Source organism: Tauraco erythrolophus, chromosome 22 (genome assembly GCF_009769465.1).
Source record: "Tauraco erythrolophus isolate bTauEry1 chromosome 22, bTauEry1.pri, whole genome shotgun sequence".
In the NCBI taxonomy this organism is placed as follows: Eukaryota; Metazoa; Chordata; class Aves; order Musophagiformes; family Musophagidae; genus Tauraco; species Tauraco erythrolophus.
The window spans coordinates 9,916,975-9,969,524 of record NC_141486.1 but is presented as its reverse complement, the minus strand read 5'-3'; the positions used below and the strand labels follow the sequence as shown (position 1 = coordinate 9,969,524).

Genomic DNA, 52,550 nt, shown 5'->3' with positions numbered 1-52,550 from the left:
TCTTTTAAATACTGTTATATTAAACATGGATTAATACTGTCTACGGCAAAGAACTTGGGCATTGGCCAACTCTGCGGAATACTGTCGTTATTTAATTCTTTTACACACACACAAAAATATCCCCAAATCACTGACAAATAACTAATGGTGCCTCTGACAGACCAAACCAAGACTAAACAAACAAAATAGTCCTGTTCAGGAAAGTTTAAGTGGTGGGAATGGCATTTTTGATACAAGTTTGGTTTACTTTTTAAAAGAGTTTAAATTACGGCTTGGAACAGGAGAGCAAAAATTCACCTTTTCATATGCACATGGGAATCTTGAGATCTTCGAAACTCCTACAACCAAAATAAGCCTAAATATACCTGCAAACAGAAAGCTCAGAACCATAAAGGAAATATTTTGCTTATATAATAATTATTGATGTGTCCAAACAAAAATTTAAAAAAACCCTAAGTATTTTTTACTTTCTACGTGATAATAGTAGTCCATTGTCTGAACGGTGATCTCAACTTAATTGCAAAATTTTAAATGCAATGTGGGCAATATACTTACATTTCATGATGTGTAAGTTCCTCCTGTAGTTCTGGCATATTTATCTTAACAATTTGCAGGAAATAAAGGATCACCACAATGCATGTCATACCCTTCTGTTAAAAAAAAAAGTCCAGGTTCACTATTTTATTTTCTTAGTTTCTGGAGCGTATGACAGAGGTGGATAAAACGTGCCTTTATATCGTGACTGCTCACGATTACCTGTGGACAATCTCGATCTTCTTTGGTTGCTGCAACAATGTATTAAAAGTACAGCCATGGTTGGACTCGCCATTCATCGAGATTTTAAGTATATCATGATATACACGTAGCACAAAAAAAAAAAAATTGCAGAGGTAAAATGAAGTTAACTTTTCCTCCCATTTTTAATACTTGGTCTTCATATGTATATAATTAAACAATAGAACCATCTGATCAATGTGAGTGATGACAAGAATTCACTTTGTTTGCTTTAATGAGTTGAAAGATGTATTTTAGACATCTCAAAAAATATACTTAACTCCACCACATGAATATCTCAATTTCTAATTGTCCTGAAGAGTAGTATATAAAAGTTTTCACTTATCAGAAGCACACACAAAACACCTCCCCCACAAAATACTTCCCAGATTTCTCCAGTTCTGCGTATGTAACATAGCAGTAAAAACGGGAAGAAAAATCAATCTCTCAAAAATCTTCTTTGCATGTCACTTTCTGGAGCGGTGTCCGTTGGAGTGTCACAGGGAAAACGGCCTCGGCTGAAGTCTCAGAATTCGGCTCGTTTGGCACCTTAACCACACAAATCCTGCCGTGCGACTCGGCCCCACCGCTGCCACCCCGTCACCCAGGGCATGCAGCCACCTGCACCTCACTGACCTGCTTCAAATGAATTAGATTTAAAACTTTCATTAACTGAAAGCTGTTTAATTGGATAAGCATAGCATGAGTAATACCTTAATACACAACCATAAAGACTGGCTACACTAAAACATGATGGAAAAAAAACCCCAGGTGTGATGGTGCTGTCAGAAAGTGCAACAGACACCAAATTCTGAGGACAGCAAGTTCAGAGTGAAGGTAACACACACCTTGTGTACTGTGGGATTAAAAAAAAAAAAAAAAAGAGCAACACAAAAAGCCCAACAAACACATGAGGGGGGTTGAGTGTTCTTACACTGCCTCTAGTGATCGATTTTGAAGACTTATGGGGGAAAAAGCAAAATGAATGGAAAATTCAAGTCCTGCAAACTCATTCCTGTTACTCTTCCCTTATACTATAGCCCCAAACCATTGGCTGTAGTAACTGAAAACTCCAGAGACGACCAGTTTCTGCACTCTTAAACTCTCTAGTCTAGTGGGGAGAAAAGTCAGATTTATTTTTTTTTGCACATTGAACCATTCCAGCAACCCAGCATATAGTGTTGAACTGTATTATGGTTTTCAGAATAAGTCAGTATTTTCAAAACTCGGATTATTCTTGCTTGAACTCTTACTGTACCAGAGAGCATGATGAAAACGAGACACAGACACATTAACTACAAACACAAACTGCACGTGTAAATACACAACAGACTGACATATGGAGGTTGGAGAAAAATAAATTGCATTTAAGAGCACTTTAAAGATGTACATTCTTGTATTTATTATTATGTAATTTATTAGTAGTAAAATTGAGAGGGGTCAAAGACAGATCTACTTTCATACTACTCTATAAGGGAAACTAATTCTCTAGCTCGGACGAACACAGCGGGAGTGCTGTGATGGAGCACCACAAAAGGGGTACAGATTGTTTGGCTTCGGCACATCTCCAAAAATTCTGGGGGAAAAAAAAAAAAGTATCGCTTGTTTTTAGACAGCTATTACACTTCATTTCCCTTCTACAGTCAGTAGGAAAAGCTGTGGGAAAATACTGTAGCTGTACCTAAAGCTGCCACTCTGCTCCTGCCCAAACCCCAGGAAGCACAACGAGAACCTCTGAGAGCAGCTGGAAGGTTTTTTTTAGCCAAAGCCAGTTCAGCTTGCTTTTACATGGCTAAGAGGGAACAACCCTGGCTCCAGTTAATCCTGGTGAAAACAAATGAAGCAAACAGCTTAAGCTGCAGGTCTACACAGTTTCTGTTTACCTACAGGAGGTACCAGCCATATAACACAGTACCGTACCGCTGCAAAAACCAGTAACTTTCCACGCATCCCAACTGTAATACAGGGTATTTACCCAGCACTCTCAAGCAGCTGCAGAAAGGACAAAATTCCATATTCTAAGCAGTGATTTTTAGAAGTGACATCAGCAAATAAGATGTTGGCACCGTTCTTCCATAAATTACCTGTGTACAGATCACCCACCTATTCCTACCACACTGATGCTCAGGCCCTGGAAGCGAAGCCTGAAGCATGATGTCAGCATTCAGAGTTTGATGAACTTCACACAAAACCCAACGCTAACAAAGAGGTGCATTCACAGTCCTACAGCCATGTTTTATCCTGGGCTGACACCAAGCAGTGAACACATTTAAGTTGACATTTTGGATTGTACAAAACCTATTTAAGAAAATGAATTATTCTCCCTTCTAGAAAATTATTCTCCCTTCTAGAAAACACTGTCTGCATTTGCCTACACACATCTACAGTTCTCCTACATCCCTCTGCACACTCACCCACAAATTCTACGTTATGTTCCTGACAAAGAAGCTTCTCTCCCTGCTTTTCCAGACTAAACTAATACACCATATTCCTTGCCAGAGTATTCGAGATAAATGTTTTTTTGATAACTAAAACTCAAGACTATTAGTTTTTCAGAGAACTTAATCTCTTAGAAAATTACTTACTCCTCTACTTCCCCTGTGATCCTCAGCATGGGACTTGGGACTACAGAGCCTACAGATGAAGCCCTCCCGGCCTCTTCTCCCTCTCCAAACACATCACCTCCTATTGTTTCCAGTAGTAAATGAAGTCACATTACAGCAGGAAAAATAAGGACCTGATCAAGTGCAATGAGATCCAGGAGGACACTGAAGGTTCTCTTGCCTTCTTTTTTTTAGTCCAGTCCTTTCTATGAGCAGCGATATCTCAGCCTGAGTGAAATACAGAAAAGTAGAAGTGACTGGAATCACTGATTTCTTTTGTTATTGTTTTTTAATCTCTACAAACAAGGACTATCATCTTTGAAAAATTTATTGTACAAAGAAAATCACTTCTGCACTGGAAAAGTCTATAGTCTTGAGAATGCAAACTTCACTTCTGTGCAACCAATATGGATTCATTATGAAGTGCTTCAACAACCAGCTAATTTCTAAATTCTAGAGGCAACTTGTCTTAAGGAATCACCAGCAAGCTAATACTGAAGAGCCCAACAAAAGAAATCCTCTCGGTGCTTCCAAAATTCTGTCTCTCGCTGAATACACAGATCAAAGAAAACCCACTGGACAGATTCAAGAGTCTGAAGGCTCATAAAAAAAGTCCTTAAAGAGACTGTTAAATTACTTCCCAATTTTCTGGAAGCCTTTTGGTCAAATTCTTGCCCACAGCAGTCAGGGCCAGGAGAACTGAGCTCCTGTCATGACGTTATTACAGCTGCAGCTTCCTAAGAGCACAACTAAACACAGAATAGCACATCTTTAAAGCATATTAGTTCTTTGAGGGGATGAAGTGTCACAACAACAAAAGTACACATGAAATAAAAAGGAAATCAGTTAATGATTTTTATTAAATTTCAGTGTTTCATAAAATAAATATGGTATATAATATCAAACAGTGAGAAATAAAGCACAAGCATGAAAAGCATGGTAACAAAAAAGTTACACTCACGACGGTCTTTAATACTTAGCACTTTAGAAACCATAAAGCCTTTAATTATTTACAAGCAGCAAACTATCTAACATAATTTACAAAGTTGCAGCAGCCTAGTCAAGGAGTACTGGAAGGGGAAAAAATGGAGAGACCGCAATGGAAGACCTTCACTTTGCTCTGCCCACTTAGCGCTTTATTCCGTACCCTATTTTCCCCTGATGTACAGAACTCCGTAACTTCCATTATTCTCAAAGTTTAATAATTACACCGAGTTGTACTTCAGAGCTCAGTCCATCTCTAGCCTGGTGTAGTGCCTTTTGCACTTGAGAGAGACATATTCAAGTAACACTTCAAATAAAAGTAAACATGTGCAAACCAGAGTTACAAACCTACACGGCCCTCGGGCAGCAGTGTCAAACCGGACGTAGCGGGCACACACGAGCAGATTAAATTAGGTGACAGCTACAGAAACCTACTCAGAGTCCAGCTGGGGCCATAACTGAGAAATGGGAATATCAAAAAAAAAAAAGCCAAAAAAAAGAAACTGAACTGCAAATATACCCTGTTACCACAGACAAAAATTTAATCTGCTGAAACACAAAGACTTTTAAGGTCATAACTCAAGATTTAATATTTCAACATGAAAAGAAATCCAAGCCATTCGACTTATTTGGGCTTTTGAAACAAATGCAAATGTCTCTGTTTAAAAACTGGTTTTAAATGAGAAAAACAAATCAATATATATTAATATATCACCCAAAATAAAAAACATACACACTCTTCATTTTAGAGCATGCTGCTCATTCAGAATAAAGACAGGACAAAGAAAGTAGAATTACATTTCATGATGTAATAAAAACATTAAAATTTGTGATCATTAAGTGCACCATCGTACAGGAGTAGCGTGCTCAGAGTGGAAATGTTCTATACCTACCAGAATCCATCTTTATTAAAGCAAACAAATCTTTAGGACACTACCTGAAACTGAAATCAGTAATAACTGTGCTCCGTTCAGCTTGCCTTAAGTTTCAGTCAGGCATGTTCCAGCTAGTAGCACCTGTATGCCTCTTCATGATTGTATTCCAGAAATCTTTAAATTTGCAAACGATTTTTTAAAAAAAGACTGGCTTTTGCAATCCTTGCAATGCTTATCCTAAACAGATACTGCAAGTAAACTGTTCTGAGCAGCACAAGTTGGTTTGTTTGTTTTTTTTTTCAGAAATCTGAGAGCTGGACTTACGTTGGCAGTAGATACAGTACAATAATTTGATGTATTAAACAGTTCCTCAAAAAAGCCTGAAAGGAAGATTTCCCTCAAGACCGTTTAAAAAAACCAAACCAAACCCAAACCACTTCACCCAAGATCGGTTCAATCCTTCTACTGAAGTTCGGAGCTCGCCAACTTTAAGAATGACAGGAAAAAGGAGGGAATGAGGTGGAGAGGAAACAGAACTAAATTATTCCCAATTTGTACCGATGAAAAGCTTCAAGTAAAAGGAAATCCACTTGTTAAAAGATCTTGCTACATGCACAGTCCCTCATCAGTTGAAAGCCACAGTAGTTAGCATGGGGTGTAACAGCAGATTTACTCATCAAAAACACTGGCAACGTTCCTTCATTCTTCGCAACCTGCGTCCACGGTTTCTGGTGAGAAGCTTCTTAAAAAACGTTTATGGTTCTGCACATATCATACCAAACTGGAGGAAAATGGTAAACATGTCTTCTTCTGATGCAATCCCGTTCAGCAACCTTCTCCCCAAGAACTCAGTGTCATTTCCGAGTCTGAGTCTTCTTTGGCACTGCGGGTCGCTTGGCTTGCCACAAGTGGTTGTGAATGGTGAGAGCATCCACGCTCACGGACATGGTTTTGGCTGGAATCACGTTAAACTGTTTTCTGTCCGAACTGTACTTATAAAGTTTGTCAATCATTTTCTTGGTGATGCTCTTTGGCCCTGTTCCAGTCAGCTTGTAGATTTCTTCAGTGTCAGGATAGTAGCAATAAAGTGCTCTAAACTGGCAGCCAGCATCACGGAACAAAATGATGTAGTGGTTGGCATCGCATTTTTCTAATTCCTGTGTTGGAAATAAACAAACACATACACAGATTGTTCACAGTGAAAACTCCCAAGCTTTAGTCTTTCACATAGAGCTGAATAAGTGTTTAAAGTTTTTTGAAACACCAGAGCAGTAACTACGATTTCAGTCCTTCTATAAAATTAAGAGTCGAGCTCTTAATACAGGATCGTGTTCTGCGTAAGTCCGTACAGCCACGGGAAGTAAGGGATTCTCAACACAGGTACGTTTTTGGAAATGGCATTCACTACAATCACAGAATCACAGAATGATTTGGGGTGGAAGGGACCTCAAAGATCATCCAGTTCCAACCCCCCTGCCATGGGCAGGGACACCCTCCACTACACCAGGTTGCCCAAAGCCTCATCCAACCTGGCCTTGAACACTGCCAGGGATGGGGCAGCCACAGCTTCTCTGGGCAACCTGTGCCAGTGCCTCACCACCCTCAGAGGGAAGAATTTCTTCCTTAGATCCAATCTAAATCTCCCCTCTTTCAGTTTAAAGCCATTGCCCCTTGTCCTATCACTACACATCCTTGTAAAAAGTCCCTCTCCAGCTTTCCTGTAGGCCCCCTTTAGGCACTGGAAGGCTGCAGTAAGATCATCCCGGAGCCTTCTCTTCTCCAGGCTGAACAGTGCATCAGTGGGATTACAAAGTGAGTGTTACAGACACATTTTATTATGAGTGCATTAGTAATTTTGTATTTTAATGTTTACCTCTAATATTGAATTCTTATGCGGTTCGTTCACTTTTCCAGCAAGACAGCAATGAGAGATAGCATTGTGAATAATGTGTTTGTTTGATTTGCTGCTGGGTTCCTTAAATAATTTTGGACCTAAGGAAATAAATAAATAAAAATAATTTGCCCTACATTTATGAAAATTAAGATATTCATTCAAAGTGGAAAAAAAAAACCTTAAATATTTTTCTACACTAACTTACTTTTAGAGATATTAAACAGAACAAAATGCATCTGACAACTTCTCAAAAAGAGCAACGTGTCACATCGAATACACCACAGCTTTTTATGACCTGCTATTCGTAACAAATGCTCAGCCTAAAGCAAAAGTCACCTGTGTATTCTGCCACTGAAGCAATAGAAGACGCTGTCGAAGCATTCTCCCAGTCTCTTTCTGTGTTTCTGCTTGGATTCCTGCTCAGGATCGGTAAGGACTCCATAGATTCAACTCTGTTGGGGAAGGGGGAAATAATTTTTAAAAAAGATATTCCAAGATACTGGGTTTTGTCCCCTCCAATCTTAAATAAAGTCACCAGTCACTGGCCCTGAAAAGAACAGGCTGTTGTCCCTTTTCCTCACTCAAAACAGTCAGATTCTCCCTGCTAGATTATCAGAGCAAAATTCTATTATTCCTTTGGGAGAAAACCAAACAAATTTGCAAGTTTGTACAGAACATCGGAGTTGGCAGCCACATAAAATAGAAGATGAATTCACTAATTACTATTGTGCTTCTATGCCAGTGAACTGAAGCAAAGAACGCTGAATGCCAACACTATTTCATAACACAGTAAAAAAACAACAAAAAAATCAAATTAAGCCTATCTCTACCTCTGAGATGGCGTGCCACCAGAGTGTACGCTTTCAGGTTCAGTTGTTGCTGCTGAGGCCAAAGACAGACTGGAACCAGACTGAGCACTGCTCAAATTATCAGCTGCAAAATAGAAGGGAAAATGTGAAACACGTTTTGTTAAAGCGGATTCGCAGACTCAGTGAGAGCAAACAGATCAAAACTCTTACGCGTGGAAGAACACTTTGTCCCTGAATCACTGTAAGACTCTTCACGATGGACCGACTTTGGCCTGGGTTTTTTGGGCTTTGATTTGGGCTTTCCAAGCCCTTGCTCCTCCAAAATTTGCTGCTGTTTTTCCTTAGATATTCTTGCTTGATAAGTTCTCTTCGAGCCTTCTCTTCCTCTTTCCGTATTCGGTCCTCCTCAGCTTTGCGACTGAAAAGCAAACACGTTATATTCAACATATAATCATTTCCCTCACCTTAAAGATAAAAAGAAGTATTCTTAGCCACATGTTATTACCGAGCTTCGTCTCTTTTTTGTTCAACTTCAGCCTCCAACTGCTGTTTCCGAATTCGAGCCTCCTCAGCTTTGCGCTGCTGCTTTAAAAGGAACGCTGCACGTTTTTTCGCGAGCTCATCTTCTGCTTTCTGCTCATCCTGCAAAATTCATAGGGATGGAGTTTTAAAGAACAGAAGAAAATATATTAAGCTGGATATCACAAGATTGCTGAGGATTTCAGTGAAAAAACAGGCTATCACTTCTGGAAATCTTTACATTTTTAGAATTAATGAGTGCAAATCAGAACTTGTTTGAACTTTTTGTTGCTCGAGAATACTTTAAGAGGCAGTTTCAGTGTTCCCTTAGGTCTGTGAGGAGAGAAAAAAACAAAACAAAACAAAAACCCCTTCTGGAACTGCAAAGTACAACGCCAACTACCACGTGGGCTAGGATGGACAGCACAAATAACCCCAGCATAATAACCTTTGAGTTAATATTCATCATGCTATAGAAAAGCAGAAGTCAAATCCACTGAGATTGAGACAGCCTAGCTCAACTTTCTTGAAACAGAAATTTTAAAAAAGTATTGTCATGTCAGCACATTTGAGGTATTCACAGCAATCATTGCTAAGCACAAATGAAGATACTAAGTGCTCCGATAGCAGTTCTGAACTTCACCAGAAGGAGCAGACACATATCTTCTACTTGCATCTACGGCCACACAACTAAACTCTCCACGACAGCCCTTGACTTTTAGGCTGTCAGGCTGCTCAAAATGGGAGAAATTTGGGTGCAAATGCCAAAAACACCCAGTTCAGACAGACAAGTTTTAAAACCTGTTCAGCAGGCTTTTACTAGATAACTGTGTTCCATCAGAATTTTTTTTCTTTCAGTTGACAAAGGTTCACAGAAAGCTGGTTATCTCAAAGCAGTAAATTCTTCCCGTTGCATTCTGTGATTCTTTCGTGCTATTTACAACATGTTTGTGTTTCTCAGATAGAAAAAAAAAAACAAAAGGGAAGAGAAGAAAAGCAAGGTTAATCCTGGTTCCTAGTAAAATTAACAAGAGCCAGGATTTCATATATTAAGTCCAAACCTTTTTTCCTCCACAAGCAATTCTTTTCCAATGCAGTTTTTAAAAATCCCAATATTGCAACCAGAATGTACAGCTTCCCACCAGAAGACTGAAGTGGAAAAAAGAAGTTCTAATGCTGGGCAAATGTGTAACAATAACCAAATATATAAAGGTAATTTATTTACCTTGAAGAAAAAACCCACACCAGACTTCTGATCACCTTCACTAATGATATCCGTAGAGCTATCCTGGTTTTCAAGTTCTCCTTCATCTGGAGCTTTTAAGTCAGACAAGTCTACTTCAATGAGATTAGCCTTGCTTCTCAGTGGCTCATCCACTGGGACATTTTCTTTTCCTGAGCCATCAGAAGAATTCAACCCTGTTTCCTTGAAGCTGTCGTTCATCTCTTTGCCCATTTCAGAAATAATATTTGCATCTTTGGAGGTGGAGAGAACAAATGCCCGTTGGTTGCTCTCATCATGAAGTCTATAGGTATCAAAGAAACACTTTTCTTGAGAACCACTTCCGTGATCAGGACTGTTTTCCAGGCCCATTTCTGTTGGTGTCTTTGACAAGCTATTGGATGGAAACGGCCTTAAATGTGGTAAGGTTTCCAGACTTGGCGTTGGGGTTTTAACGCGCGCTGAATTTTGTTGCCTGTCTTTAGTGACTTTCAGATCAGCAGGTCTTCCTGATCGAGGACTCCTTCCTTGACCAAATCGAGGTGGTTTACGAAGACTGCTCATTCCAGTTGGAGACAGAGGCTCAACAAAATGAATTGATGGTTTTACCTTTTGGTCCTGAGAGTTACTTCTGGTTCCTGGTGATGGCACTGACGGAGATTTCATAAGTAGTTCCTGTTGCTGAGAAATCTTTAATATAGCCTGCTGAAGTGTACTGATTGTTTCATTCAGTTTTTCAATAGAAAGATCACATTCATTTATATCCACTTCAGTGACATTGTCTTCTAGAAGAGCAACGGAAATAATTTTACTTTTTTCCAAATCATGTATAGCAGCAGAGTCTTTTGGTTTATGTTGCTCAGCAAAAGCTAAGCTTTCCTGCATTTTTACTTTTGTTACTTCTTGAGAATCATTAAGCATTTCTTCTCTCTCCTCCTCTTTCACAAGAAACTCCTCAGACTTGGAACCCACAGAAACTTCATCTAAGTCTTCGCCATTGTGTCGAGAATATTCTTTTGCAAAATGTTCTGGTTTAAGAGGTTGTGGAGTGTCAGGAGATTTCCCTTTTTTAACAACATGCAAGAAAGCTGCCTTGCCTAATTTTAGTCGCTGCCTTGCTGATAAGGCTTCCATTTTCTTCTTCTGAGCTTCTATTGCCCTTCGTTTCTCTTCCAACTGCATATGAAGCTGCACCAATTCAGAAGCCAAAAAATTAACGTTGTCTTTATTTTGTCTGTTGGGGCTTTGTTCTCGCTTTTGTTTCCATGTGGTCAGTGGTGCTGGGCAGCTTTCTGACCCATCTGGTGTGGTCTTTTGTGAACTGCTTGTGCTGGACTTTGTTTCATAGCTATTAAGTCTCTGAAGCTTTCGTTCTGCGAAATTGGTCATTCGGACACTCCCACTAGCCACTGACACACTGCTAACTTGAGAAATTGTACTCAAACATGGACTGGAACGTCCACTAGCATCATCTTTATCTTCATGTTCCTTTACTTTCATATCTTCTTGCAATTTTGCAGATTCTTCCTCACCAATGTATTTAGCGACTATAGGATGGTCATCTATGACCACCAAATCCTGTTCAGCATCTTCTATGTCTAAGAGATCTGAATCAGAGTCCTGTCTCACCATAGTCCACGTAGTATCCGTAACATGCGAATTGAGGCTTTTCACGTAACTTGCATTGACTTTACTTGCTATGTCATCATCGGATTTAGCAGCATGAAGAAAAAATCCTCCAGTGGATAGCTCCTGAGCAGAAGGATCTAAACTGCTACTAGCCAAAGGTCTGGAAGCTTCTAAACTTGCCTCCACCAGTGCCACCGAATCTGCAGCACTAGGATCTGCAACAGGAATGAAATCAGAACTAGAAATGGGAGTAAAAGTCCTATTGAGGTCATGCTCACCACGACTGCTATTTGTCTTCTTGCGGATCAAAGGCAAGTGTCCTTCGTTTAACCTCCTTGTTAGAAAACTCCTTTGTTTCCCCTCCCCACATTCATCCTCTTTATTGATTATCTGTTTTTCCTTTGCTGGTTTTAGAACGGCAGGCATTAAAGGCTCCAAGTAAAAACTTTCTGGTTTGCTTTCTGAAGTCTCACTATTTGTTTTTGGAGACCATGCAGTTGCAACTATGCTGGGTACCCTGGCAGATGCATTCTGCAACTCAGGATCACCACGGTTCGGCCTTTCTTCAGATCTGATTATTGCAATAAGCTCTTCATCTTCATCCTCGATTTCAACATTGTTCAGCAAGCTTTTCCCGTTAGTTTTCATTGATGGAGGATGGGGTTGATTTTTTGGAGTTACGTTAACAATGTTTGAAGCAAGACTGTCTTTGCTGATTGATCTAGCCAGACTAATGCTGTCACCAGACCCAGGGTCCACATCAGTACTGGCAGAATGATGAAGAGCAAATGGTGTTGGCTGAGACAGAGGCCTAGAAAAGACAAGAACAGTCTTCTGATGCTTAGGCATAAAAAGTTACAATTTGCTAAAGCAAGGATCATGATCTAGACATCCAAAATTTTTGCTCCGTTTGAAAAATGTATCCTGAATCAAAAGCAACCAGCGATACTAAATAGCAACTTCAGATACTTAAATTTTCAACAAAGTTTACTGAAAATCATGTTTAAAGTATTTTTAACCGCAACCCTAAACTCAGTCATCTCTGAACACATACATTAAAAGGAAACAAAATTAAGCAACTCTCAGTCCAGTTCTAAGGAAGTGATACCACATTATTACAATGAAATTGTCACAGTACCCTTTCATTAACCAATATATTAATACTTAAATGCATCTGTTACCTGGGTTTCCTCTCTGGCCATGCAAGAACTGAACCTCGTGGCTGCCCGTCAACACGGGTCAGAGAATTAGAACGATGTCGATGACCTGAAATATTTTTTAAATTGTTAATGGTTTAGGAATGGTCTTTAAACTAGCCCTTTTACTTCATTTAATACTAAACATAATAAACTCTTCTACCAAGAGATGGCAGCAGAAAATAGATTTGCTGAAATATTAACCAAAGACAGAGAGTCAAAGCCTGAAAAAATAGAATGCAAAGTGACCACATATACATATCTGACTTTCAGATTTCCAAATGTGAAACCGTTCAGTTTGCTTTCCCCATCGCGCCCCCCACCATGAAACGAGAGGCAAAGGAAAAAAACCTGGCTTTCTCCTTTCTTTTCACAGAATATGTATTATTAGTCCTAATTTCTCGCACTTCAGATTCTGAGAAATAATCTCATTTATGAGAGAAATAAAAATCTGAAACATTCAGTAACTTTCTTTAAAGTTCTTTACAATCTCTTAATGCAAAGATGATATACTCAAACTAAACATGCTTACCACTCAGCTGACTGCAGTTTAATTCAATTTTAGATCATTCACATATATGAACTTATATTTTTATTCATTACTGTATTGACATTGATGGTCATTGCCTGTTGAAATGCAAATTCAAGGTAGACTTACCAGGACTGTCTTCTCCCTGTAAAGATTTTTGCTGCTTTTGTCTCAAAGGGAGCAGTGGATGGGAAGGACTAAAGGCAGGGGTTCCTCCTTTACCACTAATTCAGAAGAGCAAAAATTCATTACTACAAGATTTTTTTCTATAATGAGAGAAATTATACAGTTGCAAACTTACACTGATAATAGTTACTCCCCATCTTCTTTAAAACACAGTAACATGTCGTTAAAGAAATTACTTACAGAGAAGAAAAGGTTTTTACGTGTAACAATACAAAAGTAAACCTACTACCTGAAATTAAACTGTTTAAGTTCTTACATACAGCAAATTGGAAATGTAGCTTATGTAAACAACACATTAGAGACAAAGTGAAGGCTTAAATAACTTACTGGTTGACATCAAACTTAGGCTGGCTTAAAAACCTTGTCATTACCCTTCTTGTACATCAGATCCTATTTAAGTTTGTTTTCACGTCACCATTTATAGAATATGGCTAGTAAAGCTGAACTGCTTGAGCAGTTTTCATGTTCCATGTTTTTTTTCAAAATAGAAATTAGAATAAGTTCTTCTGTAAGGCAATGGTTGCATTTACTGGTGGGGCTTACCACCATTTGCCAAAGATCAAACACACCAGTGCAAAATATTTCTCTGAACTTGAGAACTGAGAATATTTTAGAGACTGACTGCACACAACTTCAAGTCACTCAATTTGTGGCAAAAATCAGCAGAAATTCCTTATCCCAATGGAAGCACCAATTGGAGATTGGTCTAAAACCCATGAAAACAGACTTACAGGTAGTCAGGTTCCTCAGGGTGCAGGTAGTATCTGTTGCAAGCTTCAGGGCCCACCTGAGCCGAGGGCTGCAAGTCTGCTGGAGCTGTGGTGGCAGGGCTGGCCATGAAACTCCGCTTAGTTGCGTTGGAAATAGGAACAGGTGGACGACTGCTCTTCTGCTGCAACACTGTTTTAACTGTGCATGTATTGATAGCATGAGCACAACTTACACCAGCCATTAAAACAACAGAACAGCAAGTTTTCAGATTGCAGTACGTTAGAATGAAAACTTCATGACACAACACTAAATTGAAACCTGAAGTAATAGTCTGTATTTAAAATATGTATCTTAGTGGCCTTAATGGAAAAGTTATAAGTAAATAATTAGAAGGTCTAGGGAAAAAATTACCTGCCCATCTCATTCCAAAAGTTAGAACTCAAGTGGATCTAGGACTAACTTTACTCCCATTTTTCCTGCTTTCAAAGATCCCCAGCAAGCAGGAAGTTTGGGGAGAAACAAAACTCCAAAGAAAACACCGCTGTGCAACAGTTTTATTGTAATGTAAGTATTTTTTAAACAGCATGTTAACATTTATCGAAATTTAAAAACTCACCATCTTTTATCTCCTGAATGTCTCTTGGTTGTACGAAGTCTGGTTTGACATTCTCAAACCACCAAAAGAGTTCCGCGATGAATACCATGACGTTGGGCTGAAACAGAAAAACAGACACACCCCACAGTGACAAAATCCTTACGATTTACCCACATTTTATTTAAAAACATATCCTGCATTATGTCTCTTACCTTTAAAACCAAAGGAGCATATAACATGTCCTCCAACGTGAGGTAAAAGCATTTGTTTAGATATTCGTTTGAGAATTCTCTCAAAAGTTGAATGTTATAGAGGCTGTCTGCAATTGAAGTTACCTCCTTCAAACAAATATCTAGAAAGGTGAGAAAAGGAATAAATTATGACACTATCCAAATGAATTAAAACTTCCACCCATAATTAGCAGAAACACTACATACAGGAACTTCACAGACTGCTTATACACCATCATTTAGTATTTATTGGCTACCAGTGACATTTCTCTACCTGTTAAGTACCAGAGGGATAGGAAAAAGAGGAAGAAAAACACAGGTAAAACACTACCAATTTTGCATTCATTTTAGAATCCATATAGGATTCTGTCTATAACAGCAACAGAAAAGGTAAGCAGGCTACACAGAACACACATAACAACAAAATACAAAAGCAATGAATAAGAGACATCTTGATTTGCAAATGATAAAAGGTTACTCCTAGGATTCACAGTGCTGGTTCCTTCTGAAAACATTCAGGAGCTCTGCAAGGTACAACATATCTAAGAATTTAAAAACCAATACAGAATGTTGATTTGTAGAAGTTAAATGCAACAAGGACATTGAATTATTAAGAAAAACATTTTCTGGGAACAAGAGTTCATGTTTGATATGCTGAAGAGTGACAATTGCTTAAGACTAGGAGAAACTATTTTAAAATCTAGATTTTAAAATGTCAAATTATGTACTCCTACAGAAGGACATAAGAATTATCAGCTAACAGTAGTGGACACGTATTCCTGTTTTATGGTCTATTGAAACCAAGCTCAGTTATTTGAATAAAGACAGACATATCATCTAGATCTATAAAAGAAAGGATTATGTTGTTGCTCATAATATACAGAGCAGAGCCTTCTAAATATACTGAGTAAAAAAATCAAAATCAAAAATCAAAGAGAGGTTACTTTTTAAATACACTGATTTCATGCAGATTCTATATGTGACCTGATTCTATTTTGCTGCAGTCCACCACCTGTTAGATGTGCTGTATTATTTTATAACGTATTTCTAGTTCAACTTCTACAGACTGAAGAATTTTTTCAATTATCTTTTAGAAATAATTCAGAAACTTATTACATACCATCTAGTTTCATTTGCTCTGGACAATAATAGTGTATCACAGCTAGAAGAGCAGCACCATCGCTACCATCCTTCATCAAATCTTCAAGCAAAGGAAAGTAAGGTAACTGTCTGCTTGACAGATGGTCTCTTCGGTAACGCACCTAACGACAGAAAACAAGTGTTCACATGATGATAGCAAAGAAAAGGAAAAAAAAAAAAGGAATTTTTCTTAAGCGCTGAAAACTCTTTACGGTGGATCCTTTATAGCATTCTGCTCTAACTCAAAAACAATTTACCAGGTCATACTTTTCTCTCAATGGAAGCCAATTCTGAAGAATACGGTGCTTCCCTTTTAATCATTCTCCTCATATCCGGAAGCAATCCGTGCTGCTGAGTTCCTAGCTTCATTCACACATTTTAACTTAGCACAAGCAATTTAAGTCAAAATCCTTCCACACAGATGCATGAATGCAGCAGATCCAAAGAAAGAGAGACAGATAACTACATGGAAACACTTAAAGCTTGGGGGGCGGGGAAAAAACACACAGCAAAAAATAATTCAGATGAGCTAGTAATTACTGATATGTTACCTGCACCCACGGACTTGCCCTCATGCCCACAGACAGCAAAGTTCTCTCTGAGAGATCCAGAACACTCAATGTCTGGCAAGATGTCGTGCAAAAGGAAAAACCACAGCCTCTTCCAAAAACGGTCAGCAAGAGGAGCAAGCAGGCCTTTCACATCAACGGCAAAACCCTCCCCGACTTCCCTACAGATGGATATCAAACTCTTCCGCAAACCACCCCTGGCCTGCACGCAAGTCGGAGCACAGCTGAAGAGTAGCTAAAGCCAGTCAGCTACAGAACCAGCCTTGGCATTGCTTCTTGCAGTTTTTGCAAGAAAAGCTTTAGTGTTGGCATCTACCAGGCACCCACATGCCAGCGAGACCAGAAGGCTGCATCTACGTTTGAGCAGCAAAGCGATCGGGGCAAGCGCAAGGACACCACGCTCCAGAGCCCAGCAGAAACACCTCCGTGCTGGAAAAAGATTCCTTTTACACTTTGGCACACCAATACCACCAGGCACGTAACTCTCCTGGCTGATGTGCTGGCCTAACACGCAGACACACAGAGAATGTATTCCATCAGCAGAGGAAAGGTGGATTTTAACCAATGGTATCATACGCTTTCCAAGACGACCTGGGAAAGCTCTTTCCACAAACACACACATACGTGTCAGTTGAGGATGGCACAGGCTGCGAAAAAATCTGTTCCAAGGAACGAAGATCACTTACAATCGGAGTAATAAGAACCTGTTTCATTTATTTATTTTGAACGGATACAAAGATGCTACGTTAAGCTTCCCTGGCAAAGGCAAGTAACTCGAAAAGCTACGTCTACATGCTAATGCTATTCTTCCTGTCCTTCTACCAGGTGCAAATTATTTTTTCCCCAGCCTGGAGCACTCCACAATATGTAATGGAACGTGAATCATACTGTACCACACGAGCATATTCCACTGGTTCCAGCATGCAGTGCGATATGGCATGCATCAGATCAGGCTTACACAAAAAGAAATAGCGAGATAGACGATGGTGATTATTCAAACATGAAAATCAACTCAAATGCATTAGCAACATCCATTATGCACTGGAAAGGTGGTCATTAAGTCTGATAAAATAGGCGTGCACACCAAGGTGAACTGGTTAGCTTAAAAGGTTCATCACTTCTCCGCTTAGTCGAAGTAAGCGTATTAAAGACAAACTTCAGAAATTTATTTTTAAACTTTAATTCCTCCTGTATAGAAAGTAGACAAATATTTCCTTTCTGATCGGCTTAAATTAAATTTAAACCAACTACAGTCAATACTGAACACTAAAAGCTGTAAGAATTCCTTGTTTATCTTAGCTTTGGTAAAAAAACCCATAAATTTATCATGAAGGAGGTTTTTTATAAGCTTTAGTTAATTCCTTCTTTATTGCTCAACTATTATTATTTTAATCATTCAGTCTTTTACACTGAAAATTCTGAATTCTCTCCTACATTCTAAGCCAAGATTTGTGGTTTATTCCCCTCCCATGCATACATCTGTATGCATTAAAGTGCAGAAATGGGTGCTACTGAAATAGAGACACCTATATTTAAAAAAAAAAGAAAAAAATTACAAAAGAAAAAAAGAAATACAGAAGTGACACAGTGTGACAACTACTATGGAGACTGCAAAATCTGTCAGTAAACCAGTATAACCTAAGTGGTACTGGACTAGCAGTGAGAACTGGTATTTACTCCTTCCTTTACCACCAACATGCTCAATGATACCCTGCAAGTCGATTCCATTCCTGTAGCTTCTTCTACTCTCACCCAGTTGTCTATAATCAAAATATCATAGAATCATAGAATGGTTTGGGTTGGAAGGGACCTCAAAGATCATCTAGTTCCAACCACCCTGCCATGGGCAGGGACACCCTCCACTACACCAGGTTGCCCAAAGCCCCATCCAACCTGGCCTTGAACACTGCCAGGGATGGGGCAGCCACAGCTTCTCTGGGCAACCTGTCCCAATATGGACCTACTCAACTTCCTCTAAAGGCTATCAAAGGTATCCCTCAAATCCATACGTTCTAGTGTGCTTAGAGATCGTGTAAGTGATGAGCACCAGGTCACCACTTCGTTACGTATTGTCACAGGTCATTAAATGAGGCTGGAAGATGGGGCTCTGTCACGGATTTTATTAGCCTGCAGGTCCCCACTCAAATTTCCTTAATTTCAGGTATTTAAAGTTTTTACTGCAGTCCGTACATTTGGTTCAAATGAGTAAAGCATTATGAGGCAGAGGAGTGGGACTGAGCTCTCTGTAGAAAGGCAGAGAGATCGTGGGGACAGGCGACTGCCCGATCACACCTGCCTTTTGGAATTGGCAACGGAGACAACAGCTCTCATCTTCCCAGAGAGAAAATTAAAAACACCAAATCCAGCAAGTGCAGGATAAAGGGCATTAAGGCTAAGGAAAGCAGAGGAACAAAGAAAAACCTCTGCAAGTTGAAACAGACCCAGGAAACTCAGCCAAAAGCAAGCAGGCTTGTATCCTAGAAGTACAATGTTTTTTTTTTATAATGGTGGAAACGATATTCCGTTTTCACACTTCGTCATAAAGAAAATAAGTATTTAGTTCCAATAGGTAAAACGTTACTTGTGTTTCTCCTCCCAGCTTCAGTCTCACTGATTTACCACACAACTGCTGCAACTGCCATAACGGGTCCAAACTGGTTTGTCAAATCTTCTAACCCATCTCAACGAACAACGGCGTTCTGGTTTTGACAGATTTACCAACCTGTGCAAGAGCAGGTGTAAGAGCAGTGCAAGAGCATCATTCAAGGAACGACTGCAAACATGTGAGTGCCTTAACTGTGGATTCAAAGATTAAGCAACGATTTAAACCGACCAGCTTTTGTACCACCTTAGTGCTGCGGGCAATTGCCCACTTACAACAAAACCAGTAAACGCAACCATTTTGACTGGTTTTAATTTTCTAGTGCTTTTGCTGCTACTCCACATCCCTCACTCCTGCACTGTGGAAACAGTTTTGAAATGCTGTGATTATGCTATATGCTGTACAGTATGCAAAACTTATGTTGTGAAAACCAAGCCTGATGACCCACAAGGTTACAGTTTTTTTTTCAAAGACCATCTAAAAAGCATTGTAATGGAAGCAAACACTCTGAAGAAATTTAAAAAGCCATGATCTTGTGGATGACAACTGGTGTAAAAGTAGTTCACTTACAGGTACTAATTTCCAATACCATTTGGAAGGAGACTGCTCAGGAAGCAAGGAAAGGAACGTAGGAATAGGAAAGGAACATCAGCAATGCAAGTTAAAAGCAGTAATACTTAAATGCACTTCAGCAATCAACACTTTCATATTTTAGAGGGGTCGTGGCCTGGAAATTTACATTTTAAAATATTAAAACGAGGCTTGAAACTCAATAGAGTCAAACAGTTAAATTGATCCTTCAGATCACACATCGACTTGTAAATCAAACAGCTCTTCAGCCCCTTATCGTTGAAGGATACTATTTTACATAAAAAGCACATAAAAAAACCTTTGCCACTAACATGAGAGTTAAACAATTGTGCCTTGTTCGTATGTCACATTTATCTCGTTTGCACAGCAATGCCAATTAGAGAAAAGAACTTGGCAGTTTTTCCTAAGGCTTCATTGAACGATAAATTTGGAGCTCAGGTAGCTGACACACAGTCTCTTTGAGAAAGATCTCTTTTACCTTCTCCAGAAATGAAAGTGTACTATATTTTGCAATGTTAGTGCATTGTGATATAATTTCAAGGGAAAAAGGTGGAAAAACTACAAACACACACATATATTTGAATGCCAAGAGTATGCTTACTAGAGAGAACTAGAATAAGCCTCTGGATATACATTAGACAATTAACCCATGCAAAACGAATATGCCCCAAGAGCTTTCAAAATATATAACATATATTTTGTGCTGTGAAAGCTGAGTCATATTTACCCATGTAAAGTTGACACAAGTTATTTCAAGTTGCCACAGTTATTTTAGTCCAACTGAAACATACAGGAAAGTCAGAAGATACCAGTGGCCTTGAAAGATAAGGAAGGGCACTGACGACAGACACAAAACAACTGGCATGCACAAAATCTCAGGAGTTTCGAGGACTGGATGCCTCACATTTTTCTGACAAAGAAAAGGCTGAGATGTTTATATTTAAATCCATTAATCCTCAATACGCAAAATCACAACTGAAGACAAATTTGGTTTACCTTTTGGTGCCCTGGACTTTCCATCAGTTGCTGTTTTAATTTAATCTCTTTCTCTGTTATCTCTCTCATTTTAAGGTTCACCTAAAAGGGCACAGCATAGAAAAAACATGAAAATACACCTGAACATACAAGCTGAGTTTTCTTCTGCCTCCATTTACCTAATGGTCACTCCATTACACAAACATAAAAAGTTCATAGAATACCGTGTTACAACAGTTTTCAAGACCAACTCTCTTACTAACAATAGCTACAATCACAGCAAGGGAATCCTGGGTTTGCAAAGACAACATTCTCTTTGGAATGTGACTCTGCTGCCACTGGAAAGGGTTTCAGTAACTTAATCTTGACCTTGGAAAAGTTTCAGTATTTCTGTTAACTACATTCAAGTTAGTCAGAATTAAGTTTATCCTGTCATTTAATATCCAACAACGCTTCACCTAAGAGAAGACACTCATAGCAGCTTGTCTGAAAATAAAGAACCCAATTTCTACAGTTTTCCTAATTTAGCCCTTAATTATCATCTTTATTTTAAAATTTGCCTTGAAAAATTTACCAGCTTTATTACAGCACCCCTAAGAAAATGAAATTGCATTTCCCTGCTAGTTTGATTCTCTTTCCCAATGCATATGGAAACATTGGGAAGCCAAGCAAGATGAAATTAGAGTAACGTTGCAGTAATAAGGGAATCAAATACCATTAATAACAATCTGTATTAAGAGAATATTACACCCAACTACCTCTGGACTTGAGGTAATCAGTAACGACACAGTAAATAAAGCAGTACTCTTCATCTGAAGTGGAAAAGATGATAGAAATACACAGGTAAGAAGGACAGATGGAAGACACTCATCAGAACCTTTTTAAAAATCTAAAAAGTGACAGTAAGAAACAGGTACACTTTTCTCAAAGTAAATTTTACCTTGTTAATCCAGAAAACCATTGCATCCTCCAAATCATAGGGCAGCTCTTTTGAGGCACTGAATGTAGAGAAACGCTTGACGCTCGCGACCACCTTTTCAATGCTGATCATTTCTACAGTGTAGGCCATCATAAGAGCATCAATCATTGCCATATGAGAACTCTAAAAGAAGAAAACCATGAGTATAGAAAAATAAAATCCTTTAAGAAAAGAATCATTATATATGCTAGCTGTATTTAAAATGAGAAATTCCTGAGGTTAGTGACCTAGAAATAAAGAGCTCGTCACTCCATTAACTATTTTAACCAGCGTTAAATAAAAAGAAGATGATGAGGTGGATTTAATTAAGCTAACCATTTTGATTGGTGCGCAGCCCAGATCAGATTCAGACACAGGTGTATCATCACTCTCCATGACGTAAATCCCTTTCCGAGACAGAGCCTGGATCACGGACTGGTGTCCCTGCAGAGCAGCCACCTGATCCCCCTTGAGGATGAGGCTGCAGACACGGCAGTACAGCTCGCTGGACAGCAGCAGCTTGATGACGGGGGGTTTAATATGTTCTTGCTCATATTGATCGATGTAGAACGGGTCCTTCAGCTCCTCTGGGACATTATCTGGAACAACGAAGAAAAGTTGGAACAACTGGCACCAGTAAGGGGCATCGGTTATAAACAAAAGTAAACATTTTTACTTTAATTCAAAGATAGCATATGAAAGAACAAAAAAAAAAAATCAAGCACGAAAAAAATACTGAATGCAATTAAGTCTGCAGTTTCATATTGCAAGTGGTTTTCAATAGGTCTCTTTGTGCTTAAATTTTAATTAAGTAAAGCATATGTAATTGCTCCTGCCACATACATACTTCAGAAAAAAATCCTATACGTGACCAGTTAGCTTTCTCAAGGTACTGGAGTCCCTTTCAAGAAAGCACTCCAACATGGACAAAAGTCCCACTGTCCTCTACACATGTCTAGCTGTTTCCTTGAATAAGACCCAGCTTAACCAGAAGGGTACATTATCTCCCCTACCAATTAGAGCATATCATTAGTATTTTAATTTTATTTGGAATTATAAATCATTTACTTCGATCACAGGCTAAAATGCTCTGTGCATCAGACAGGTTATATATATATATACACATATATATAATCTTCAAAGCAAAATTTACAGCTACTTCAAGCACTATCCCAGAACATTCGTGCACAGCAATTAACTAACTGCAACGCTCAGTCACCAAGAGGGGCCAGTCAAACATTCTCAAATTGAAAAAAGAAAACTAAGCCAGTTCTTAGTTCTTATTTCTTGGTTCTAAGCTGCCAAAGGTCATAGAAAGACCAAAATATCTGACTAAAACCTTGAGCATTTTACAAAGGGTTTGCAGAACAAGAGTCCCCAGGGAGCTGACTGTGTTTCTGAAGACAAGGGTATTGAAGCAAACTGTTGCCACTTTTCAGCCTTTATATAAAAATTGAAGCCTACAAAGCAAAACCATTCCACTTAGATTTGGATCCAACATGAATTTTAAACCAAGCCTAAAATAAACTTTTTCAGAATGGCACAATTTCCTCAAGTTGTCTTATGACTTTTTCAAACTGAGCACAGATCCTGAGCGGAGTAATTTACGTTCGAGTCAAAATCAACAACACAGAAGACTTGATCCTCGCACACCACTTCTTCCCCACCAGTTTCCAGCCCTCAAAGAATTACACTTTTGCTACTCCTCAGCACAGCTTCACAGCTGGCAGGAAAGAAAGGCACTAACAACAGCTACTAATATTCTGATCACTCCAAACATGCCCGAGGCATCTCAACTCCATCCTCTGCCAGCTGAAGCACTGCTGGTGTTGAAGGTTGCAACGCTACGGCACAAGGAAAATGTCAAGCGATTACAATGGCTGAAGGAAATGCTGTTATAAGCAATAGTTTCTTGATATTATTAAAAAGACAAAAAAACAAGTTAAAAATAGAGATATCCCAAAATAAACACTTCTTCTCATGTTCAGTAAGCAGACTAGAAGCTATTGATCTTTGTAATAGCCTAGCAGTAATAATGAGTCTTCAACTCCAGGAAAACTACTTTCTAGCCTCAAGTGTGTTGTCTTAACAGAAGCCCAACATTTCATAATTTCAAATATAAAATTCCATCTGATGCTATCCAGTCACTCCGAAGATCTTCCCCTGAAGTCACTTCAACAGTTCACTTTAAATATGTACATCTACGGTTAAAAGAATTGTTAATTTGGCAGCGTATTTACTTCTCATCCAGCTCATTTCCAGAATAATTAAATTTCCCCATTCAAAAAAAACCTCCTAGCCAGAGCATATCTTTGAACTGCAAAATAAGCCACACAGTATTTGCATACTGCAGAGCACTTGATGTTCATAAAGAAGAGAAACCAAGACAGAATGGTACCAATTACACGAGCCAGATGTACACCTCACTTAAATAAAAACACGTAGTAAACCAGCGTTGTCGTAACAGCTCTAACCGCTACGCAGTTAGCCACACAGTGCCGCCTCGATTTTTCAAAGTGGAAAGCTTTTCAAGTTTTTAAAAATTAAGATCACTATTTTTCCTTTACGTGACATCGAATGCTCTGATATACAGACTATATGCTGAAGATGGTTGGAAGAGACCCAATAAAATCCCACTGGAACTACTTAACTAGCATTTCTTAAGGTGGGTGTCCATTTTTAGTGAAATAGAAAATAAATTCAAATATTTCTAATCTTCTTAACATTAGTCAACCTGACCTAAAATGAAAGGCTGTTGAAAGCTAATTCCATTTAATGGTCATGGCCATCTCCTGAAAGAGAACTAGAGCTTCCATTTCTAAAGACTAAGGAAAGATCCAAAAAATCAAAATGTAAAGCAGCTCGTATAATTCAGCATTTTAGCTTTGTTACAAGCAGCTACACCTTTAACAATCAAAGACACATTGCTTTTTACTAAAATTATCTGTGAAAGGAAATGATAGAATACGAGCTCATCAAATATCCATAAAGCAGCATATTTCTGGCAAGAGCATCAGCACCATTTCAAGTTTTAAAGGCTTTTTTTTAAAAAAACAACAACAAAAAAATGCAAATTCAAAATGTCTGAAACCTGAAGTACTCAGAGGAGGGTTTCAGTAGGAACATCTGCCCCCACCAGCTCCACAGACCACCGTGGTGCTGGGAAACAGCTGGAGAAAGAACGCCAGAACCCCCCAGCACCTCCGCTCTCCGTGCAGCCCAGTCCTCATCCAGCACAACGCTCACTCCCCGTGTGCTCCAGGTCCCTTTCCACCAGGCAGACCACGATTATTTTAAGGACCTAACTGCAGAAAGCAAAAAGCATTCCCTTCAACACGGCCACAACGGATACCACCTACTGCACTGGGGTCTTTACACAAATTATCAAACACTTGTGGCTATTGGAACGTGATGCTCAGCTTCCTTTGTGACAGAAGGAAGACCTCCCACATTAATTTTCTTTTAAACTAGCAATATTTTAATGATTTTTAAAAGCCTTTTCTGGCAATAAATTTATCTAGTTGTTAGCGATGAGATTCTGTTTCACAGAAATCAATACATTAAAACAAAAAAATACACACACTTTGTATCTTGGCTACTGTTCTTTAATCTCAACATCCAGTCAAAAGATCTGAAATCTTTTTCTTCCATATTGAAGAACCCTCTAAATTCATGTTTCTCATCTCCATACAATTGCTTAAGGACTGAATGGATTTGGATTGACCAGGATTAAAGATATGGGGGGGATAACTTCCCCCCAGGATTAATAATTTGAATACTATCATAAGAAGTTGTTCATAAACATTAATGCTCCCTTAATTGCAACTTATGTCACTGTCAACACTTGCCCAGTTGTATTTTCCACATTAGTGCATACAACACTTCTGCCAGCTAAATTTGCCTGTGTGTGACAGAAAGGACCAGTTTTGTGACTAAACTGATGTCCTGACTAAAGGCTCACAAAAATTTTAAGATACAAAACCACCAAAACTCAAGAGCTGTAATATTAACTTTACTATTTAATTCAAATTTATTTCATACTGGACATAACCGTACTATCCACATGGTAGGGACAAATAAATGAGAAATAAATGGCAGGAAAAACTGTAATTCAAGAAGGATGCTATAATAGTATGTAACTCTGAGTTGAGAAACTCTCAACTATCATGGTTGTCAGTGTCCTGTACATGATGCAATTATCTCAAACAGGATAACAGAGCCTTCCCAAACAGCCACAGACAAAAAAAAAAAGTGCTTTAACTGCAAGATATCTTCAATATTTGAAATCTGCATCTGAAAGTGCAATGTAAGAGACCTATCTTATCTTTCACATCTCTGCTAATTATTCTTACTTGTGGTATAATGCCACATAAAACACTTGCAGCACCCAGGTCTGGTCGCTCTCCAAAACCCCCTCAGAAATGTCAAAATTCCCACATTGCCAAAAATCTCCGAAATACACTGTCAGTTCTAGACCAACTGTAGACCAGCAGAGTTAACCTAACGCTAATTTAAATAACACACCATGGATACACAGGTAGCCGCTGGTATCATGCATAGCTTTTCTCCCTGTTTTTTATGGATGGGGCAAACTCCAACCATGTCACACGCTTTTTGCTTGCCTCGCCACAGAATGTGTCAATGCTCTTGTTGAAGAAAACGTCCCAGTCTTTCCAAGCCCCAGTTTCTGTAAGCATCTTTTTCAACACCTTACTTTCATGACCTATAACTGAACTGAGACGTTAGAAAAATTCAGTTCATTAAAACATTTATGCTTTGGAATTCAGAAAAATCAACATGAAAAATGAACTTCTGAGCAATTAACTTCTAAGCGATAGCTACAAAAATTCCTGCTTGAGCAGTTTACCAAACCCTAGCAAAGCAAAACAAAAACAATTAAACAACATCTTTCCCCCCCCCCCACCCCTCATGAAAAGGTCTCCAATACCATCTTAATTCCAAAAGGGAGTAACTTTTATGTTATCGAAAAGCTTGCAAACACCTTCTGTTCTTCCTAATGTGCTTCCCGAGTTGTTCCCCCAGGAAAACATCAGCATTCATTTCAACACCAGCTTTACAGCTGCCAGTTTTAGACAAACTGAGGTGTTCAAAAGACACAAAGCTTTGAAGCTACCAGTGGTTTACAGTAACTTAAAAACAACGGCATGTAACCTGATAATCAGATCTGTGAAGGCACACATCACCAATTCAGGTTGTCCCAAGTTTGCTACCAAGAACTATCCAAGAATTTACCACGCTACACTCAATACCAGAGTTGACTGGATCTCTTTCCTACACGGATTTTACTCCATGTTGCTTAGTTGCATGCAGTCAACTTATTATAGAGAAAAAAATGCTCATTTTTGCTGTTTCCCATACTTATAAAAACAAAGTAATAATGTATTTTTTCCAAGTTTCAGCAGCATAAACTCTTTAAGTGTTCCTTCCTACTGAGCCTCCTGGAAGGATACCTCTACCAGCTATTTTATAAGAGATAAAGGCCTCAAAAGTAAACTACCATAATTTCTCATGAAGCAATTATCTTCCATCGTATCAATGAGTTCTAATCTCTCAAAAAACTGTCAGTTCCAAGTATAAATCATTGTGTACTGGATCCACAGTTTACAGGATCACAAAAATAACGACCATCAGAGACACAATTATTGCCAGGCTCTCCTCTCCGTGCTTTAGGGTAGGGACCATTTCCTTTACTACCTCACTCATCAAAATCTGTTCAAAGACGATTACTTGATCATGATTTGATAAAGAAAAATACAGCAATCTGAACAAATTTGGCTTATCCCTTGAACCAGAGAAGCGGATACACCCCAGATCTTATTTTACCTCCAGAAGCACGAAGAACTGGTTTCACATGGAAAGAGAGCCAAAGTATCATGGTAAACAGAACGAGGCTTATTCATATTCTGAGCAGGATTTCATTAGTATCAGTATCTGTTCACACAGAACTATTTAGTACTGTATGGATATCCTCTACGCTGCAGATCATGAGCAGAAGCTACACTTTCTCAGCAACTAAGGCCACCTGCATTATAATAAAATCATTCTTTGGTGGTTCTCATTACAGAACTGTATTATAAACTCTTTAAGTGATCTATAATATTACAAACAAAAATTTACATACAGCAGGCAGAAAAAAAAACAACAAACAACAAGCTAAAGACTTTGTATACTGCTGGTGAGAGTGACCGCACTCTCATTACCATATCTTTGGATCAAGCATAAAGCCACAAACCTGGGTGAAGCAGAAGAGACAAAATAATAATTATGGAATTCTTCACCCCTGTAAACTTCACACAAGTAATATTCAGTGGTTATGAAACAGGCGTTATTAAAGAAACAAATGGTTAACTACTGAATATTCACAAAACACAACAGCTTGCTTAAAAATATTTTTACCATGGACCCGAGAAGAAAGCTGACAAAGAACAGAAGCAGAGAACCCAGGGATTTAGGGAATTTAGCCCAGGATACATGCTCACACTGCCTCTACCAACCAGTAACTATTACGGTACCACAAAGCCTTATTTAACGGGTAAGTATTAAGTACTTCAAAGACCAAGAAAAGCCACCACTTGCATCTCCCCTACAATGCTTTACACTAGTCCTTGCCTTTCCTGCCTGTACCTTGCCAAAGGTCCCAGGCTAAAGTTAGCATTAAGTCTGGAAGCTATATAAAGCTCCTAACCCTAATCAATAAGTAAAGCCCACCAAATGCATTCTGAAAAATCCAAATTTCACAAACTGTTTTAAAGAAGCAACATTTGTTATGGAAAGGGTCACAAACAACCCACTTGCTAACAGCAAGCTGCAACACTGAAAAACTTCCATACACTCCTTTCATTTCTAGACTTTTATAAACATGATGATGGAGAACATAATTTCTACACATAAATTAATGCGTAGTAAGTAAATCTGCTGAGAAACCAACATTTTTCATTGTTCATTTTCTGTTTTCCCAAGGTGTACCAAATGAAGACATGCTGGCTGTGTCTGTGCCGACTGCTGCCGGGAGCCCGCGGGGACAGAATCATAGAATAGAATCAGGGAATGGTTTGGGTTGGAAGGGACCTCAAAGACCATCCAGTTCCAACCCCCTGCCATGGGCAGGGACACCCTCCACTACACCAGGTTGCTCAGAGCCTCATCCAACCTGGCCTTGAACACTTGCAGGGATGGGGCAGCCACAACTTCTCTGGGCAACCTGTTCCAGTCCCTCAACACCCTCATTGTAAAAAATTTCTTCCTTATATCTAATCTAAATCTGCCCTCTTTCAGTTTAAAGTCATTGCCCTTGGAAAAAGCCCCTCTCCAGCTTTCCTGTAGGCCCCCTTTAGGTATTGGAAAGCTGCAAGTACTGGAAGTACTGTACTGGATGGAGCAGGTCCACTGCCCTTCGCTCAGCTCCGCGCAGCGCGGGGCCCTGGCACCGCTCCGGCAATCCAGCTCGTTCCGCCAACTGTGCCAGTGCTCTCTCCCACAGTGGGAACCTCCCACGCTTGCCTCCTGTGTGCTGAAGTCCCACAAACTCGGTGGCACCCTTGCTCCTTGGCCACTCAAAAGTTAGGAATTGTATTTTCACACTGCCAGGAGAATTCCTTAACGTGCACATTTGGTTCTAATCGAAGTTTGCTGATGAAAAAGATAATTCTGGTCTAACCAAATTCCATTCCCTCAAACTACTGTCTCAGCTAAACGGACTTGGTGACCTCCCAAGTGTATAGAAGGTTTCCAGATGTTTGTAGAATGATCCATGACAGTACTCCCAGATTTATTTGGGGAGAGGGAGGGGGGTGACACCGAATGGGAAAACACCTTCCTTCACAACACCCTTCCCCTTGGTCTTCTGGAATTCAGCCAAAGAGTTGTAAGACCTCCCACCTGTGGAAGACCTGCCAACCAGACAGCCACCACAGATGGACAGGAGGAGCTATGGGCTTCCAGAAACAAACCATTCCACTCAGTTCCTATGCAAGGAGAGGGGTTGTCTCTCCAGCAGTATTTGTGCTGAAGAGAGAAGGCAGCTGTGCTCAGTTGTTTGGCTACCAAAATCCTCTCTTTTCATGGCCAGAAGGGAAAAAAGGAGGAATGTATCATCAAATGAAACAAAGCCCAAACTAGGACTTCAACTCCAAATCATGTGTCATGTGTGCTCTTGGTAATTCGTACTTGAGGAAAAAAAAAAGGATTTTGAGTTTTTCTACTTAGATGCCAGCTTAAATGTGGAGAATTAAAACGTCCTGTAACAGTAAATAGAAAATACACTTTCAGGTAAAACCTACAACAACAAATGACTTTTAGTCTACACTAGAATCAAATTCTTGTTCTTGACCATTCCCACATTTCAGCAAGAGCTTAGCCTTACACAGATGAAAAAGAAATCCAACATATGCATCAGCATTTGAAAGAGTAAGGCACAAAATTCTGTCAATGCATATATGCCAATTCCAAAGTTAACGTTTCAGAAAAACACTCTTTACTCAGACACTTGAAGGTAGTTATGGAAACCCTATTAGATAACAATTACTTCAGAACATAAGACAGTGTTTTAATATCATAAACACAGATTTTTTTTTTCCCCCCACCAAACTGACCAGAACTAAGCCTAAAATAACAAAAAAGCCCCCAAACGCTTTCATCTGCCTAGTGAGATTTAATATAACAAATTCACAATTGCTTGGTAGCTGCCCAAGACCCACTGAACAACATCCAATATCTTAACACAAAGGGAAAATCCTGAGAGATGACAGGTAATGCATTAAGTTCAAATATTACTCAAAACAATAATGATGTAGGAAACCTTTTTAAACCCATCTCTCTATGAATTAAAGAGGCTTATAAATTTCTAAGTAGTTTGCAATGCTATTCCAGAAGTAATGGTTACTATGTGACAACACCTTGCAGGAGCCATTTCAAAAATCAAAATAATTTCCATGGGCTATGGTCCTGCAAAGATACACACACACAAAAAAAAACCCTTACTCACTGGAGCTAACCAACAACACAACACCAAAATCCCTAGTAAAAATACTTTATCCTACTGTTCATGGCATTAAACTTCTATTAAAACGTAATCTGAACAAGCAGAAAAACCAGCAAACGCTGCTACAGCCTTCTCTCCGCTAGAGATCACATCATTGTCATTATGAAATTTTCTTTTCCAAAATTTTTAATCAAAAGAAAGCCAAACACTTATTCAACGTAAGTCTGCATTGTCAAGTGCACAAACAGATCTGCTGGTAACCTGTGAACTGGTCCAAGACGTACAGATACAACCCCGGAGCCCCAGAACGCACCACCAGGATACACGAGGCCATGAAGCTTCTCTGCAGCGTAGGAGCCACCCCAGTCCATCCTAATTTAGGATTAGCTTTCTTTTGAAACCAAGTCATAACATAAATAGTGCATCTCCATGTCTGGAATAGCCATGTTATCTCTGATCACTAAAAAGTCTTCAAGAAACATTACAAACAATTCCAGCAACTGAAAAATATTTACATGAGGAAATGTTCTTGTAAGTTATCCATGTTTTACTAACGCCCTCCCAAAACTCTCACACTTTTGAACACCATCTGATAATTTTTTTTTTTCTCTTGTTGCCTGTAATGAAATACCTTTGCTAATATTAAACATTATAAACCCATGATTTTCTATTTTACCCACACACTAAAACAACGAGAACACCGACAGAGGTGGAAATATTAAAAAAGAAAATTTAGAAAAATACTCCAACAAGGATTAATATTTAACTGCAGGAATGGGCTGCTTTTCTTCAGCCTTGTCGCAAAGTAAGCTAGTGCTAATCCATTAAGCACATTATGAGTTTGGCGAATTAGACTTAGATTAACAGGGCTACCTCATTTTCCAAAACAAGATTCTGTACATTATTTTATTTTATGTTTTGTTCTGGATAAACAAAACCTACAAGTATTCCATCATGTTTCTTCATAATGAAGCTACTTAAGAGGCATCTAGTAACAATAATTCAGAATAGGCAGATAAATCTAGTTCAAAACAAAAAAGCAAATTTCAATAGATGCCCAGAAAATACTGTACAAATGATACTCCAAGAATGTCTTATTTTCCCATGTTTGACTGTAAAGGTTTATGACAACATATGGGACAGAAGAACTCTTCTGTCACCTACAACTTGCTGTTTGATGTCACAGAACACAAACTGTATCTGTTCATTCGACATTTCTTTTACGTAAAAGAACATCACTGACCATAAATGGATTGCTTTTTAGTTCATTTTGAAACCAAAACCACCATCTGACAAAAAAAAAAAATCCTAACTGACCATGCAAAGGGTGTCAAGGTCCCGGCATCTGTTGGCCAAGATGACTAAGACAAGGAAGCATGCTAAAGCCTTGACAGCCTGGAGGGACTGCCTGCCAGCAGGGACACACAGTCCTGCAGAGGGAAGTCGACTTAGGTAAAACGAGGATTTAAACATTTTGAGGTAGGCATTCTCCACAAGCACCATCTGTGAGCGCTCACCATGAGGTTTGCTGATTCAGGGCATCTCATGTAGTTCCATTATTCTTGTCGAAGGTACCAGGAAACACGTCATATCGCGAGAGAACAGACTATCATATTATCGATATTTAAAACAAAGGTGATTTAATCCCAATTTCATTACTTCTGGAATGGCAGGGGAGGCAGAAAAAGCAAGAACAAAAGCAAGCATGACTTCCTAATAAAAGTGATCTTACCTATTCCGTAGGCTTTAGCACAGATCCACTGTAGATTAGCAGCTATTTTTGCTCTGGCTGAATCATAGAGCTCCAAAGGGACAATCTCCACTGCACTATCTGTCAGGGCATCCATTTTTCTTCTGGTACTCTCTCCACCCGCACAAACATCAACATCCACCATCTAAAACAGAAACAAAAGGCAGCGGACTTTTACACAGGCGATCGCTCCCCCCGCGTTTTCAGAGCCGCACCGGAGGAGTTGTGCCAGGCACAATACGGTGGGCTGAGCACCGCAGGCCCCGCATCCTTCGGGATTTTCGTTCGAAGGGCTTATTTGGCAACGGAAAACCCGCTCGGGAATCCAAAGCCATGGGAGCGCGGAGCGAGCAGCCCGCTTTGAGGCGGATGCGCTCTCCGGGAGCCCTCGGCCGCGGCTCCGGCAGAAGAAAGGCGCAGCCCCGTCACCTGCCGCCCGACGGAATAAAGAAAGGCCGGGGCGCTCCCTCCCCGCGCCCCCCCCCCCCCGCACCGCCGGCCCCGCCGAACAATGCGGCGCAGGTACCGCGGCCGCCCCCCGCCCCGCGGGGCCGCGCCGGGGGTAGGGGCAGGCCCGGGGCAGCACCTGGGGCTCCTTCCCTCGCCTCGCCCGGGAGAAGCAGCACAGGTTTCTCGCCCGCACCCCCATCCCCGCGCCGCCCCGCCCCGCTCGCCCCGCCGGGCGGCGGGAAGCCGCGCCGCGCCGGAGGAGGGCAGGGGGGCGACGGCGGCTCCCCCTCCCCGCCGCGGCCCAGCCCGCATCCCCGCCCCCACCCCTCAGGAGGAGGAGGAGAGGGAGGAGGAGGAGGAGGAGGAGGAGGAGGAGGGAGAGGGGCGCAGCCCACCCGGCGCCGGGAGGCTGCTCCGCACACGGCAGCCGCCGAGCCCCCGCCGCCGCTCCCCGCTCCCGCCCGCCCGCCGCGCGGCCTACAGGCCCCGCCGCCTCACCTTTCCGCGCTACCGCTGCCTCATCCCCGGGGCGGGAGCGGCTACCGCCGCGGGGCCCCGGCGGCGCGCCGAGAGGCCGAGGGGGGAGGCTCAGCGGGCCGGGGCCGGCGCCGGTGCAGGAGGGCGGCTGGGAGGGACGGAGCCGCTGCTGCCGCCGCCGCCGTCGGGCCGCGGCTGCCAATGCTCGGGGCCGCGCGCGCGCGCATGCGCCCGCCTCGCGCGCGCGCTCCCTCTCCCCCTCTCCTCCTCCTTCCTCCTCCTCTCCCGGCCGGCCGGGACGGCGCGCGCTCGGCGGGAAAGGAGGCGGGGCCCGCTCCCGCGCGCGCCGCCGGGGCCCCGGGCCGGCGGGCGGGCGAGGCGCGGCAGCACTGCGCAGGCGCGGGGCCCCTGCCGCCTGCGGCCCTCGCTAGGCAACCGTTGCCGGGGGAACGGGGCACCGGCCCGCGCGGCGCGGGGAGCCCGTCTGCCCTCCCGGCCCCGGCCCCGCCGGGCCGCCCCGGGCCCCGGGCACGGCAGGGCGCAGCGCGGGGCTGTGGGAGCGCCGCCCCGGGCCGTGCTGGGGGCACGCGGGGTTCGCTCCGGTTGGCGGTAGCGGCTCGCGGGCAGAACCGCGCACCGGGGGTTTTGCGGGGACCGGCGTGCGGCTGAGCTCCGCCAGCGCCAGCCCGTCCGTCCCCTCCTCGCCCCGGCAGCGTGGTGAGCCCCTGCGCAGCGTGTCACGGCCCCGTGTCGTCGGCCGCTGGGCTTCCGTTTTGACGCAGGGAAGCACAGAAATGCCAAAAAAAACTTTGTCTCTTGATTCCTTTAGGTGCACAGTAAAGTCCGCTGCAGTAAAACGAGCCGTTCGCGTAATGGCGTGAAGGATGGAGGCCTCTCGGTTCCAACCACCCGTGACAAAACGTGGGTTGATAATCAGCGATACTTTTCTTCAGGTTATTACAAACAATTTCCCCCAAGACTTGATACGTTCGTGTCTGCTCTCCACCAAAGGATGCCGAAGACATTTTTCGGGCAGAAGCCCGGCTCATGCATCCTGTGTGTTTCTTAGCAAACGCAGAATTCCTTCCCCGGGTTGATGTCACGATCCATAGATGACAGCCAGAAATGTGTGACAGGGATGACGTGCTGACATCGTACCTGACCCCTCTTTGCTGGGTGCACTGAGACTGTCAAAACCCCCTTAGGGCCATTCCGCCGGGTGCGGTTAGACACCGTTTTCTTCCAGCCGATGTCCTGCCACCTGCACGGAGATCCTCAGGCTCATCCCACCCTTGCTGCGCGCCGTGCTGGTGATCCAAACTACATCCTGCAGACTAACTCGCTTGACAAGTGAGTTTTAGGGCTCATCCGAAAAGTGAAGCTACCTGATTAATTGAGTAGAGGTTTGAGCCTTTAACGCCTGCACTGGATAGATGAATTATCTTAATATCCGTCTGCTGAAAATGTGATTATAAGTTTAGCTGCACGACACTGATCGCAGACTGACCTTATTCTACCTAATTTTCTTTGTTATGATACTCATAAATTATTTCTTTTTGCTGCATGTAACTGGTAGGTTATATAAATGTTTCAAAATCATTAAAGATTGATTTGTGTCTGTCTTACAATTCAACATTTATTTCCCTGTATGTTTTCGAAGTGCAAGCACAGGGCATTCTGCTTCGTGTCATCAGGAAATACAACCTGGCGTCCAAAGGTTATTCCAGTCTCTACCACTCTTCCTTGTTGCAAGATTGTAGGCAATTAAAGTAGATGAACTTTGCAAATAACTTGCTAGTTGTTTTATAATCTCTGTTCAAAGAGTTCAGTTTTCAGTACAGTTTTTCCAGGCTGTCGTTTTGTGACGTTCTCGTTACAACAAGCTGCTCTTGTTTTTAGATTAAGTATTAAGGCCCAAACCAAAGCCCCTTAAACTCAAGAAGAATGTTTTCTTTTACGTGGTGGATCAGGCACTAAATAGACTGCAGAAAGAGAATGGCCCTTTGGCTCAGAGCAGGTGACCTGTACGTGAGGGTGAAGGTGCAACTGGGAGAAAACCGACCTAGTTTTTCCTCTTGACGTGTTTTTGCTGGAGGTAAAGAATGGATCCAATTGTTAAACTTAGTAGAATCACTTAGAAAAGTGTTTTAAGAGGGTGGTGGGCTACCCCTGCAAAGCCAAGCCAGTATTACCCGGACCTCTGAAATTCTCTGGATAAAAAAGTGGAAAAGTTTGGCTCAAGAAAATGAACGTGGTGGAGAAAAAGCCGAGGGGGAAGTCCAGCAGTAAGGAGAATGCTCTCCTTTCGCAGGCTTCTGCTGCACTGAGGATCCTGACCTTCAAATGAGCTCTTGTTCTACCCCTTTCTCTCATGCAGCACTATCCTCCAGATCTGCGTTTACACATCACTGTTCTCCAATCTGATGTGAAATGAGCTGCTGCTCCTTCCTCTGTGGTGATATCCTGGAAGAGCCTTTGCGTGTCCTTAAGCAGAACCCAAAATGGATGTTTGGGGAAACTTTGTAGCTGCTGATGAAGTGGTTTGTCAAGAACTCGGCACCATCCCACACCAGCGTCCTCAAAATTGTCCTGGAGATAAAAAGCTTGCGTTTGAAATGGGAGGGTCATCGGTGGATTGCTAAACGTGTTTGCTTTTTCCATGAGAAAATAAAGGACTCTCCCATATTCAGTAGCAGCAAATTTGCACCACTTGTTTCTGTCCTGTACTCCACAACTCAACATGCTTCAAGGCTTTTCTTCTGGAAAATGTTAATACATTGCTTTTCTATATGAAATAATTTTCCTACGAGCCTCCTGGCTTCCTTTGCCATTCAGAGTGGGTGTACACGTGAACTGACAGACACTGTGCAACTTGTCTTCCAGCAGAACTCCGAGATTAATTACCAGCGTGTCAAACCTTTGAGAAATTACCGTATTCAAACGCGACACCTATGGCACGTAACGAAGCGAAACCCAGGTGCTTGTTTTCTGCCGAACTGGAAGCACGCCTGGGATTTCGGTTTCTTCCACCATGTTTCATTTATCAATACGTGAAACTACCCGTGGAATAAAAATATCAGTCCCTTGTCATCCCAAGGACATCAGATCTAATTCATATTGTAAAATAATGTATGGTCTGTTGAAATAGATATATGCTGCGTGCTGGGATCACATAGGGTGGTGATACCTCCTGGGTGCGCAGACAAAGCGAGAGCTGACCCATCACTGGCACCTTCCCGTTGGAAATGCCAGCCGGGTGTCGGGATTCTCCCTCAGCATTACAAAAAGCACCTTCGGATGAGGGAAAACGCGTATCTGCCGGAGATTGCATGAAAGCCCATGCTTCACTCTCCCTATAAAGAGGAGAGGGAGGACTCCATGCAATGTCTCTACCTGCCACATAATGCTCTTAGGGCTAAAATCAGCCAAAAAAAAGGCAGAGCACGGGGCTACGGCTTGGGAATTTTGGCACGCTGGGTAGCCTGATTTCTGCTTCCTTTACTTTCCTCCGTTAGGACCCCTGATGCTTTCCAAAGTGGTGATTTCCCCATCTTTCACCTCCTTTCTTCCCATCTTTCACCTCCTTTCTTCCTCTCCCCATGAAAAGAACGCTCATTAGCAGGAGAGAAGGACATTCTCTCCACCAGCTCCTCAAACGTTGCCCACGACGGGGTGACTTCACCGTGCCCCAGTCCCACAGCACGCATGCTGTGCAGATGGGGTTGCTCCAGGCAGCACCACCACGGAGCAAACAAGAAGAAACCACTCTGGTCTGGTCTCCTCTTCCCTCCAGCTGCTTCACAGCCCACATCCTTCAGGACCGAGCTGCCCGCTGCCAGTGCCGCTCGTTAGCGTGGCTGGAGGAGTGCCCACTAATCCACCCCTCCTCCTCGGCAGCGTGCAGGGGTGGGTGGCTCTATCTGGGAAGAGGTTCTTCACCTTCAGTCTTGCTCAACAGCTCCTGGCTGTGCTCTCAGGAGCAGCAAGAGAAGACAGTCAAATGAATCAACAGGATTTTTTTCCTGTTTTCCTTGCAAAATTTCCATGATGGTCGAAAGTGCTGAGGATGCCCGTGGCAGAGCAGCGAGGAGCAGCTCGTGCAGGCTTGCAGCCCCCGCTGCCTTGCAGCCCTGTCCTCATGGCTCTGTTTCCAGCCCTGGACTAATCTGGGACACCGCTGTATCTGCTTCCCAGTGCTTAGTTCCGCAGGGCCTCGTTTGCTCCGGTGCTGAGCACTTAATATCCCTGCTGGGATGGACTTAGAGCTTCTCGAGGTCACGGCGTGACACTGGCATCCCCGCTGCCAGCTGCAGGGGGAGGAGGATAAGTTTATGTCCTCTATGCAGGAAGGCTTCAGCATCCCCCAGCACACGCTACAAAGTTGGAAAAAAGTTGCATCTTACTAGAAACTCACTGAGGAAAAAGAGATGTGGTTAAAAAGACATTTAAAATATTGCCTGGACGAACGGAGCCGGTGTACCGTAATGTGGGGGTGAAAGGGGGGGCTGGCGGACTCCTCGTTCCGTTGCTGCTCCGACAGCTTCAAAATGTGTTTTTCTCCCTTGTACAAAATAGTTTCCTGTGTCAGTTCATCATGTAGCCAGCCTTCAGGTGGAGAGAGCCGAATATTATTCCTGGTAATAGAACAGTCACTTCAGTGCGATTACTGACACCGCGGGAACAGTTTCTACGGCGTTGCCAGTAATTACTCACATCCAGTGCTGTAACTCCTGAGGAATACGCAGTGGCATGGCCTTCTGCATCGGGAACCACACGCAACAAGCAGTATTTTTCATGTAAATAAAGAAAACAAACACAGTACAGCTAGCAGGACACTATTCCGTTCCTGCATTCGTGGTGTGCCCGCAGTTCAGCTGTTACGCTGGTGAGTGCAACGCGTTATTCAGATTTATTTCTTTTCCCCTTTGCTTAAAGCGTTTGGCGTGTATCAAACCATGCCAGGGGAGCACTGCTTCACACCTCTGCCCGCCCTTTGGGCTGCTCCTGCCCCTCCAAAGCCGGGACTGTACTGCTCCGGGGGGCAAACACCCGGGCACGGAGCGCGGGGGGCTCCGGTCCTGGCAGAGGGGCTTCCCCCCGGCTGGCGTGCGTGGCACGAGGACGATCCCCATGGCATTTAAAATAATACTTCTATTTGGCACTTATCTTCAAAGTGCTGTGCAAACGTGAATGAATGACTGCAATTGCCAGGGGGGCAGCAGCTGGCCCTGCCTGCCCGGCCCCCTGCGAGCCAGACCGTCCTTCGGGAGGAGCAGGACGTTCCTCCCCAGGCTCACGGTTATCTGCAGCAGTTACTGGAGGTGCTGGCGGTGGGGTTTAAGTGCTTGCATTAAAAATAAGAGGAGTTTTAGCATGTAAGCTATTTTTATCTATAACTTTGTTTATTTTTAACATCCTTGGACTATGTTTAGGAGGATGACAGGTCAATAGCGTTTACAGCCCACCAGGTTTGCCAGAGAGACCTCAGTACCAAGAGGTTTGGTCCCAGCGTGCCTTCCCTGCAGCTTGTCCTTCCTTGAGCAGCCCCAACCAGAGACCCCGGGGACCAGCTGCGTGAGCACTAAAAGGTTTTTGGGAGTTGCCATGATCTAATTAATGAGCAAATGAGGTTTTTCTGTATCTCCATGTATCTTTATATTCATTAAACCCTTTTTAGCAGCCACGTTTGGGTAGTGTTAAAAAGGAAATCGATCTCAATGGGAACTGTTGATTTGTTCTACCCAGATGATTTCTTTTTAAAATGCCCTTTTTTCCTAAGGACGCTTTAGAAAGTAAAACTATATTTACCACAAATGTATAACTGTGCAAAGAGAGAATGACTTATCTCCAACTTTTTTCACCACTTCTGAAGCATTATTGGAAAGCAATGATTAATTGCAAGGCAAAAGAAATGAATAAGGAAAAAAATCTAATTCAATTCCAAAATGCAACATCTGCCCCCTGCTCCGGGCTGCGCTTTGCGAGGTGTGAGAGCCGAGAGCAGAACTGAGTGAATTCAGCATCTTCATCCCAATAAATGCTGTCAGGTTTGTGGCTGGAGCATTGCAAAGCCTCAGCACCCCGATAACCTGATGACCAGTGAAACCACGTACAGCCCTCTACTCGCATCATGAGCCAGAACGTGGTTATTCTCAAAAACAACGTCCCAAACCACTGCTAAGCGTTACCTTTGGGAATTCACAGTGGTCTCCAGCCAGCCTTTTCCAAAAACGTGTTACGACATCGATATTTCACCGAAACATTTCACACCCGTTGCGCAGAGGGAGGTGTTCGTGTGGGAACAGAACCGGGGCCGCCTCGTGCCGGGTCTCCCGGGACACACAAAGGCAAAAGCTGCTGCCAGGTCCTGGAAAATCGCCTCTTCCATCCCAGGCACAGGGGGGATGTGCCTGACCCAGGCGGTTCCCTTTCCCTCTGGCTGGTTTGCTTTATGGTCTCCAGATACAGGGGTATTTTGAGGAAAGGGCTGTCCTGTCTGGATTTTAAGACTTCCTGCCTTAAAAGCCACGGGGCCACGGGCTGAGGGGACAGCGCTGCAATGCACTTCGGGTGACTTTGAATGTGCAGGGCTTCAACCCAGAGAGATTCTAAAGAGCAGAAACTGCCTTAAAAGCAAATTAAAGCTCCTCTAATTCCATCACAGCCGGGTCTGGCGGGGGGCAGTGCCTTCCCACTGCATTTCAGCTCATTCCCGTTCAGTATTTTTAGCTCCCGCTATTCTGGTGGGACGCAGCTCCTGGTTCACCTTGCTGCCAACTCTGTGCCCGAGCCCAGCACCTGGCAGCCCTGTCCCCTCTCGCCCTGCCTCTAGAGAGGTGCCAAAACAAACGCTGCCTTCCTCGCCCGCCTGGGTCCCTGCCAGCTTCCACATGCTGCGCTTGAACGCTCTTAAATCTGTAGCCAGAGCGATATGTTAATGTACAAATTAGTCAGAGTAATTGAAACATCTCAATCCTGCTCATCCAGGTCCTATTTACAGCAAGAACTTGGCTGTAAAACTCCGATGCCAAGCAGGAAGGCAAGGCACGCCAGCACCTGTGAGCCACTGGCAGCAAACTCTGGTGGAGGGACCTCGGGTGGGCAGGGACCAGCCTGGTGCCTTCGCTCCTGGCAGGGATGCAAGTGGCCTGGGCATGGCATAGCACCTCACAGCAGGGGATTGTCACCTGGCCCTCCCAAAGGCTTTGGCACAGCTGGGGTTGGCAGAGGCAGCCTGCAGCTCCACGCGGGCAGGATGTGGCCCTGGGCCTCGACAGGTCCCTCTCCCAGGGAAGAGGCCGTGACTGGCACCTGGGGCTGAAACGTGACGTGGTTCATGGGGGTCCCGTCCTGCTGTGACCAGGGTGACTCTGCTGTCCCAGTCAAAGCAGGCATGGTGCTGGTGACTCGGGCCACCAGGCATGGATGCTATGCACGCATGCCAGGCTGCACGGCCCCAGTGGCCCTGGGCGGTGCTGAACCATCCCAGTGCCCACGTGTGCCAAGGCTGACACCTGCCTGGTGCTGCTCTGCCCTGGGTTCCCCTCGCTCCCGGGGTTCCGAGCTGGCTGAGAGCAGTTGGTATCCTCCCCACTGGCCCTGGGAATTGGGGTGACGAGACCTCCAGGGCTGCCGAGAGCGCGGGGAGAAGGGGATGCTGCAAAGGATGCCCTGCAGCCCTGGGGCTAGGGCACTGGGTGCCACTGCCTGTCCTGCTGGGCAAGACATACGGACGCTATAAGACCCCCAGCAGATGCCCCCCGGACAGGTCAATCCCCGGCAGCGCTGACTTACCGGCGGCAGCTGTCACATCCTCGCAGCCCCGGGGGTCGCAGCGGGCGGTGGGCAGCAGCCTGTGACATGGGAGCCCATGGCACGTCCCGGGGCTCAGCGCCAGGGGGCTCGGTCCCCTCCGCTCCCCAGGAAGGGCCGGGGCGAGCAGGGCAGCGCTGCGCTCCCCAGCATCGCTGGCGTTGCCATGGCAACTGCCGAGTGACTCACGCTCGTTTATGAGTGACATCAGAGATGCAGAGGAGGGGGCTGGGGGCTGGAGAGGCCGAGGCTGGGAGCAGATATTCCCCGTTCGGTTTTGCTCGTTGAAGCTGGAAGGTTTTGTGCAGGGAAAAGCCCCAGATCCAACCCCCCAGGGCAGCAGCTCGCCCGGGTCCTGGCGTTATTCCGCGGAGTTGCAGGGAGATCCGCGGGCAAGGAGGGCACAAGAAGCCGGAGCTGGACACCCCGGCAGAGGGGACCCCGCTGCCCCCTGCAGCACTCGGGCCTTGGCTGTGCTCAGAATGCCACCGGATCAAGGACAGTGGTTCAGGAATTCCGTGCCTTGACTGGCTTTACCCCTGCACTGGGCACAAGAACGGGGGAAAGTCACCTTCAGGGGACGCATCAGGCTCCTGGTCTTCAGCCCTACGGCTCCTGCATCCCATCCCTGCGGGACCTGCCCCTGGCTCGGAGCTGGACTGTGCCCTTGCTTGGGAACTGTTCAAGAGCCGGGCAGAGGATTTGCTGGGCACCAACACAGCGGGGTTCGGGACCACCACAGGCAAACACTCCACATCCAGATATTTTCCAGAGCATTTTGGTAGCACTTTCGCTGGAGCTGTGCCACGCAGTGCTCCGTTACACACCGTCGGACAACCACAACCAGAAGTGCTGATGCTCTGTCCGCTCTCGTCCACAGGCTCCGTTAGATCAAGCCCCAGGAGGCAGAATGAAATATTTTTAGCAGGGTGAGAGTCCTGCACGAGGCTCTGCACTCAGCCAGAGCAGCGCCAGGTCACACCGTGACACAGCAGCTACATCATCTCCCAGTCAAAAAAATAAACTTTTCTCAGCCCTTCCCAGGAACAGCCCTGGGGGCATGACTGAACCTGCCCTTGGGGGCTTCTGGGTGTCCCTCCGTACACGAGGCTGGGATCAGGGAACCCAACACTCGGGGCTTTTATTTTTAGCACAGCAAGCTATAAATACAGCCCACGGGAACCCACAGAAATCTGAGTGACTTCTCGGCCGGGGAAGTGACGGCACCAGGGAAGCCCGTGGAGGTCAGAGCTGCCCGGCCAGCGCCGCACCGCTGGGCCTCCCGCAGTGAACGGCACTGTCCCACTTCCAGACACCTGGGCTGGGTGAAAATACTGGCACGATGCTCCTACAAGGAGGGAGAGGGGCTGGCAGGACGACGGGGCTGCTGCTGTCCCCTGCCTGAGCTGGGGGGAACGGGGAGGGGAAGGATGGCAAGGATGGGGAAGGACAGCTTGGGGACCAGAACACAGATTTCATGGAGGACTCAGAAATTTTTTTCTTTCCTTGGTGAACGTTCACCTGTGGGAGCAGGGGAGGAAGGCTCCTGTCTGCGAGGGAGCTGGGTGTATGGGGGTAAACGCGGAGAGCACCCCATGATTCATCGCACGCAGCCTGGCAACGAGCTCCTGTGTAGGGGAAAACACAGATGGAAGAGGGCTGCTGCGATGCCGAGCCAAGAGCATGGAAATAGTCACTGGTGTCCTTTAAAGAACAATTTAGAAGGGTCCGAGCTATTTTCCTTCTCTTGCATGCTCCACAGAGGAGCCGTGTGGGGGTCCAGCACCCCACATCACCTGGCTCGCGCCGTGCCAGTGCCTAGACCATGTGGGAATAGAGCAAAAAATCTAATCCCACATGCCAAGAAATCCAGAGAGATGTCCCAAACCCCCCCTGGCCCTCGTGCAACAAGAAGGGGTCGAGGCCAGCGCACGGCAGGAGGCGGCAGGTTCCACGCCACGCCAGGGGCTGCGCGTTTCCGAGGGCTGTCCTGCACAGCAGCGTCGAGGAGCAGCTGAAGAATTCAAACTCCGGGTGTGTGGGAGCTGCTGTGGGTACAGGACCCGCGGGCACAGATTCCCTACGGAGCAGCCCTTCCTCAGAGGACAAATAAAGGTTCACTGCAACATAAATGTGGTTTATGCCCAAGCCACAGCTCATAAAAGCCAAGTAACCACATCAGGCGTAAGTGCTACAAGCCTTCCATGAATAATTCTTTTTCCAGGGTGCACCAGCTGCCACTCACACCTGCACAGCACCGCGGCGCTCAGCCAGCCCTCGCCAAGAATGAAGCACGGAGCCTCCGCAGCCGTCGCTTGCAGGGCGCACGCAGAGCCCTGGCGTGGAACCAGCTCGACCAGCTCCGAGCACGCGGCTTCCAGGAGTGGGAGAGCTCGTTACGCAACTGCTGATGGCATCATTAATGAAACCTGTTTGAGAGCTGCGACTCTTCCCCGTGACAGCCGGGGAGGAGCGGCAGTCCAGGGGTGCAGGATACGTGCAGGACCCCGACGCGAGGTTCGCATCCGAGCTGCTGCATTAACCATCTGCAGCCAAGCACCTGGCACTGGGAGGCAGTGGCCACACTGCTGGAGCCCAGCGCCCGCGGCCACAGTGTGGGGCTCCCCAGGAGCCCCGGGCGCTTGCAGGCTCTGAACTCAGACCTTTTATTTAGGCACCAGCTCCTCGGCCAGGCATCTCATTTACACCCTTGGCTTTGGGAGCTGGTCACCTCTCCAGGTTTATTTTGGTCTGGTGGGGTCTGGACCAGCACATCTCGAGTTACTGGTGTCCCTCCCCCAGCTCCACCAGTGACCAGATTCCTGGTGACACTGGATACACGGGGCTCGGGCGCTGCTGTCCCTTCTCAGGTCACGCTCGCCAGCGGTCGTACCAGCGCTGTTCACACACGAACACCACAGACCTGCCCGCTTTCGAGCCTTTTTCCAGGATCAAACCACTGGAGCGTGGCTCCAGCTCCCAAGCACAAGTCTTGCATTTGAAGTGAAGGCAAGAGGGAAGAATTTGCTCCATTAACTCTGCCCCAAACCCACTTTCCCTATAGCAAAGCATCCCCAGCAGCTTCCAGAGCTGCTGCTTCCTTTGGCCAATTCCTCTCTTGTAGTAAAATCACCATGAAAAACAACAAGGCACAATCAAGCAGAGAGCAAACGACTGGATTGTCCCAGCAGGGACTGGAGCCTTGATCCGGGCGCATTGGGGTGCAGGAGCTCCCAGGGCAGCACCTGCCCTTTCCCTCTGTTCCCACGGGAACACGCTCCAGGCAGACACAGGCGGCCAGGTAATGGTACAATATTCTACTCCTTTTGATGGGTTAGTGCAACGTGTGACCACCAATTCATGGGAGGAGGAAGCCCGACCACTGCACAGCTCACTGGGAGAGGCCACAGTAGAACGGCCCGTGGAGGAACGGTAACGACTCCCTCGCCACAGCATTTGTGGTGTCAGTGCCATCTCACCTTGCCAACACCAAGCTCCGTTTCCACAGCCAAGCCCAACCTGCACTCACCTTCCCCACCCGTTGTCGCGCAGACGTGGGCCCCGATGGAGGCTGGAGGCAGCTCTCGGGCCGGCGCAGCCGTGAGCAACACATCTCCGTGCCGAAAGCGCGCTCCTCATCCCGAGCTGGCAAACCCAGCGCCAATTACAAGCCATCCTGTCACTTGGAGAGCAGCACTTTTTTAATTTTTAAGGTGTGGATTTCTGCCCAGACCTGCTGTACCAGTTTAGGTTCAGAAGTACCATTATCTAATGACACACCACGAGCTGCTTTAAGAGGGTTTTTTTGGGGGTTCTTTTAATTTTACATTACTGGAGAGCTGGACCTTTGCACTGTCCTGCAGCCTCTCTGCGCATTAAAGGAAATCTGAGTCAGGGGGCACCTGGCACCAAGAATACCTGCATTTAATACCACCACATTTAAAAGCCTGCACTGAACAACACGCATTTAGATGTCTCATACGCTAATCCCTTCATATTTCACAGGATGCAATAAAAATTGCTCTGAACTCCTCACCAGTTGCTGTAACATGTGCTAAATAAACAGGCTGCTGGCAGGTGCCCTTCCTTGCCCTGAACATTGCGTGAAAACGCCAATAACCCCACCTCTCCTTTAGAGAAACAACCTCGCACGTTTACACTCTTAACCAGTTGCCTCCAAGGCAACCACACACACACACACACACACGTGGACAGGGCTCGGAGGCACTTCCCAGCTCATTGCCAAACATCCAGCAGCAGCACTGGCACCGCAGGAGGGAGACGGGCACTTTGGTTTCGTCACGTTCAAGTTGCTACATCCCACCACAGTGCCAGCTGCGATCCGCTCCAGCTGTTTTCCTTCATGAGGGCTCCCTTGGTGTGGAAGAAGAGGTTTCCAATTTATCAGTTAACCACTGTCAAGATAAATCCCTCTTAAATGGCATCAGCCCATCACGGGGGAATCACCAAATCTTTTTTCACATAGCCCTTGCGGCGAATCTTACCAACACAACTTTCCCCACAAAATCAAGCAGTAACTTCCAGGAGCAAGACCAGCTGCTGACCCAGGATCTTCTGCCCAAATTTTGTTATAGGTTTGTTGACCAGCTATCAAAGTATCTTCTTTTCCAAGAAACAATTCCAGCAGTCTGCAGGTAGGAGGAACACTGAACAACATGGATTCAAAAACCTTCGCTGCTCCTGAAAATGATGTTTCAGAACCCATTGTAATAAACCAAAAAACCTTTATTTTTAAGATATATTATAAATTTACAGCACACATAACATCAGTGTCTTCAGTGTGTGTGTGTGAGCAGGTTCAAAGCCTCAGCGTTCATTCCAGTCTCGCTCGTGGGTAGGACTTCTCCACGCGCTAAAGAGACGCAACCGGATCAGTCTGAGCAGGTCTGGCTTTGCCAACAACCTCGGTAACTTCCAGGAATATATTTCAGTAGACAACAGTGACTGCTTAAAAGAATAAGAAATTAGTAGCATTTCTTGTTTGTTTTTTGTTTGTTTGTTTTTTTTTTTTGCCTGGAGGGGTACTGTACAGCAGCAAGGCCCACTGCTTTTCCCACTCAGGGAGAGGTCAGCGACCCACGGGAGCATGTCCAGAATGAACCCTGAATTCCACAGGCTCAGTGATGTCCACCCTAGTTAAGCCTCATAAAAGTAATGTTGCATCTTAGAAACAGCTGTGCATGCTACACACCAGTGTCAGTGCCATAGAAAAATTAGCAGATGCTGTACCTAATTATTTTATACACAGGTGAAATGAAAAACGTTAAGTCAGTACCTTGCAATATAATTTTACTGGTGCTGCCTTGTGGTTAAGTGCTGGATAGCAAATCACATTCTCGTACAGTTCATTAAACTATGATAAAAATATGCAAATTAAAAATCTCTATGGGCCTCTGTTACCTGCTGCAACAAAGACTTTTTTTTTGTGGGGCTTAGTTTAAAACGTGATCCAATTTCTTCCCTCTCCCCAGAGCACGATATAAAACTATACCCAAATTCAGTAAGAATTTAATACATTTACATTTATCAAAGTTCACATGCTGCAAACAGGATCTGCATTGAAGATCTTCAAATCTAGGGCAAGAAGTCCGTAAAAAACCCTTGTGTTACACCTAGACGTCAGGATGCAGATGAGAACCACCACCATGACAGCACCTTCACGTGGATATAATACACACTGGTTGCTGCTTCCTCTGCAGGAACAGGGAATGCCACCCTGGCCAAGCTGGCTGACTGTCCTTCCCCCACCAACAGCCAACACCAATCCTTCAGACAAACAATCGGCCCCGGGAGGAGGACGCAGTCAGTGGTTTGCTTACGCCTCCAAGCACAAGGACTCATGATCGGATGGAAACACCCAGCTGCAAGCGTCACTGTTCTGCCAGTTAATAAAAATGTTATTTATTAAAAAGTAGAAAAACGGAGCATTTACTGTGGATGAAACACTCACTGTCCTGTGCACGCAACTTTTGGAAAACTGCCACGGAAGCAGAGATCACTGGTAACCTCTGTATCTCCTACAGACAGCGTTTGCTGACAGTGTCACTATACATTCGTTTGGTGCAACGCTTATTTAAACAACTTCCAAAATACATTAAGAGACCCTCCGCCCATGAATCACAATGCCTAAAAAAAAAAATAAATTGTAACAGTCCTAACTAAAAAGGATTTCAATCACCACTTAAGTGTTTCTTGGATATGAAGATTAATCTCCAAAAGACAAGTTTGGTTCCAGGAGAACGAGGAAAGAGATGGGGGTCAAGGCTGTGGGACAGGGTTGTGATGGAGGCTGCGAGCAGCAGCAATTAGCTGGAGGTTTCAGAGCTCCTGCAGGAGCGAACCTTGCACCATCCCAGGAGTGCACCGAGGACTGCTTTAGAAACCGTGCAAGTTCATTTTCCAGCTGCATGGAGAAGCGTCCTGGAAGCGGTGGAAAGATCAGCGGACTGTGAAGGAGGTGGGTGATGTCGTGTGACCGCTCGCACAGGGCGATGCGGCGATCAGAGGAAGACTCACGTCACTGCTCAGAGGGAGAGAAAGAAGGGCAGATTCTTTGGACTGGACCAGACATGAGAGGTTTATTAGGAGAGTTATGCTAGCTCAGCCTCACAGGTCAGGACAATCAAGGTCCAAGTTGTAAAGTGGCCACTGGCATTTTCTCCAAATACATCCCTTTAAATGCATCCCCCTATAAAGGGAGTATAAATATGAAGCCCTGAGAACTAACTTCCATATAGTACATTTCTATTAAAAATATCAGTGTTTTGATGACAAAATTATAAGTTATATATATTTAAATAAATAGCTAGCTTGCAAGAGTCACGTAATATCAAAAGGTAAAAGATTGTCTGTATCAGCTGACGGAGCAAAGAGCTAGAACTGCAAGAAATAGTCACTGCGTTGTATGAGCCACCTACCACCTCATTTCCTTACTTCTCCTTGATTTCACAGGCTTCCAAATATTCCCTCAACCATGTTACAAGACACTTTAATATGACATGTCTTTGCCAGTTATAACTTGAACTCTAGAGGTGCAACCACAGGACTTGAACCTGTAAATCCTTACTCCTGTGAGTGGTTCTTCACAAAAACTTTGGGTTTTGTTTTTTTTTTTAAACAAAACATTCTACTCCCATGTGCTCAGGAACCCCTCACTGGCCTACAGAACAGATCAACCCGTCCTCTACTCTTCAGCCTTGGAACAGGCCAGTTCATCCCCAGGCAGAGCCGTTACCACACACATTCCTTGTGCCTGGAGACCCCCTTGCACATCCTGTCTCAACAGCAGGGACCTTTCATTTTTCTGCAAGTTTTCTAAAAAACTGGGATCATGAATGCCTTTGAAAGCACAGTGGACTTACCTCCCCCCTCCATTTACTGTGATGAAGTAGCAATGCACCCAGGTGTCGTGGGGACACACAGCTCCCTAGTCTGCTACCGATTCACACCCTAACACCACCACCGATGTTTTGATCAATTCCTCAAGCATTCGTTTACTCTCAAGGGTAGTTTTTGTTTGTTTTACATCAGCTCCTATGCCCTGCTGCAAACATCACACCTCTTAAGTTCTGGCTTCCTTCAGCTATTGGCCACAGGAACTTAAGTTCTCGAAAGACACACAGGACTATGTTCAAGCCATACCAAGCAAGAGGACCGTTTGGCAGATCAGGAAGAACACAGCCTCCAACACTTCAGCTGAGTAAGTGCTGAGCTCTGGAATAACGAAATCCAGAAATAACCACATATTCTCAAGCCTTCAAGCATTTTAAAGATGCAGTATCCCTTTATCCACACAGTTTCTAACTGCTGCTGCACAACATTAGGTTGTGGTTTTGAACCTAGGTATTCTCGCGTTCTTCTACTACGTAAGCATGATTCGTTGTACTGATACTTTTTTCTTTACTTTACAAAAGGTCAATGGCACTGACAGTGTTCTGACATATCGAGGGAGGCAGCTCTGATAACTTTCAGCACCCTGATCAAACCGACACTGGAGAACACCCACAGTTCATCAGCAGGTCCTGGCAGCATCACACTCTGATCCCGTTGCTGTGGGGTTGATGCAGAAATACACAAGCAGCAGAACCTTCACCCTCAGAACCGAGCCACTCTGCTCCTCCAAAGCAGGTCAGATACTGTGTATTAGTAACGCCTCAACCCCCTAAACGCTGGGGACCTGGTTCAAATTCATCATGCCCATTGCCCTGGCAGCAACAGACAGTCCCGGGGGCAGGTCCTCCCATGCTGGTACAGATGAGATGGGTTGCTTCCTCTTGCCATATGGCTAGTCCCTCGAGTTCTGCCAGCAAACCAGATGCCAGACCTCTAGATGACTCTAAAGTTGACAGACGATCCTTGCCTGGTCTGTATGGAAGCTCTACAGCCTCTCCAGAGTCTGATCATGTACTACCAAAATCAGAGGCAGCATTTCAACAAGCCTTTACATTCTTCAAAGACCAAGATCACTACTGAAGTATCTGTGTGTTGTATCTGAATCTGTCCTTATTCATTCAGAAGCCAAAAAACCCCCACCAAACTACAGGGTAGGTTTAGCCCAGCTTTGTCTTCTAAAAACACTCATGAAAAGGAATATATACAAGAATCCAGATTGGCAGTGAAGGACATGAGCCTCTAACATTAAAAGCTTCAAGTACTAGTGTCTCCTGGTAGTAGTACAGGCAAAGAGCTTCAGGGAGTAAGGAAAAAAAAAAAAATTGACAAAATTATCAAAATCTTTCCTAACACTACAACATTGTCACAACTACTCATGAGTAGTTGTGCAGAACTCACTGGGTTGCAGGGTCAGGTTCCCAGCTTCCACCGTTACAGGACTGGGTTACAATTTAATGTCATGTTGTCAGTCTGTTCTGAGCAGGAGTCCAGGAAAATGGTTTTATTGTCCGAGTTGAACAGAAGCAGCATCTCTATAAAGCTTGGGATTTCTAAATGTAGAAGTAAATATTTCAGCAGTCACGAACTGTAATATGAAATTACAAGTACCAAAAAAAAATCCTGGGATAGTAAGCCAAGATAAAATCTCATGCTGTTTTGGTTTCCCCGCCCTTCATATTAATTATGTGAAATTGGCAACTTCAGTGCCTTGACTGCATAACAGCACAGAATAGATGCCAAGTTCAGGCCAAAACTTGTTGCAGGGTTTCGGGTTGCATCTTGTTGCATTTTTGTTTAAAAACCCCACTGCACAAAAAGCCCTCCCACACTTCAAAAGGCGCCTTGCAGAGCTATTTGGGATCTCTATCTGACAGGTCACCTTCGTGCTATTTAAGGGCAGAGTCTCCATCTGGAGACTCTGCATTTTGGAGAAGCAGGTCTTGCCTAGCCTGCCTTTCCAAAAAAGGGCTGTGAAGTGCAAGACATGGCAGGGATTATGATAGATGTCAATCATGTTTCACTAATTTGAAAATAAAAATCGTTTTTGTTCAGACTGTTAAAAAAGTGACACTCGCAGAGCCCAATCATAAAGACTAGCTGCATATTCACAGTGAGTTCTGCTCCTAAAAGTTCACAACTCCTGTCTGAAATCTCAGGTCAGTCTGCAGACAAAACAGGAAAGACACAGCCTGACATTCCTGGTATTTCCAAGGTAAAAATAAGCGTCAAGAAAACCCACTTCTATCTCAAAGAAGATAATAATTTCAAGCGTGCTTTTAGCTATGTTAAACGAGATAAAAACCTAAGTGGTTCTGCTTCTTTACAGATCACCAAAGAAAAACCCATGCAAATCAGTTGCTTTTTTGTAAACAGTTCGAAACAAAGGCAAAAAACCCACAAGTCTCCCTTTCCAAAACCGTGCACATAGAAAATGGAAAAAAAAACCCCAAACCACTATGTGAATATACTCCTCCTTGCACTAGGACATGGCAGAGTATGAGTTTATGAACTGCAGCCTACTTGAGAACCCAAGTTTTGGTGTGGTGAGTTCTGCTGTGAAAGAGACACTGCATCTTTAATGTAGCTGACAGAATCTCCTACAAGGATAACCACTGTGGGACTGCAACAACACTAACGCGGAAACTAAATAGGAAAAAGTAATGCTATTTATTAAAAGAATTCCGTATCTGAATTATTCTGTTTAAATTATAATGCAAGATAAACAAGTTTGGATAGAAATGTGCTTGCTCTCGCAGTATTTGGACTTTTAAAAAACATTTCCTAAGAATCAATTTAAAAAAGCATTTTATAATTTGATATAGCCATAAATTAATACTGTATGGAGATGATTATGCTAGTGGTCAGTGACCTTTTGTAAACACCAGCCAGATGCTAGCAAAACTGGCTAGAAAACTACTGTCACAGGCCTTTTTAACAAGCATTATCATGTTCCTTTCCAACAACCGGATTCTTAATTGTTTTCACAAAACCTTTTCCTATTTTTTTGATATACTTGATTTTAAACCTAATACCTGAAAACATAAACAAGTCTCCAAACCTCTTCCACTAACACTAAATCCACAAGGCAATTAACTTCAGTTGGCCGTAACTACATGAGAGACCCATTCAGAGAGGATCCCCCCTCCCCTTCCATCCGTCCCCCTCCCCAGACAATCCATGCACCCTCCCGTGGAGGAGCAGGTGAAGCGAGGGACAGCAGGAAGTGGCACAGTGGACTGGCATTCCCCTCTACGTGCGATTCAGCGTCTGGAAGATTCGAGAGATCTGTAGCATGACGGGCCCAGTTTCTGGATCATTCATCCACTGAGTGCTGTTCAAGGGGTTTTCAAGCATATCCTCGAAGGCTGCCAAGAGATGGAAATTGCAACACTCAATTAGGCCTTTAGTCAAAGGTTTCGCTGGCTGGGATGCTTCAACATCAGGACAGTTAGAAATAGTTACAACTCAAGGGCAGTGGGCAAACATCACCCCAAAATGGTGGGATTACACATCACACATTTACTGTTCGTGCTCCTAAATCTCCACGGACTGGGATGTGACAGGCTGTTACGCTTTCCCCATTCCTCAGCATTAAATTCACTGCAGACAGAGGCTGATTAAATACTCAACCTGGATTACAGTCTGTCTTACAAAATCTCAAGGACACGGGTTTCAAGAGCTAAAGCCTTAGCAAACGTCTACAGGCAGTAGCAGGGAACTTGCAATGCAACTCGTCCATTTACGAAAGCCCACCTTAGAACTGGGTCATTTACTGGCTCCTGTGGGAAGACTATTCTGCAACTCCACTCTTCTGATCAAAGATTTTTCCACATCCCAACCTAGATTTCTTAATGGCTGGATCTTGCACCAGTATCTTTTTCCTCCCTGGTGCTTAACCAAGACAGTTCATCGAAAGCACCACCACCCCCTTGCTTCCTAATGGCTGGATCTTGCACCAGTATCTTTTTCCTCCCTGGTGCTTAACCAAGACAGTTCATCGAAAGCACCACCACCCCCTTGCCTCCGTTACCTTCACTCTCCTACGCTGCACTTCAG

At 44.0% G+C, this 52,550-nt stretch overlaps 2 protein-coding genes across 3 annotated transcripts in view; both read right to left on the bottom strand.

The window, feature by feature from the left end:
• Positions 1-5,734: 5,734 nt before the first annotated feature.
• CAMSAP1 (calmodulin regulated spectrin associated protein 1) lies at positions 5,735-32,991 on the bottom strand. The gene is given in 20 exon segments (XM_086624968.1): positions 5,735-6,393; positions 7,110-7,228; positions 7,467-7,582; positions 7,961-8,063; positions 8,150-8,278; positions 8,281-8,357; positions 8,445-8,581; positions 9,684-12,120; positions 12,491-12,575; positions 13,164-13,258; positions 13,952-14,129; positions 14,548-14,644; positions 14,739-14,878; positions 15,877-16,018; positions 19,638-19,670; positions 20,655-20,735; positions 21,574-21,735; positions 21,928-22,190; positions 32,325-32,487; positions 32,929-32,991. Coding segments are annotated over 20 exon segments (4,923 nt in total). The 3' UTR covers positions 5,735-6,090.
• Positions 32,992-51,715: 18,724 nt separating this feature from the next.
• UBAC1 (UBA domain containing 1) overlaps positions 51,716-52,550 on the bottom strand; it is an 18,314-nt gene continuing 17,479 nt past the window's right edge. For both annotated transcript variants that reach the window (XM_086625163.1, XM_086625164.1), the window contains exon 10: positions 51,716-51,859. In XM_086625163.1, coding sequence (XP_086481289.1) covers positions 51,744-51,859 — 116 coding nt within the window. In that variant the 3' untranslated portion in view covers positions 51,716-51,743. The remainder of the gene's footprint in view (positions 51,860-52,550) is intronic.